This window comes from Lycium ferocissimum, unplaced genomic scaffold (assembly GCF_029784015.1).
Source record: "Lycium ferocissimum isolate CSIRO_LF1 unplaced genomic scaffold, AGI_CSIRO_Lferr_CH_V1 ctg657, whole genome shotgun sequence".
Lineage (NCBI taxonomy): Eukaryota > Viridiplantae > Streptophyta > Magnoliopsida > Solanales > Solanaceae > Lycium > Lycium ferocissimum.
Window position 1 is genome coordinate 287,114 of NW_026726405.1, and position 72,089 is coordinate 359,202.

The following is a 72,089-nucleotide window of genomic DNA, read 5'->3' on the forward strand; positions in this document are numbered from 1 at the left end:
TTCAACCTTACTTGCTTATGAGGGTGTGCAACACCTCTGTAATGTTATTCATGCCTACAATAGTTTAATAATTGCACAATAGCATAATCTGCTGAGATGAAGGCCTATTAGAGGTAATATCTAGTTTGCTATGAGGTAAATATGCATTTTTTTGGTGGAGTTACGGGGCCTTAGTTATATTTCAATCTTAAGAAGGATAAATTTGTTATTTGCTAAACTTCTGACTAAGTCTTGTATGGATCCAGCCTAGCTTGGTTAATGGATGAATGAATAATGTGATTTGAGCCAAGTCTACTGCCCTGCTGTTTATAGAACTTGATCGTATATTCCTTGTTTGGTTAGGATTTGTACCATTTAGTAAAAAATGCCTCTGTGTGGTTCGTGTGTAAAGCATGAAGTAATTTCTCCTTGCTATGGTTCATAAACTGTTTTTTTTTTTTTAAGAAAATGTTGAATGGCAATCATATTGTAGGCCTTGGAGTTTGTTTGATGAACTCAGATAAAAAAAAACTGTGTTCGTTCAGTCATGTGGAACGATCTAATTCTACAATTCTTGTTTCAGAAACAAGTGTAATGAGTTAACGGGTCTAATCTATAGCTCTTAAGATCTGTCCAGCCTTAGCCTTAGCATTGGCATGTGATAATGTTTGAACAAAGTTTTGATTCATTGACCTCTTGGAAGCATGACCTACTTGTCTGTACATCTGAGTGTGTTAAAGCTTATGAGTTGAACTTAGGCAAAACCGTGCATGCATAGATATTCTAGTATACTGATTAGTATTTAGCATGAGTATGAGTTAGTGTCCAATATATCCGACATATGCCTAACTTGCACTGCTACAAAGCTGCTTATCATCCTTACCCTTGCATCATGTGGATATTCATGTATACACGGGAAATACACAAGATATACGCAATCTGCCAAATCTGTTTCAAGTTTATGTTTTACGTGTTTAATCTCATTCATTGATTATATGCTAATCCTTGTCTTTTATTTTATGCATGATCATCGCACCCGAGTCCAAGGGATTCGTTTTCCTCCACATCCGGTGTTGGGCTAAAGGCCCAACGTGACCTCCTCCATGTAACTCTGCCCGTAGCCAAACAGATGACAAACAAAAATCTGGGCAAAGCCCAACAGCAACAGCAGCAACGGTCCTCAAAAAATGGGCTGAGCCCATGTAGCTTATTGCCCCCCCCCCCCCCCCCCTCTTCTATTTTATTTGTTTGTGCATATTATTTGTATAGCATGACTAACTCTTTGTTTTCTTAATTTAGATGAACCTTAGATGAGTTAGTAGTTTAAATTTTAGTAATGGGTAGTTAATTTAAGGAAAACCAATAATTAATTCCATAAGCTTCATTTTCTTCCTTTTACATATTAGAGTTATTTATAATGCTTTAATATTTATTTTCAAAATAATTGATCTTTAAATAGCATATTTTGAATTAAAGGAGTTATATTTTATGCTTATTATCTTAATTTCAAAACATCACCAAACACGCAAGTATAAACTCAAGTATATTTTATAAATAACTTTTCAAAGTTTTGAATCAATCACGTAGACTTTTAGCTAAGCATAGTTAATAAAAAATAATAAAAGGGAAAAGAAAACTCACTTCTTTTTGAATCCTATTTATACACCTAGATTTTCTACATTGCCATAATATGGTTTATCCAAAGTTCAAAACTACTAAAATTTCATCTCAAAAACTATTACTTATATGCAAATTATATTTTTTACAAATCTTATTTTAAATAATATTATTACATTTATAACTTTAATAACACTTAAAAGTTATTTTCTTTTCTACCATACTATATTTACATTTAGCCTAATTAAATTTGAGTCCGGTCGGATTAACCATTTTAATGGAATTTAGAGGATGCCTAATACCTTCCCTCTAGGTTAGTTGAACCCTTATCCAGAATTTTGGTTTCGTAGACTTTAAAATAAAATCAACTTTAGATAATTACTTTAGTTACCTTAGGTGCCCTAATTCACCATAAATAATTAGGTGGCGACTCTTAACTTTAATTAACCCCGAAATTATCCGGATGTTGTAAACTATTTTGACCTAGGTTGAAATAGGGTATAACAAACATGACTATCGCCTTGATACTCGAGTGTTAGTTAGTCTACTTATCTATTGAGTCTCAGATCATGACTTAGTTGCATATGGTTACTCACTACTCTGCTCGTGCATACTGTTATTACATCTTTCACCGAGTCCCGGGCCGGGTATCTTATCATGCACAGTTTCACTACATTATTCACTGAGTCCCTCACTAGAGGGCCGGGTACGTTACATGAAGATATGATGATATGATGATACGATGATATGGTTATGGCACCAAGTCCATGATGGGCCAGGTACGGTATACGTGTACACGACTTTATTCATCGAGTCCTATAATGGGCCGGGTATGGTATATGATAATGATATGCATGACTTATTTTATAAGGCACAGGTACAGTGATTTCTTGATTATCATACTTGTCTACTGGAATCTTTACTTCAGTTATGGTCTTCCTTATTGTATTTCATGCTTTATATACCCAGTACATATCTCGTACTGACCCCCTTTTGTTCGGGGGAGGGGGGGGGGGGGGGGGGGGGGGGCTGCGTTTCATGCCGCAGGTACAGATAATCGCTTTGGTGATCCGCCACTTAGGACTTCTATTCGGTATTGTCTTGGAGTGCTCCATTGTCCGGAGCCTAGACTTTTGATACAGACCCTTTTGATGTATATATATATGTTTATCCGGGGGTACGGCGGGGCCCCGTCCCGACATATGTTACCGTTGATACTCTTGAGGTACGTAGACATATGTGTGGGTTGTATATAGATGTTGTTCAGCTGTGTTAGCATGACTTATATTTGGGGACGTTCCCATTCGTAGTGGCAGCCTTGTCGGCTTGCGTATATACATATTTTGGGATGTTGTATGTAGTGGCAGCCTTGTCGGCTTGTGTATGTACAGTTGGGACGTTCCCATACGTTATGACAGCCTTGTCGGCTTGTGTACTATGTTATCTTTTGATGGTTGTGACTCCTCAGGAGACAGATTACTTTGATATATATATGTGACAGTTCTGAGATGACGTTTCGTTTTTATAAGTTCCATATTATGTTTAGTTGCAGATTGATTATAGCTAACAGGTGTGTATACGAGTGTCCAGCTCGGGCACTAGTCACGGCCTACGGGGTTGGGTCGTGATATTAATATTGAAGATATTTACAACCGTTAAGTAAAAGAAGACTCTTTTCAAGTTTCCACGACCTGGTCGAGGCTAGTACAAAAGCGACTAAATGACATGGATTACAACAACACTATAAGACCTAACCTCTCTCCCGGAATGAAATGGGAGGAGGCCTTTAGATTAGGCATCGTGCATCTTTGAACATGTTGCAATCAATCACCTGAGACACTCTACACCCAAAAAGGTTGTAGCAAGAGCAGTATTAGTACAATCAACGCGTACTGAGTAAGTATCATAGGCCGACAATGGTTAGTAACATATATCAGTAAAAGAATTCGCGAATAAGCATGATAGTAACTAAGTCAAGTCATAATCTATGTACTGCTCATTATAACATCAAGATCCTTAAATCATTAACTTTCCTCTAATAATCACAAGACAAATCCACAACTTTCTTTACAAAATCATATATCATTATACCTTTCGTTTTTGGTCTAGGAATCGACTCTTCACTATGATATCTTAAGTCTACATCCTTTTTGAGGCCCAACATACAACTGATCCTACGAACGTTCCTCACAATAAGCCAATCAATGACATCAAGATAATCGAAGACAAGTATACATCATCGCTTAAATAGCATTTAATCCCAATTCCGTTCCAAGTCTCAATGTATCAATCCGAATCCAACATCACAAGTAAATATCAAATCATCTCAGACAAACCATTATGCAATGCAATGCAATGATGTATGAATGCAATGCAATGCTATGCAAATGTTGTGTACATATGTACTTCGGACGAAAATATCGACATCTCGGTAGCACAACCCAGTGTGACTCGCGAAGTCTAAGTGCCACCCATCCCAGATCTTTGCCCAACAGACAGACGGGACCCCGAATCTTTTCCCACGGGGGGTTTCTCACCAGCACCACTCTGGGGGACCCGCGGAGTCTATGCACTCTCTCAATCCACGATTCCGGAATGAACATCGGACTCTCACATCACTCAAGTAAAAGAGTTTTCATCAAGTATCAATTCACTCAATCCACGATTCCGGGACAAACATCGGATATCGGACTCTCACGTCACTCAAGTAAAACTGAGCCTAGCTCATCAAGTATTTCATCAAGTATCATTAATATTTCAACAGTGTATCATGAAAATGAGAGAGCATGCAATGCATAAATCACATCAATAATCACACTCAATATAACCAGCACCAACAATGGGTACGCCAACAATACATCAGAATCACAGTACCAACAGTGGGTATGCCAATAATATAACCGAATCACAAGTACTAACAGTGGGTACGCTAACAATACATCCGAGTACAAATACCAACAGTGGATATGCCAACTATGTCATGATCTAGATGATAACACATAATCCAATATCTACCAATAACTCATGGCATCAAGTCGACACAATAGAACAACCAAATCACACATAACGGGGTAGCTGGCCCTAACACACAATAGGTTAAACAATCGATACACATTATCATCACTCCCTCTAATGCAGCCTGATAACTTAGAACAAGTAAATTCGCCTCTTACTCACAATGAATCCTCACCACTAGTCTAGAACTCAGTCATAATCCTTAGTACATTTTACCCTTTCATTTATCAACTAGGTTCGCTATTAATGGTATAACACAATTAACCACATATTACGGGATTTCCTATCGTAAGGCATAAATAAATTACGTACCATCCACTACTCCCAAGTCACATAAATCCACCAATATTCAAGAAACCAAACCAAACAACCTAAGGAGTCTATAGGCCATGGCTTAGAACACCAAATCGCATATCAATACCATCCTAAGGTTCCATCCCAAATCTCCAACTCCTACACATGCATTCTCCGTTTCTTCTAATACATGAATATATGAAACTAACCGGAGTCTACCGAAAAGGGAAGTCGTAACTTACCTGGCAGCCGAACAGGTGCCACGAACCCACACATTTGCCTTATCTTCCGAAGCTTCTTTAAATAAACAAACTCTATTCATATGTAAATTCTATGTAAGAAACCATGAAGAAGGATATTCATATTAACTACTTATTCGGGTTAAATTCCACCCTTTAATTTAGGAAAAACGGGTCTCAAGGCCAAAACGAGAATTTTATTGTCGAAATACCAATTTCAATACCAAAAGGTCAAAACCCATTACTATAATCATAGGAATACTCAATTAATTCTCAGAATCATCAATATAACGGAAACCCCCAAATTTGGGTCTAAGAACCCTAACTTTAATTCATGAAATTCAACTCTAGCATGGAAAATTATTGGTTAACAAGCCTAGATATATCATTATCTAGCATAAATAACAACATTAACATCATTTATTCACAATTTAGGAAGCGAATTCGTTTTGAGAACAATTTCAAGAAAAACCCCATAAACCCTCTTTGATTCTATGGGTTCTATGGTCATATTAACGATTAGAAAGTGAAACTAAGTAAGTATGAAGTTAAGAACTTTACCTTAGGATGGAATTCACCTTTCCACCTTCAAAGTCGCCTCTTCTATGCCTTAGAACGAACTTAGAATAGATGGGGAATGTTTAAGGGTTTATGAAATAAAAGAGGTATTCTGGTGCAGTTATGCCACTACAGCGGCCATCGTACCGCCCGCGGTACCGCACCAGCGGTGCTTAAACCGCCATGGCGGTCTAGCCTTAACCCTTCGCAATGCCGCTGCAGCGGTCACCTCACCGCCCCAATGGTGCCGCTGCAGCGGTCCTGGTGTCGCTGCGGCGGACACCAGTAACCTGAACACCAGAAACAGATTCCTAACTTTCGTAAAATCATTTTCGAAACTCGACTATCATCTGAGACCCAAAACACACAAATAAAATATGTAGATATACATAAAAACACGCTACAAACTCAGCCATGGCCTCGGATTTTCCAACAGAAGTTTCGTTGACCAAGTCAACTCTAGGTCAAACGGTTTTCGCTTAAAGTCACATTCCTAAAGGGTGTTCCAAGACTCAAAATGACGCCTAGGAAGCCATGGCTATTATCTTCTCGGGTCCAAATGGTTCGAACGAGACTCAGAAATGGGTCAACAGGGAAAAAAATTTCCAAGATATATCCACGAGTGCCGCGAAGAGTCTCTGATGTTGCGGTTACTAGGCTTCCAAAACAAGACGTAGGCGTCTTAACTTTTTCAATAATAGGATATCAAAAAAGAAGCCCTACATCTGATTTGGGGAATCATATTTATAGATGCACATAATTTTTGTGTATTACTTTAGTCCATCACTAAATTCGAAATTTCATCCAGATGTTTACAAATAAGAACTCATACTTTATGAGTTGCCTTAACCCAATTCTATTTTAAACCCTAACCGATCACTTTAATTTTGGACAATATTTTTAACAATAGGAACCATTATGAAATTATTTTTAATAAATATACGGAAAAGGGCCTAAAATGCCGTCGAACTATGGGATTTGGTACAAAAATGCCCTCTGTTTACCTTTGCGCTCTAAAATGCCTCTGCCGTCAACCTATTGGGCCTAAATTGCCCTTATTTTTAACAGCAGGGGCATTTTTGGCTCAATAGATGGACGAAATGCAATATTGTACCAAATCCCATAGTTCAAGGGCATTTTAGGCCCTTTTTTGAAAAAATAATTAATTTTTTTTTATTTATTACGTGACACGTTTTAATTGGTTAGTTTTAAAATTAACCTACACTAATTTTATCCCAACACAAAATTCAGATCCACCTAACCCTCCCCGACTTAAAATGGTGACTGTAGCAACATCCATCCCTGTCGGTGGGCCACCATTAATCTCCACTATCCTTTCCTCTATTGAAACAACCCAAAACCTCCATTAAAACCACCACTGTAACAACGCTCATCCAAACGACCCATCGAGCCACCATTAAATAGCCAATATTCTTGACAGTGTTACGGTGGTGGTTTTAATTACCCTTAATTTCATTTGAACCTAGTAACAATATAAGGAAAATTAATGGGAATGTTCATGTGACAAAATTGATTACCCTTAGTTTCAGTTGAAACCCAGTAACTATATAAAAAAACATTAATGGGAATGTTTATGTGGCAAAATTGATTACCCTTAATTTCACTTGAAGCTCAGTAACTATATAAGGGAAATTAATGGGAATGTTCATGTGGCGGAAATGATTATCTGGAAATGTTCATTTTTAAAAAATATTCACTTCATAACTGCATGAGATAACCATCCATGCAGTTCAATTAACAATCCGTTCTTTTAACAGATTAGATTATTTGTCTACATAGAACCACTAGCCAAGAATATTAGCTAGTTAATGGTGGCTCGATGGGCCGTTTGGATTAGCGGTGTTACGGTGGTGATTTTAATGGAGGTTTTGGGCTGTTTCAATAGAGTAAAGGATGGTGGAGATTAATGGTGGCTCACCGGAAGGGACGGATTGTTCTACAATAACCATTTTAAGTTAGGGCGGGTTAGGTGGATCCAGATTTTGTACCGGGATACAGTCAGACCTCTCTATAACGGCACCCGCATATAACAACACCTCTCTATAATAAATAAGATTTTTCGGAATAGTTTTTTTATGTTATATTTTACTTCTCTATAACAACATTTCACCTATAACAGCAACAACCAACTTTATAGCAGTACGTTCTTTGTAAAATTACCCCTCATATAACATCTATATTCTTTTTTTGGTAATATAATAATTAATCATCTTTATAAAAATAGAATATCTATGATTACCAATAATAAGAGTAGAAATTTTGATCATTTAATACACTATTTATGATTAAAAATATCATATGAATATATATATTTTCATCATTAAACGATTTTCCTTCATTAGACAAAGTGTGATTAAGCTTAGAATTTGATAATTAAAAATGAAAATTAGATTTTATGCATCTTTTTTGCCTATAACAGCGAAGTATCATTTAAATGTCAATCTTTGTTATAGGTGTATAACAGTCATTCTCTAAAACAGCTGAAAAATTTCGGACCCAACCATTCTGTTATCGAGAGGTTTGACTGTATAATTAGTTTAGGTTAATTTTAAACTAACCAATTAAAACGTGCCACGTAATAAATTATAAAAAATTTAATCATTTTTTCGGAAAAGGGCCTAAAATGCCCCTGAACTATGGGATTTGGTACAATATTGCCCTCCGTCCATCTGTTGGGCCAAAAAAGCCCCTGCCGTTAAAAATAAGGGCAGTTTAGGCCCAATAGATTGACAACAGGAGCATTTTAGAGCGCAAAGGTAAACAGAGGGCATTTTTGTATCAAATTCCATAGTTCGAGGGCATTTTAGGCCCTTTTCTGATAAATATAGTATATCCAAAATTTCAATTTTTAAGAGCACAAATATCATGGAATTAAGGGTATGTAATAAGGTTGTTCAAAACCGAACCGTAACCAATAACCCAACCGCATAATTGGCTTATTGGCTTTTTAGTATTGGGTTACCGGATTAACGGTTGGTGAACGGATTAAAATCTTACAGTTAATGGTTTATCGGTGCGGGGGCGGATTACTCAACGGGTTAACCGTTAACCCGTTAAAAATTATTATATTTATTTTTTAGTCCTAGATATATAAAATATCTACCGTAAACCCTAATGCTAAAGCCCCATTCACTATTTTATTCACTTGCTTAGGAAATAACTGCCACTAGATAAACATTATTCGGTCTCCTGCAATATACTTGAAGTTAATTTCAGCTTAAAAAAAGAGTGCTAAATTGTTCTAATTGAACTTTGTCATTTAAGACGGTGATTATTTTGTTTGGTCCTCCTTATACAGGAAGAACCATGATTGCTAAGGCTAGGGGCACTGGAGCTCGTATAAATTTCATTAATATTTTAATTTCTAGTATTTTTCAAATTTGCATCAATATTTCATTGTTTTTAGATTTAGCCGATACACCGTCCGTTAACTGCCCGATGATTGCTAATCTGATACCGAACCAACCAATATCTTATCGGTTGGCTAGCGGATTAGTACATTTAAAAGCCGATAACCGATAAGTCAAACTGTTAAATATAATTAACCGCCCGATCCGCCCGATAAGCAGCCCTAGTATGTAGGGTCCCGAGAGTATAGGTACATGAGCAACCAATTATAAAAATGATGAGCTACAAGAGTAGGTCATAATTCATCAAATAAGCTCAGAGAGGTAACTAGTTAGGCTCATAATAATGAAAAAGTGCAGAGTTCAGTTCCATGAGTTATATGAGTTCAGAGTAATGTCAAGCTCTGAAAATAGAGATATATATATATATATTCTTGATAGGGAACTATTTTTCCTAAAATCGACAATATACGACATGAATTAAAATTATTCTCACATCCATAAATTATATGATTAGGTCAGTATAATATCGTCGAGTCCCGAGAAACTCCTAATAAGAAATGTTTTGTATAGAATAGAATGAAAATAATGGAGGCATGGGGCAGTCAATTCTTAGTTTAAAAGGGAGCTCCTAATCAGTACTTTCGCACTACAAATAAATCTAGATAAAGTACGAGTAATAAGAAATGGCAAGAAAATAGTATAATTAAAGGAAGGGAAGTGAAAGTGATGAGCTATAGCATTTCATAGTTTTGATAATTGACAAACGATCCAAGGACCAGGTCCTCCATCAGGTCCTATGAGAGTATTTGCACGGTACTTAACAGCTGTAAAGCTGCTGCACTGTTCAGGCAGAACTGCAGCAGCACAGCTGTATGTATGATGGAAACTAAGGACCCTTGAGAAGTCACTATCCTTGGTCACATGTTTCTCACATGCTCTCTACATTGGTCTCATATATATACAACATGTGGGGATCAGTTTGACCTAACACTTGCAAATCCAAAAGATATATTTTTCTCAAGTGCAACCGCCACCCCTATCAAGGTGCTCTCAAGAACAAGCCTCAACAAGCCAAAGGACCAGATCTCTAAATTGAAGATGCTTTAAGTCCTTAGGTTGTTGAGTCTTTGTTTCTCTGTTCTATAAATTGTAAACCTACATTCCTTTGAGAAGGGCTGTTTGTAGGTATTTTCTTGATCCTTGTTTTCAAATAGTATGTTAACACTTTGGCTAGAGTTAGTCACTGTGGTTTGAATTCTCAAGAGGTTCCCTTGAGTGGTATACTAGGATTGTACTATATTCTAGGTGTATTAGTCTCTCAGCCTAGAGGAGTAAAAGGAGTAAAGGTTACGAAGTTGTTTGTGAGGGGAGATTAGTGGTCTAGATTCACCTACAACAGAGGTGTTGTGAGGGGTAGAATTAGGAACTAATTCCGAGGAAAAAAACTTGTAATTTTACACTTTTCTCAGTCTAGTGAAGTTGGAAATCCTACTAGAATAGGTCGTGATTCTTAATCCCTTGAGCAAGGAGTTTTTCACGTAAATATCTTGCCTCATTTACCTTTGATTATTACTTGGGAGAACAGTTCAGGGACCAAGTCCCCTAGATTGTTTTGGGTAAAACTCTCTGGCTGTGAACTAGGCAACGGTGAACCCGTAGGTTCTATCAATCGGTATTAGAGCAGGAACTTTCTAAAAAGGTAATACCTAGAAAGGATCCTCTTATGGCCAGTTCACCAAACCTAGAGAAGGAAGAATCTAGCACAAGACCACCAAGACTCAATTGAGGATATTATAGGTGGTGGAGGGCAAGAGTGCGAGAGGTTATAGAAATGGAGGACAGTGAGCCTATTCAAGATCTTGAGAAAGGAGACTCAAAGTTAGATGGCTCAGAAAGTGACGACATCGACATAGAGTCTCTCACTCAAAGATTTCAAGATATCGCTCGAAAAAATAATGTAATCTCTAACAAAGGAAGATCCAGCAGGAATTACAAAGAACATAATTGTTGTCACAAGTGCAGAAAACTTGAACATCTCTCGGAGGAATGCACTCCTCATAGTCAGAAGCTTTATAAAAATCACAATGAAGATAAAGCTGCATGGAACTAGGTCCCTGTCAAGAATGCCCACAGAAGAAATGATGCTGATCATCTTATGAAGCAGGTCATGGCAACTAGAAAAGACTTATTCACCACGTATAAAGATAAACAAGATGACATATCTATGATGAGTATTGACAATGAACTTCAATCTACATTTACTCTCAAGGTAAGCTCTGTCGATAAAAATGGCAATGAAGAAGTAAAAAGGGAAGACCAGATTCCTGACAAAAAGGTGATTTTTGCTGATACTCAAAAGGATCTGAACTGCTACTCTCAGAAGAGGCTGATATCTCTTGCCAATCTCTAGATTTGCATATTTTATGGCTTGATAGATAGTTTCAAGCAAATACAACTGGTGAAACTATGTCCCCAATAAATCCAAGTAATCAAGTTAGAGGAGAGATCAGAGAAAATGCCTTGAACACTCATCAGATGAAGAAGCTAATAAACATTTCTCCTAGACTAAAATAGGAGATCGGCGAGATTCATCTTAGGATTGAGAAAGAACTTGAAAAGGCCAAGGCAAATCTCATCGTTGAGCTTGGAAGAAATAAGCTGATTCAGGAGAAGGTAAAGTAGAAAAAGACAGATCTTGAGATGTCATATCTTTAGACATGGGCTTTTGGTGAATCTATTACAGTCCGTGCTAGTTACGATGTGAAATGGGCAGTTGTGCAGAAAGAGCCACAATTTCACACAACACTTGGGGCAAAGTAGGAGCTCGGGCTGAACAGAGTAAAAGGAAAGTCATTGAAATCAAACAAAAAGGCAAAGGACCCGGTCCCTAGTAGAAGAGGGGAAATTGGCAAGGAGGGATAAACAAAGATCAAGCCTATCCCTTCTATTATTACTTCGGATCCAAACTAGTTTTGGGTCTGCAGGGAGTTAACGAGTGATCAAAGAAAAGGCTAGTGAGAAAGGTGGAAACGGCGCGCCATGGCAAGTTCGAAGAAATGGATAGTCTCTCACTCGAAGCCTTAAAACACAGGAGTGTGTTAGTGTCAAGAATGAAGAAATGACATTCTTTCTATGAGCAAAACTACAAGGCACTCCTCTATGAAAGTGTGCACCAAGATCGAAGGATTCTGCTACAAAGGAGTAGAAATAGCCAGTAGCATTGTCACTCAATACAGAGATTAGTAGATGCCTCTCAGTTAAACTTCCTCTTCAAGGGATGTGGTACTCAGTGAGCTAAATCCAAGAATGTGACAACTCTTTGTCATCAAAAAGGGAAAAGATTTCTGCTGAGAAATTCAAACATTTTCAATGCTTTAAATGAAGGGTACTGAGACTTATGAAGTATATCAAGATTAAAAATGAAGTTTCTCTCGTTGATTAATCTGAAGGTAAAGGACCTGGTCCCTATCATCCCTCTTTGAAAACGACTTCAAATAGATGGCTAATCCATCCCGTTTGAAGCTGAAATAATCTTGCTATCATACGTGAGGCTTGCATAATTTGAGCACTAGAGTAGAAAGACGTCCATAGCATTTTGGAGCTTGATCTTTCTTCGAGGGAAGATGTGAAGGAAAGGTCAAGTCATCTGAAATCATGGAAGATGGAGAGCTATAGTACCTATATTCTTCTTAAAGCATCAAGTAAAGGGACAATACAAATGTTAAACACATTGCATTTCTCAGACTTCTCTGCCTAAGCTATCTCAAAAGCCAAGGGACTTGGTCCTGCTTGCTCAGGTTAGTAGTTTTTTCGATCATTTACATACATCATTAATGTCGTTGAATGCAGTGTCAGTCCTTTCTCCCGCCTTTTTGAAAATTCATCTCATCGATTCACATTCTTCAAGCCCGACTCGCATTGACCCAATAACCCTCTCTCGACCAATCAAAAAGGGGCTTCTCATTTAATCTTTAAACCAAAGTGCTTTCTCTCTCCTCATCTCACAAACAACTTCGTCGATCAAAACCCTTTCCTATTCCTCAACATCACTTCTTCATACTCAAATCTTGCCATGTCTAACCAAGTGTTAACCTCCTCAAATGCTACTGAAGCCATCCCCACACTTTCATCCTCTCAAGCCCCTCTTCCAACCGGCCATCTGTCCTCTGTTTTCAAGCTAGAAACCCAAAAATTCCATGAACAAAACCAAACAAGCTCTGCCTCTAAATCAATCGTTCCTGGTCCATATGACATTCAAAAGGAGAAACAATCACAAGATTGTGTCCTTGAATTCATACACCCCTCTTAGTCCGACAAACCCATCCCCGATAATAGTGCCAATTCTGTCACTACCTCCAAACTCTTTGAGCTCACTGAGGAAGAAACTGCAAAGGATGACGGGTTGGAGATAATTAGCAAAGATGCAATCAAAGGAGGTGAGAGAGGTTCTGAAATATTGGATGAGGCAGCAGTAAACTTAGGTAATCAAAATCTCTTGGACTTAGAGGTAAACGTAGATAAGTTCTTTAATCAGGAATATTTGCATGCTGGGAGTGAACTAGAAATTGAGGAAAAATGTGAAAATTCAGATGATGTCCCTGAAAACACTAAGTGTCAGAAAAGACTAAGCGTATCCCAAACTGCTGATAATGTTGTTGAAAGCACTAAGAATGTGGAAACTAGGGATAAAGTTACCCCTGAAGTCTTTGTAGAAGGTGGTAACTTGAACAGATCCTTGGGTAGTGGAATATAGCAAATATTTTGCAAGTGGATGTGCCAATATAGGAGAGGAGTGTGAGTCTTTGGAAATGCAAGAAAAACAAAGAAGTGAGTTCTCCAGTACAAGGGAAGGTACCAGGTCCCAATCAGGAGACTTTGGATGCGACGCCTCTATCCACCATTGTCGTTCCATGGAAGAAGTCATCGAGGATCTGGTTTCGCTAAAGGGTCTGCTAAAAGACATGGTACTGCAAAATCATTCAAGAAACGAAAGTTGGGAAATGATAAGTCTACTGAACAGAAGAAGACTTCTTTTCAACACTTTGAAAGTCCACCTCCTTCCAGACCAAGGACTAGAGGACAACTTGCCTCACAGTCCAAGAGTAAGCATAATACAAGGAAGAAAAGGCAACTGATGAAAACTGCTGAGTTGAGTTAACTAAGGGACAAAGAAGCTATGGAAATTACGGATAAAAGTCAAGAAGAGGAAGATGAGGAGATCTTTTTAACAAAAAGAAGATCTAGGAGAAAAGAAAAACCCACTGCTGACACAAAAAAGGCAAGAGTGGAATTTGATGGAGGAGAAAAAGGTGGCATTGAAAAGGGAAAGGTCCAAAAGACTCCTAAGAAAAGAAAAGCACATGAAAAGGAAGATGTTGGATCCTCAAAAAGAAGAAAGTCTTGCATGGATAAGGAACGTGGTTCCTCCAAACTGAGAAGCTCAAAAAGGGAGAAAGAGTTACTGAGATTAGAAAATCTAAGAGGACAAAGCGTACTACTGGGCAGGGTATTTGATTCAGAGGTGGAAGGACACCAAGGAATGGCTGAGCTATTGGAAATTCTAAGAGTTCAAGGATGGGATCATCTTCTTGAAGGACCTGCTCTAGCATATAAGGAACAAGTCACTGATTTCTTTATGAACCTGCAATACACTGATGATAACACTCTGGTGTGCAAAGTTGGAAAAGTTGATTTTACTTTAGATGAGACTCAACTCGGTGAGATCTTGGGAGTACCCACTGAAGGTGTGAAGAAACTTGGTGAGGACAAGGCTTCTGACGAATTCAAAAGTCTGATAGTCAGATTTGGTGAAGAGATAGCCCTTTGATTCTCTCTACAAAAAACAGATGAAACCTACCTGAGGAGAATGATGAGCTAAGAGAAGACAATGCCAAACTGAGGAGATCCAAGAAAAACTTTTGGCTGCACATCATGCAGCAGATGCTAGGGTGGACATGCTGATTGTAGCTCTCAACTCCAACAACTCAGCCACCCATTGACTTTCTCTTCGCTATATCAAGTCCTTGATCACCTTGTTGTTGTTCTTGTTCTACTTCTAGTCTTTTTTTGGGGACTGTAATACTGACAATGTTTTTGGGGACTTTATTATGTATGTCTATGCCTATATTGACTGCTATGATCTCTGTATATGTTTTTCTTTGATTCATGTCTTGTTGCTTCTGACATTCTCTGATTGTGAAGTTGATAGTCCCTTTTCAATGATGCCAAAAGGGGAAAATATAGTGATGTTATAAAAGTAGTCAAAGGAAAACTCTAGGAAGTCAGGGGGAACCTGGTTTCCAAATGGAAGATTGGTAACTGTGGTGACTGAATTGGTAATTGTTCTTAAAAGTAAAAATGGTCACATGCTGTTCAAATCAACAGGGGGAACCTGGTCTCCAAATGGAAGGTTGACTGATATAGTTTTAACTTTCTCCTTTTACTAATCAGGTTGAACCTAGCTCCATTTGAGCCTGGAAGACATTGCCAATGATGAGGAATATGTACATGACATGTTCTTCAAATGCTGCTAGAAGATGAAGAATGTGACCCTGCTAGAAGATGAAGAATGTGACCTACTCTCATTGATCAACTTTGTCTTGGCCGAAAATCGACTATGCCGGGTACCGGTCTACGATCGATGCAATGCTGTTGAGGGACATGTTCTCAGGGGGAAGTTGTGAAATGGTTCAACTTGAAGGGTGAAGGTCTAGTATGAAAAAACTACATCATTAATCCTACCTGAGGTCACTCTGGAGAAGAAACCTTAGTCCTCAGGGGAATTATCACTTACAAGTTTGTTATCATCAAAAAAGGGGAAATTGATGAGTTATAGCATTTCATAGTTTTGATAATTGATAAACGATCCAAGGACCAGTTCCTTCATCAGGTCCTATGAGAGTATTTGCACGGTACTTAACAGCTATATAGTTGTTCAAACCGTTCGCAGAACCAAAGCAATGCGAAGACAACATGTATGATGGAAACTAAGGACCCTTGAGAAGTCACTATCCTTAGTCACATGTTTCTCACAGCTCTCTACATTAGTCTCATATATATACAACATGTGGGGATTAGTTTGACCTAACACTTGCAAATCCAAAAGATATATTTTTCTCAAGTGCAGCCGCCACCCCTATCAAGGTGCTCTCAAGAACAAGCCTCAACAAGCCAAACGACTAGATCCCTGAATTGAAGATGCTTTAAGTCCTTAGGTTGTTGAATCTTTGTTTCTATGTTCTATAAATTGTAAACCTACATTCCTTTGAGAAGGGCTGTTTGTAGGTATTTTCTTGATCCTTGTTTTCAAATAGTGTGTTAACACTTTAGCTAGAGTTAGTCGTTGTGGATTGAATTCTCAAAGGGTGCCCTTGAGTGGTACAATAGGATTGTACTATATTCTAGGTGTATTAGTCTCTCAGCCTAGAGGAGTAAAAGGAGTAAAGGTTGTGAAGTTGTTTGTGAGGGGAGATTAGTGTCTAGATTCACCTACAACAGAGGTGTTGTGAGGGGTAGAATTAGGAACTAATTCCGAGGACAAAAACTTGTAATACTTTGCTCAGTCTAGTGAAGTTGGAAATCCTACTACGGTAGGTCGTGATTTTTAATCCCTTGAGCAAGGAGTTTTTCACGTAAATATCTTGCCTCATTTACCTTTCATTATTACTTGGGAGAACAGTTCAGGGACTAAATCCCTAGACTGTTTTGAATAAAACTCTCAGGCTGTGAACTAGGCAACGATGAACCCGTAGGTTCTATCAAAAAGTTATATATTCGGTGTCAAATTTTACAGAATTGCAAAAGCAGAGGGCATTTTTCTATTACCATTTACCATTGTGAGTTGGGCTGAAATTTTTCTTGTTCCTCAAGTCAAGTTGACGTTACTAGCCTCTATTCTTGCAAACCACTCTGCCCTGATGGTAAATGTTGACAATGTTATTAATTTATTCATCTTCTCTTTAAACTCATTATTTTATTTATCTTGTTTGACAAGATTTATTTACTATGTTGTTTGCCAAATCTCTTGTTATCCAATGATCTTTCTGCCTTCTCATCTGTCTTTTTCATCATTTCTTTTTTAAATTTTATCTATTGTGAAAGTGAGGGAAACAGAGTAGCAGTAGATAAAAATATCAACGAATATTTTCTTTGACGTAGTGTACAAGTTTAATTCTTATTAGCATTTCAGTTAATAGTTTGATTGTTAATATGATATATTCATAAAACTTTAGATTAATTAACACTGATTCATAAAAAAAATAAAAAAAAATTAACACTGATTCATCATTTTGGTTATTTTATTTTATTTGAAATTTGAAAAAAAAAAGTTACACATAAAATGTAAAACCAATTGTGGAAATCTGGAATTTACATGAAGCAAGTCGTGAGATAATAGGCTGAGAGTCTGCCACGTCTTGGCCAAGACCCTCAAGGCCTAGTCACATTTTTCTCATTAGCTTTGTAGAATAAGAAAAGAAAAGAAAAGAAAATATCGTGAAAAATAATAAAAATGGGAATAATGTTTACTTTTTATACGTACTTTCTCCACCCCAAAGTATTTGCACCGTTCCCTAAATATTTAAATTAAGGAGAATTTTAACTAATAATATTTTAAAATGACTTTGTGTCATTTTAATTTGAAAAAATTACAGAATCCATGTTGGTTCAGGTAGTTTAGTTTTTATTTAGAAAATTCAGTTTTATATAATTTAATCCTGAAATCGAACAAATTGACCTTTGTATTCAATCTTTTAATATAATAACTTCCTAAAAAATTGGAAATAATTTTGTTCTGTATTTTAATGTCTTTTAATGAATTCTCTTACTCCATCATAAAAAAACAGAATATATATATATATATGAAAAAACAGATTTAGCAAAATGAAATCATCCGTAAGGGTGGCTGAATTGAATTGGTTTAGCCAGTAATTTTTCACATGAAAATCTAAATCCATTCCGTTTGCCAACAACCTTCTCGGTCTGAAATCGTCGTATTAGTCAAACATCGGGCTTTACCCAAAGGGTAGCGCGGTATGACATAAAAGAGTTGCATTTTTGTTCTTTTACTCCTAGAAAGAACTACTTGCAACAAAAAACAAAGGTGTCAATAGTTTTCTTTATGATAAAAGATTAAAATAAACAAAGGGGAAAAAGGGGTATACAGAAGAGGGGTACAGTATATATATAACCATAATTTGATTCAAATTTCCGGCACCAAATTCTACAAAATAAAAAGTCCAATTAAGAAACCGAATTCCACAAACACCAAAGAATGAGTTTCCTAGCAGGGAGATTAGCAGGAAAAGAAGGAGCTTTTTTCTTTGAAGAATCCAAACACGCCGTTACTCGTTTAGCCCAAAAAATCAAACCAACTTCCAATTCTCCAACACCTGCAAATCAAGAATCACTTTCTTCTTCTCCTGATGTTCTTCCTGAAATTCTTAAACATAATTTACCTTCCAAGATTTTCAAATCTCATGTTTCTGTAGATTCTTCACTTTCTAATAATACTTCCAAATGGGTTCTTCCTACTGATTCTAATAAGGTGAATTGTGTATCACCTGATGCTCTTAATCCTCTTAGAGCTTATGTTTCTCTTCCCCAAGTCACCTTTGGCCCTAAAAGGTAACTTTTTTGCTTTTTTTTTTTCTTTCCAGTGTTTTGTTAGTTTATGGATTGGAAATGAAGAAAGGGTACTGAGTTTTTTTTTTTTTTTGATTCTTTCTTCCTTTTACCTTCTTTTAGCTGATTTGTGATTGAAAAGATTGAAAATTTGGATGTTGGTTTAGCAAAATTTTGATATTTGAAATACTGAAATGGTACTGTGCTTTGGAGTGAAAGTGATAATGGGATACTGTGCTTTGGCCCTAAAAGGTTTTCGCCCCTTTTATCCTTTTCTGCTGTTAATCGCTTTATTTCGATGTTGTTACTGTTTCTTTTATTTTCTGATGCTATGTACTGCTTGCCTATTAGGCTGTCTATGTCTTTTTCAAACTGTTTTGAAATGCTTTACCTGTGCCGAGGGTCTATCCGAAACAGCCTCTCTACATCCACGAGGTAGGGGTAAGGTCATACACTCTACCCACCCTCTCCGGACCCCACTTTTGGAATTACACTAGGTATGTTGTTGTTGTTGTTTCTCCTTTTGTGCTGCTTTTTTTTAGTCTTTGGTTAGTTTGTGGATTGAAAATGATGAAGGGGTGCTGAGTTTTGTTTTGTTTCTTTTTGTTGATTCTTTCTTCCTTTTACATTTCTCCTTTTAGCTACTTTTTGATTGAAAGATTGAATTTTGGATGTTGTGTTTAGCAAAATTTTAATTTTTGAAAATACTGAAATGTTACTGGGTTTTCTTTTTTTCTCATATTCTTTGGATAGCTTTGGAGTGAAAGATAATGGGATACTGTGTTTTTTCCCCTTAGCAAATTTGGGATTTAAAAATTGAATTTTTGTAAGTGGTGTTTAGTTTTGATGCACCTAAGTCAAAAACAAAAAAATATATTAAACCTATTCGGGAATCACAATGATATCTAGCTACAGAAAAAAAAAAAAAAAAAAAAAAAGAAAAAAGGAGGAATAGGGGGATCTAACATGGCCAGTTTTTAGAATGGGTTGATTTTTTATTTGGAATTTTCCGTATTTTGTTAAATGAGTTGGAATTTGGGTGCTGGAGAAGTGTGAATTGTGGTTATTGGTTGTATGAATCTGTATATGCAATATTGACTTTCTCTGTTTTTACGTGTTCTCTTTTCTCATGAAGACAGCTTTGCAAAATCTTCTCAAATATCCTCAATGTGGAAATTGTATTTTGTAGCTGATATCGCAGCAACTTTGCTTCCATATGTTCAGCTCTCACTTGACCCTTAGATTATCTGTTGGATAACACTGTGGGATTGTAACTTATATGAAAATGTGCTTTTAACTGCTTCAGCTTTAAATAGTTACTGTGTATGAAGTGAAACCTCTTCATTTTCTTGATCCCATATCTTCTTTTGACGATCTTCTCCAGGTGGCAGTTGCCAAATGCAGAAAATTCTGTACAAGCCTCTACGGCAAATGACTTGCGGCGCGATAAATACACACCTATTAATCCTGAAAAACTTAAAGCTGCAGCTATGGGGATGTCTCAAAGTAAGACAAAGCATTACCTGCTTGATCTAAAAAAGCTAAAGGGTCCATTTGGTTAGAAAAGTTTTTCCAAAAACCAAAAATAGCTGCTTTTGGATTAGAAAACAGATATTGAATTTTCAGTAATCAAATGAAAATGTTTCTGGATATCGAATGAAAATATTTTACAGAATTTTAAAAACAAACCAGACAAGGTTTTCCCAAAATTAAACAAATGCTCTTCAAAGTCATCTTCCCAAGAAATACGCCACAAACCATAAGCTTCTGCTTTTTAAATTTTTTGATCTGGAAGCATTCCCAAGCATGGTCTGTTCAGGTGATATACTTTTTGGATCCTTATTGTTTAAAGTTCTCTTCAATGTAGTTGCGAAGGCATTTGCTATTGCCACTGCTCTTGTCTTTGGTGGTTCCGCCTTGACGTTTAGCTTGGCAGCATCCAAGCTAGAGTTGCGCAATGTAAGCAGAACATTTCTTTCTCTTTTCACTTCCTTATGGACATTCTCATTGATGTTTGAATCTGTATTTCTAACTTAATTTCTGCTAAACATTCCATGGCGTAATGAGTTAAGATTATCATATATGGGAGTAACCATCAATCCACTGCTTTTCTTATCAGAGGAATCACTTTATGATTGATCTCTTAGGCTAAAGCTGACTTTTTTAAATGGATGACGTCACATGTGCAAATGTGAAAATATTTATTTGCCAATCTGGTGCCTGTTGACTTTTGATCTCATCAGACTAGATTTTGCAGCTATATTTGGAAATGGAAAATAGAGTAAATATGTACTCTCTTCTAGTTGGAGTGATGTGGCTGATCCTACACCAAGCTTAGGAGGAATATCCATCTAGCTAAGGCTGAAGAAGAGTAGACAAATACACACAATTTTCCATGCCCAATGTCCACAATTACTTACCCCAGCGAGTAGGAGCATTCACTGGCTCTTGTTGCATACGACTGTATATTAGGGGTGTCTTAGTTTATATCACACACTTCCCATTTTTAGTCAATATTCACTGGACTTCTGAAATACTCCACATCACAAGATACTCGAGCTATACAAAATTTTTTTTTTTGTTGGTAACTGAGCTATACAAAATATTATAGTCCTCATACTTTGCTTTAATGTGATATCTATATGGTAGACTACTTCGCATAAAACCTGCTATGACAATTTTACTGTATCAGTTGTATCTCCCATTAACACTTTCTGAACAATCTGGCTTAGGGTTGAGAGTGTGATGGAAATAAGCCTCGGCTGTGCTGCAGAAAAGTGAGGCTAGTTAGCGTTGAACTAAAGACAGTCTCTTATATATATATATATATATATATATATATATATATATATATATATATATATATATATATAAGGAACAATTTGTACTTACTTTCTGGTTTTCACACTAGTCAAATGGGTTATCCAATTTGAGATGCTTGAGTACCTGCTATCGATGGAGGAGGGTGATTTTATGAGTTGTTGGTTAGTGGGTGGACACGAGGGAAGAGGAATTTTGACGACTACATTTCTCTTCTAAGCGAGCATAGTTGAGGAAATGGTCTGCTGGACTTTTTGTTTAGAAAGTTCGATTATGTTGCTTTTAGTTAGATGGAATGTGTTGCTTAGTTGATCCATTATATGCTTGTGGTTTATGTAATATGTGGATGATTGTGATGGTGGACAGTCTGATGATATCCGGACCAAAGGGAAGGACATCGTTCAGCCAAGATTGGAGACATTCAAAGAGCAGCTGAGTCCTTTAAGGATTTGGGTAAGTCAAATGAAGCAAGTTGGGCATAAATGTTCAACTATTCTTCAAAATTTGCTTCTGTCGCCATCTAACGGATATTAATCCTTATTTTCAGGCTGAAGAGAAATCGAAGAAATGGCGCTTAGAGAAGGAAGAAAACATTAAAGAGAAGCCTCTAATAAAGGAGCTCTCTAAAATACTGGGTGCCAAGTCGTCGAGCTAACGCCGAGGTATGCATGAGACACATTCATCAAAGGATCTGTAATTGTAGGTGGGAAGATGTAGTAGAGGGAATAAATTGATAGTTTGTTGTCGGAGTAAGGAAATCGCTAGATGGCTTCTGCTCTAAAACGTCTCGTTTTCTTCTTTCTCCCTGTGTAATCTTGTATAATGTGGTCTGTCAGCAGGTAGAATTTTCTATGTATCCTGCAGTAATAGATTTTCTGTGTAAATGAAGCTGTAAGTGTATATGTAGCCTTTTGTCAAATTCATCTTTTGTGTGAGCTTTTATCCAATCAAGTCGCCTTTTCATGTCGATCTTAGAATTTCGTGTTTATGTTTGTAAAGCTATTGGAATACATTTTTTGATATTTTATTTACAGAACCAGCAAGGTAGTATTTATTGGCATATATGTGTGTGTGTATATATACTACAGTCCACAAGGGGTCATGTGTTGGAACAAATGAAAAATTAAAGAAAAATAATTAATAACAACTCATTTAGCTAAAAATTAGGACTTCTAACATAGTTCAAATAAGGAAGAATGTAATAAACAAAATTCTAGTTGATTTGAAGGTACAATATAATAGGAAAAGAAACATTGAAGAAATTATATAGTTATGTTACACTGATTGAATAAGCAAAGGATTTATTTAAGGTAAACTTTTACATGATTGAAAAGCTGTAAATATTAAATCATCCTACATAGGTTAAAGTTTAAATAAGTAAAACTTTAGTGATTTCGAAGTCCTAAATATTAGGAAAATAATTAAATAACAATTTTATCCAATGTAAAATCTATTTGTAAGAGATAAAAAATTAATTAAATTGTCGTATTAGTATTTCATATTTTTATAATAGTATAGATTTTATAAAGTCTACTTCCTAGTAGTTTAAATGGATATCGGCTGGGAAATAAATAAAAAAGTTATAATCATTCCAAATGAAAATCTATGTGTTGAAATGCGTGTATAGAAAGTTATGATTGTTGAGAAGATAAATCAAATTTAAGAAAGGGTATCAAGAAACATTTGCAAACCTTTCCCGCGTGAAATAGAATCAAGATCAGGACTAGAAAATATTACTAATATTTCCAATTAAAGTAGGACTACGATTTTAAATCCTAGTTCCACTCGGATACGACCACTTTATAAATAGCACTACTGCTCTCATAGTAGCATACTTTTTCACACAAATCTACTAAGTAATTTTCTCTTCTTTCAGAAAGAATCAACAATGGTATTTGCCGGTGTTGAGGCCGTTGCCTATTCTTTCATTCGTCGTGTGAAATCACATCCACAACTTTACTGTCAATTTCGTCAAGTCATGAGTCGTTATGATACTGAAAAGGATGTCTCGGCGGTCATATCTGAATTGGAGAATCTGTTCCAATCCCACCATGATTTGCTTACTGGCTACCGAGTTTTCTTGCCTCCACAATTTCAAGAAACGTTACCGCAGTCACGACAGCCCCGAAAGAACAATGTTATCCACGCTGATACGAATAAATTGAACCCTTGCATTGGTTTTATGAATAAAGTGCAAAAACGATTTGCTGATGAACGGGGTGTTATCAGGGCATACTTGGAGATCATCAGGGAAATCACTAAGGGTAAACTTTCTAATAAAGAGGCTTATGATGCAGTTGCGAAAATCTTTGGTGATGAAAATCAAGATTTGGTGGATGAGTTTGAGTTGCTTTTGGGTACTGATTATGGGGCTAGAAAGAAAATTAAGAAGAAGGAGGAGGAGGCATCACCAAGTAATAGTGGTGATGAAATTAAGACTCGAAGGCAGAAAAAACATGATGACTTTCGCATGGAAGATGAGATGTTTGAAGCTGACATTCACTTGTCCCATGTTAGAAGAACTGTGAATTCTGCAAAAGCTTTGATGCAAACCTTGAGGGAGTCAGCAGATCAAATAATCAATATCGATAAATATTTTAGTGCTGTGAGTCTCAGTTGCATTAGGAAAGAATACAAAGAACAAGGTTTCGCTATTATAAAGAGACTCCGGGAAGATCCGAAACATGTTCTGCCCCAAATTTTGTCACAGTTGGAGCCCAGAGAAGCGGAACTGGTCGAGTCAAGAGAGAAACGGAACAAATATTGGCGTGAAGTTCATGAGCAGAAACGGAATTTTATGACTACTTCATCATAGAATGTATAATTACAGTATAGACGTTTAGAGATAATTAAGGAATGTATAATTAATTTCAGTATAGGGGTTTTCTTCTGTTTATCTATTTGTGAATGTACTGTTATTTTGTTATTACGCCGTTAATGAGTGGCAGATTCTTTACACAATTCTGTAAGAGGTTTTTCTACTCTCATTTACAATATTGCAGACACTAATGTACACTGATTTGATACTAATAAGCAAATGTCTATATATTAGGCTTAAAAGCTCCATCAAAGTGTCAAAGCATTTGATGATTTTGATTTTTCATGTACAGTGAAAGTAAGTATACTGATCATCTTGCCACTTGTATTTTTTTTTGGTAATTGATGACATATATGTGGAGAAATAACTGATAAATTGAGAACGCCCTCTAGCTGATAGTCCTAATCTTAAATTCAAAAGAAAGCCGCATTTCATCTTGATTCCAATGTTTTTCAACAAAGAAAGTGACTTGCAATTTAGCACAGCTGTAAATGAGTGAGACTGACCACAATGCCAAACAGGATATATGCAACTTATCATTGCAAGAATATTGAAGTTTCAGAAGCTACTGTTTCAACTAGATATGGGAATGATTGAAGGCTAAGCATAAGTGAACAATGATAACCGGTACTTCAGAGTCTAAACCAAATTCAAAAGCTCCAGCCATGGTATTTATAAAATGATTTTTGAATAAGACTTCTAGCAGTTTTTTTAATTAGATGTCCCCGAAGGGACACTTCTGGCAGTTAATTACTCTTGAAGAAGCACAGTACACTTTAAAGCATTTGAAAGAAGTGCTTTTTTGTGCTAAAACACAGCCAGCTGCCTTATCTTACTGTCGCTATCACCAATCAAGAAGTGTATAAAGTTATGCACACACAGATTAAACATGCATTTAGGTAATTAATACAGCCAATCGCCGATCAGGAACACTACTATCACAAAGTATATCCTGGCCCAAACCAAGGCAAAGAAACGGAAGAATGGGGATCAAATCATGACATACTCAAAACACTGGTTATGCAGAGAAAAAGATGAGTATGACTGACTACAGTCAATAAGGAAAATAGAAAAGAGTTTGATGAAGCCTATCAAGCCAATTTTAAGCTATTGTCTCAGCTTAATAAAGAATAAGGTACTATTAATTATTTGTACTGCAAGTGTTCGTTAGTACAACTTGACTCATGCTGTCTCATTAGATATAGAGTAACAATTTTTGTCTCTAAACCAGCTTCATAACTTCAAGTCCTAATATGTGTAGCTAAAAATTATTCATCATGATCCATGTGAGAAGATGGCGTCTGTACACAGGAACCAAAAATCAACATACCCTTTCAAGCCTGTGAAAAGTCTTTGAGAGAATTGCAACAGGTAAGTATAACTGGCTAAAAAGAAAGGTTAGAAAGGCATAACAGAAACTTTTCTAGGAATGATTCCACATTTCTGAAACTTCTACATAGAGCAGCTCTTGGATTCTTAATTTTATTTCAAAAAACCCATCGATACATAAGAATAAATTGGAACCAGTACAAAACAAAAAAGAAACATAATTCATGTTACCCAAATAATTCACATCAAAATCACGCACAAATACAAACACAAAATATTTGGAAGTTGTGAACAAATAGCAAAGACTGCTCTTAACTATTCACAGCTTCACAGTGCTTCCTAATCTCACCAACAGAGCTGGTCTTGACTTCAATCCTGCCTATTCTCCATGGATAGATCAAATTCAGCATAGAATTGTCTGAGAGATCCTTGTACTAACTTGTTGATGTTTGACTTTGTTGTCGCACTTGTTTTCTCACATTTGCTATGGACAGGCGTTTGTGTCCCTCCTCTTGACTCCTAAAAAATGGATTCACATCCAATGACATAAGCTAGCATATCAATACGCTAAACAAGACAAGTTTAGAATTCTATGGAAGATGAAATCAGAAACTGTCAAAATGTTAGGGACAATTATATGGCATTTACTGAGTCACCAATCATAGGTGCACAGGTATGTAAAGTTACAGCATAGGGATTTTCTTGAATATATTTTGTTTCTCTTCTGGTCTACTGTCGATGAATATATTGTGTATATATCACTGAAAGCCGTTTGGGAGTGTTCGAATTGCTGGGTCCGAAAATAATGAGCACATTAGCCTTTAAACCAAATTCAAAAGCTCCAGATATGATCTTTATAAAATGATTTTTGAATAAAACTTCTAGCAGTTAAGTACTCTTGGAGCACAATACACTTAAGAGCATTTGAAGAGTGCTTTTTCGTGCTAAACAGCGGCTATGAAGAGAAAAAGATGAGTATGACTGACTACAGCCAATAAGGAAAAGTGGAAAAGAGTTTGATGAAGCCTATCATGCTACAACAGAGGGGCAATTGATGATCATGCCAGTATTAAGCTACTGTCTCAGCTTAATGAGGAATAAGCCAATATTAATTATTTGTATTGCAAGTGTTCGTTATACAACTGACTTATTCTCCCTTTAGATCTAGCTTAACTATGTTTGTCTCTAGACCAGCTCCATAATTTCAAGTCCTAGTTTGTGTAGTGCTTGTATCCATCATGGCTGGAAAGTATTCATCATGATCCATGAGAAGGTGGCATCTGTACTGCGGAGCTAAAATTAATATATCCTTTCAAGCGTGTGAAGTATATATTATGTATTGCTACAAAGTATTTTATGCAATCATCAGTCCAAAATCAACCATAAACATTCAATTGTGACGAAAAGTCTCCTTTGCACCGAAATGATTTTAGAGAATTGAATCAGGTAAGTTCACTAGCTAAAGAGAGGTTAGAAAAGCATAACAGAACCTTTTCTACATTTCCAACTTCTACATTAAGCAGCTCCTGGAATCTTAGTTTTATTTCAAGAAAACCTCAATATACAAGAACAATTGGAATATACACAAGTAAAAAAACATAATACATGTTACCCAAATAATTCACGTCAAAATCACGCACAAATACAATTACAAAATATTCGAAAGCAGGGAACAAAGGAAAAAGACTGCTCTTAACTATTCACAACTGCACAGTGCTTTCTAATCTCACCAGCAGAGCCGGTCTTAACTTCAATCCTGCCCATTTTCTCCATGGCTAGACCAAATTCGGCATTAAATTGTTTGAGTGATCCTTGTACTAGCTGGTTGATGTATGACTCTGTTGTCGCACTTGTTTTCAAGGCTGCATCAGATTGGAATAGCCCTTTTCTCTTGAGCACAAGCTTATAGTAGCTAAGATCAAATATACTGGAACTGCCTGGATCCATTTCAACAATTGTCGTATTGTCATTGATTGATTTGCATTTCTTCATCTTAAGATTAGCTGCATATTCACTGTCTAGAGATGGATCTTGTGTGCCCCAAACTCCAGTAAAATTGTATAAACGTGATGAAAATGACGAGCAGTGTGAGACTCCAATGGTATGCGCACCTGATAGGAAATTGTTCATAGTAGTAATGATTTTTGTCCAAAAGACCTAAATGTATGGAAAATCTCGATATAGAAGAAGCAGATATCAGTGTGGATGTACTAATTTAAACTTACCAGACAATAGGACCAAGTCTTTTAGGTCAAGACCCTTGCTGGCAAATGATGTCTGGAGACTGGAAAAGTTACTTGTTGGAGGAGGGATGTTTGCCAAGGCTTCCGAAGCGATTGATATTCTTCCATCTCTTCTACCAGTTAGAACATTCCAGTAAGGGCCTCCCTGAAGAAAAAGGGAGACAGACATTAAGAACATCTTTCCTTTTAGCTTAGCCCTTTCATGTGTACAATAACTAGTTATCTCAGTTTTCTATTAGCGGCATTAACTATAACCTCAGTTCATTTTATTGGTCTGGGCAGGGTATGCTAGGCAAATATGGTCCGCAAGTTAGAAACTACTTTGCATGTTGGTTCAACTTTTACACTTACTGTGACCACAACAGAGTCTCTAGAAACTAAGGCAACAATATCTGCACAAGAGACAATGCCAGGACATTCAGCTTAACCGCTTTCTTCACACCATCGATGAATGAGAAGCCTCTCGGCGTTTGATTAGGAACCGCCACTTTTTCGTCCCGGTTTTTGTGCTCGAAGTGAAATTCAGGAGTACAGAAGCATCACAACCCTGTAAAAATCCAATTAAGAAAATCAGAGAAGTACATTATTTCAAGAATGACACTCTTCATATGAAATGAAGGATGAACTTACCCTGACAAAGCAATCATGGAATTGCAGCCTGAGCAAGGCAGCTGCAAGAGACGGAGCATTTGAGATGTGCTTTTGCACATAATCTTGAATTATCTTCTCTGCTTGTGGACAGCTCTTTGCATAGAAGTTGAGTTGTAACTGAGCATGGCTTGAACCCACTATTGCTAGTAGTATACACAACACTAGAAAATTACTCATATCTCCAGATTTAGCCATTTTAATTACTTCTTTTTGCTACTTTAGAAATAGGTCTCTTTCTTTGTTCGAGTTGCTACACACATTAACTCCTAATGGATCAGAGAGAATTTATAGGCACATTGCTTTAGCTAACTTGCGTTAGGTTGTCATTCTCCATCTTTTTATTACATAAGAAAATAGATTCGTTAGGGTCTGTCTCTTTCATTCAGTTAGAGTCATATGTTTCATTGGTTAGTTGCCATATATACAAGCTGATAACCTTTGCATATTCTTGTTAAATTAATCCGTTAAGAGGCTACTTCTTCTTCTTTTCTTTTTTTTCATTTTTTTTTTTTTTTTTTTTTTGTGTGTGTGTGTCAATCAAGACTTAAGATGTAAGGTATTTGGTATTAGTAGTTCAAAGCGGGAATCAAAATAAGTATTTGTTTGAAGTCAAATGATAGAAAAAGTTATTTTGTTTAAAAAGTTGGAACATGCCTGTATTAAGCTAACAACCTCCCTGCAAACCACCAACCTCACATTAATGTACTTGCTTCAATTTTCTTTTTCCCTTTGTTTTTTTTTAATATGGGCAGATCATCTCTACACTGCAGTTGTGACTAAAAGATATTGATTGGTTCATTGTATGTGCTAAGAATCAAATCAAAGTTTACTAGTTTCTGGCGGATGAAGACAAAACATCTTGAGCAACCGATTCGACTTAATAACTCAAAAGATAAAGGAGTATTATTAATCTCTTCATGCTCGTTCCAAGCTCGAGTACCATTTGTACAAATAGGAATCCCCTTCTTTACATGATTTTTTTTTTTCATGTAGATAGATTTAGGATCTATGGAGAAATTACTTGAAGTACATTTTGTACCGCAACCTTTCCTATCTGGTCAAAGCACAACATAACTAAGAGAGTCATTCTATTAGGACACGAAAAAATGGGCGGGCACGAGTAGTTAGGTGTCTAAGTCGATTTGTCAGACAACAATTATTATTGTTGTATTACTATCTAACCAGAATCGAATGAGATTGAATAGATAGAATGTGAAGTGCTAGCTAGTACTACAAGTTTTTTCTTATCTCTCCCTTGTCTTCTGTAGTTTAGGGGTTTTAAACCTATTCTCTCAAAAATTTGTCCATGTGTCTTGCCACTTGGAACTGTTTGGAAGAGTTACGTTTTTGGAGCGTGATTGTCACGTAGCTTATAATATCCCTCCGGGGTATTTTAATATGAGCTCATTTTAGTTTAGGGGTTCTGTAAACACCCAATAATTTAGGTAGAAACTCATAAAATTATGATAGCTAAGGGACTTTTAACCTATTCACTCATAAAATTACCCAATTCAAAAGGACATTAGGTACTTGGTTCAGGTGACCAATAATAGTTTTGTACTAGACATAGTTGAGTGGCTAGGTAAAAAATGGAAAACCAAGTTAAGGAGATTGTCTATGTATTTTGCTTTTAATTGGAGAAGTTGTTAGGTGCCTGTAATAAGAATTTCCAGTGTGGCTACCCTTCCCTTGGTTGCGTTGATATTCTTTACTATTAAGTTTGAAAGGCCTAAGATAACTAGATGAAGGGATGAAGGTATCTTTCTATAATTTATGGTAAAAAGGGACTCTATGATCAAATGGGTGGTTGCTTGTCTTGTCATTTTTCTATTATATCTAACGTATGTGTGCGTAATAATATAAGTTACACAGGTTGTGGATTACCAATGTGGATGAAGTGATTTCTTGTTGTTGCTTCATACTAGTATCATTCGCAACTGATTATTCGTTCACCCATATTTGTGTGTGTCAATGAAGTGATTATATTTTGTTTTGATATGTTTTTGCCCGGGTGTTTACATGTTTTATAGAGACTTTTCAATAATTCGTTTGGTTAAAAAAATCATTTATTTACACGTCTATAACATATTACATTTCTTAATGTTAAATTCTCCAACATGAAAACTAAACTTATTTGATTTGCTACTTTAACTCCTTTTGGTGCCTCTACCACTCTATGTACGTTTCACCTAAAACTATTAAACATAGCTAACAAGTATGTTCCATCTAAGTTTTCATTTTCCAGATCGCATCTTATTTGATGAAGGTTAAAAATTATGACCGTTCTATGTGGTGAAACTGCAAAAAGTAAATTATTGATTAAGCATTACAAGACACAGAGGAACTCCTCAAGGGGTGCACAATGGTCTACCAAATTCTTATGGATTTTTTAATATCTTGCATTATGGCATGTAACTGAAACGAATTAACTAGGATTGTTATCTCTTTATTCATGAGAAGGAAATTGAGTAGTTAATCTTCATATAAGCTCTTCTCATAGGTTTGTTACAAATTCTACTACTGCGTCAATATAACAACAATCATTTTTGTTATTTAGATGAATATAATATTGGTTACTCCATATTTTACCATCGGTTGCTGTTTTACATAATTTATTTTGTTGTATTTTTTTTTTTATTGATTGACACTATATTCACGTGCAATAAACTTACTCTAAATCTCGTACATAAAGAAAATCGCTATTGAAATCTCTCTTAATAATTAGTAATTTCAAAATAAATTAATTACGGAGAAGGGCCAAATATACCCCTGTACTATTAGAAAGGGCCAAATATACCCTTCATTATACTTTGGGTTCAAATATACCCCTGCTGTTATACTATTGGTTCAAATATACCCTTCCACCAATAAAGTTGTCCAAGGTGGACATCTAATCCTACGTGGCACCAACATTTGATAAAGTGGATGCCACTTCAGCACCCCTAATCCCTTTTACTCCTTACCTCGATTTGTTTTTCCACCATTAAAATTTCCTTTCCCTCCACCCTTATTGCCACCAAGCCATTGCCAGAATGGGAAGGCAGTAAATAAAGCCAACCAGTTTGCTAGAGATGTTAGCCATAGTTTTTTTATTCTGGTTCACTTAGCTGACTAGCTACTTTTTGTTGGAATAGTATTGACATTATTGTGAAAAATTAAAGTTAATTTTTTGAAAGAATAAATATCATAGATATTTAGAAGAGTTTCTAGAAAGCTATAATGTAATATCTTTGATATATATTGTACTTAGGAAATGTCTAGAAATTCTAGACACTTAGATATTTATAGTTGAGGATAGAATTATCTAGAGTAGTGGTAGGAGATAAAGATAACTAGATTTTTCTAATAGATGTATCTAGAAGTATTTCTAGAACCATCCCTACACAAGTATAAATAAGGGTGGTTTTAGTCATTTGTAACCAACCCCAATTGTAAGCTAATACTACCAATACAAGCCAAGTTAACCCAACAAAACCCACTTTAAAGCAATTCAAGCCAATTCAAGAAATCTTGTTCCATAACTAAGTTCTCATTTCCAAAGCTTCCTCTTCTTTAATTGAATCTTCCGATCTTATTTAACGATCTTGGGCTAGCAGAAGGTCTCCCCCATTTACTTTTCTTCTTCTATATTTCTCTACATGGTTATCAGAGCCATAGTCGTAATTGGCTTCTGGGTTTTATTTCAAGATCAGGTCAGTGGTGGATTCAACTGGTTTTTCTGAATGGATTTGAGTGGTCGTGTTAATAGACTGGGGATGGAGTTGTTGAATCAGTCCAATTACAAGGTATGGAAGACATGCATGGAGTCATACCTTGTTGGTGAGGATTTGTGGGATGTTGTTAATGGGAGTAACACAAGTCCTCCTGCCAATGGATCGGAAAATGGCGATGCATGCAAGAAGTGGAAGCAGATTAATGCAAAGGCGGAATTCATCCTAAAGCGGTCCATCTCGCACAACTTGTTTGATCATATTATAAGGTGCAAATCAGCTCGAATCAGCTCATGAGATATGGAAGATCCTCGATCGGCTGTTCAATAAGAAGGATGAAGCCCGACTACAGATATTGGAGAATGAATTGGCGAACACCACTCAAGGTAATCTTTCTATTGCCGAGTACTTTTTGAGGATTAAGAACTTATGTTCAGAGATCTCTTTATTAAATCCGGACGAGGCTATCTCTGAAGCACGAATGAGAAGAACTATCATTCGTGGTTTGAAGAAAGAATATATTCCTTTTGTTACATCAGTTCAAGGATGGGCTCAACAACCATCTTTGGAGGAGTTTGAGAATCTTTTATCATCACAGGAGCTACTAGCCAAACAGATGGCTAGTGTGTCTATCAAAAGGGGATGGAAATGCTTGTTGCTAACAAGAGAAATTTTAAAGAAAGACAAGAGCGAAGTGGCTCAAGAGATATGACACATTCTCAATTCCATAAGGGTTAAAGCTCGCCAAGACAGAAGGAGGATTCTTCTGATCATTATGGTAAGAAGTCTATTAAATGTTACCGATATGGTGAAGTAGGACACATAAAAAGATTTTTCCGAGCCAAAGAAATTGCAACATGGCTCAAATCGAGAAAGTTGCTGAAGAAGAAGAAGATTGGGGAAGGTGCTTCGTAGCTGAGACTCGAGTAGTAGATGCTTTAGCCTCCCTCAATTTCGAAAAAGACCGGATCGTGGATTCAGGAGATAATACAGTCCATCACGTGGAGAAAGAACGCATTGGTATCATCAACAAAAAGCAAGAAGACTTTGAAGACATTCAAACTGGTGATGTGGCGGCTGCCGTCGAGGAAATCAACGAAGCGGATCCTGAAATTGGTAATAAAAGTCTTGACGTGGAGGATGTTAAAGTAGATCCTGAGCATGAAGTTTCTGAAATTATATATGACAATGGTGACCATTCTGGAGAAAGCATTGAGGGAGTTGTAGTGGAAGTTAAAGTCTCCGGTCAATCATCTGCCATATCAGAGTCAATCACCAGCTCAGATCAAATACTGGAAGCAGATGGAGAAGCCGACGGTCAAATAAATGAAGAGGTTGACCTTGAAGGCTCAATTTCATATGCAGATACAAATGGTATGATTTTTGAAAGCTCTGAATCTGCCAAACAATTTATTGAGGAGCTGGAAAGGAAATCTAGCGGTGGATCCTATGCTGGTATTGAGGCTTCGAAGGAAATTCGTGGTCAGATCGTCACCGACTCAGGTGCTTCTCCAGATAACACAATTGTTAAGGAGCTAAGAGAATGGGGGAGTCTAGAAAGTCGAGAATGTGAAATTCAGCATGAAGATGATTCACGTGGTTTGCAAAGGCCAAAAAGAAATAGTGGCAAGTCAGCCCGCTACAGAGATGAAAATTTTATCAAGACATATTCATGTTTCTTTGGAGGCCCAATTATCAGCTGAAAACCATCATCATTTGAAGAAGGAAGAAGTGTCGGGAAAACATTGCTGAGATCATCACCAAGGCACGTCCAAAAGCTACGTTTGAGTTCTTCCGCGACAAGTTCAGGATAGCTTCCAAAAAATTACTTTAAGGGGAAGTGTGAAAAATTAAAGTTAATTTTTTGAAAGAATAAATATCATAGATATTTAAAAGAGTTTCTAGAAAGCTATAATGTAATATCTTTTATATATATTGTACTTAGGAAATGTCTAGAAATTCTAGACACTTAGATATTTGTAGTTGAGGATAGAATTATCTAGATCCTTTTGTATCTAGAATAATATCAAGATATTCTAGAGTAGTGGTAGGAGATAAAGATAACTAGATTTTTCTAATAAATGTATCTAGAAGTATTTCTAGAACCATCCCTACACAAGTATAAATAGGGGTGGTCTTAGTCATTTGTAACCAACCCCAATTGTAAACTAATACTACCAATACAAGACAAGTTAACCCAACAAAACTCACTTTAAAGCAATTCAAGCCAATTCAAGAAATCTTGTTCCATAACTAAGTTCTCCTTTCCAAAGCTTCCTCTTCTTTAGTTGAATCTTCCGATCTTAGTTAACGATCTTGGGCTAGCAAAAGGTCTCCCCGATTTACTTTTCTTCTGCTATATTTCTCTACAATTATTGTAGCTTATTCGAAATTCCTGACGGTGGCATACCAGTTAGGATATTAAGATGGCCAAAATACAGTAACAACAATTACACCATCTATGATCTTTTCATCATCAGTATTCACACTATCTATATCGATTGTGAATGAAATAATTTTTTTTGTCTGGAAAATTGGAGGTTAAGTATAACTAGTAAGAGGGAGGTACAAAAGAGAGCAGAGAGGAAAGCGGACAGATTAGCTGAGAAAATATTGCAACTATGCAAAACGACTGCTCTTCTAACTTGCTACTATGCTTCAACGGTCATTCAAGGGAGGGGTGCAGCGGATGGGGCTACTCCTCCCTTAACCATAGGTCTCGATTTAGAGCTTTGAGTATAGAAAAAATTTTGGCAGGGAGTTTTTTTTCCCTCAAATGGGGCCCTACGCGGAGCAAATCCGGATATAGTCGGGCTCCAATGCGAGCACCGGACACCGGGTGAGAAATAAAAAAAAATGGATAATTGACCACCATAGTCACTCAACTTTGAGTTAAAAGCTTGGATGGTCACTCAACTTTGGACAATTGCCACCATAGTCACTCAACTTTGTTGTGTCTTCCAAAAGTCGCTCAACTTAACCTAGTTAGCTTCAATGGTCATTTTAGCTCTAGATATAATTTTCGGTACCTATTTAATGACGTGACAACTATAAATTTTTAGAAACAATATATAAAAATTAAAATTGATATGTAAATTTATTTAGGATCCAATTCATCATAATTAGTGCATAGAAAATTATATTTTAGAATCTTATTCATCATTAATACATAAAATAATGAACATAAACATATATACTTATACGAGATATCTCAAGCAATATTGTAGCATAAATAGTAAAAGAATTTATTCTAAGAATATATATATATATATATATATATATATATATATATATATATATATATATGCGCGTGTGTGCGCGCACGCCGCTTCAACAATTGAATATACTTATACGAGATATCTCAAGCAATATTGTAGCATAAATAGTAAAAGAATTTATTCTAAGAAATATATATATATATATATATATATATATATATATATATATATATATATATATATATATATATATATATATGCGCGTGTGTGCGCGCGCGCTTCAGCAATTGAAGGTTAATGAGAAAGTGCATCAACAAAATTGGAATGTTGAAGAGAAAGTACTCCAACGATTGTGAAGGTTGAAGAGAAAGTGCTTCAACAATTGAAGGTTGATGAGAAATGCATTAACAAAATTGGAATGTTGGAGAGAAAGTGCTCCAACGATTGTAAAGGTTGAAGAGAAAGTGCTTCAACAATTGAAGATTGATGAGAAATGCATCAACAAAATTGGAATGTTGGAGAGAAAGTGCTCCAACAATCGTCAAGGTTGAAGAGAAAGTGCTTCAACAATTGAAGGTTAATAAGAAAGTGCATCAACAAAATTGGAATGTTGGAGAGAAAGTGCTCCAATGTGTCACACCCCAACCTTAGGGATGTGGCCGGCACCCGAAGGGCCGAGCGAACCAACTGTGATATCTAAACCCTGTAACGTGAATCATAGGCCGACGAGGCATTTGAATAACAATAGTAAGAAGTATGTGATAAACACACCGCAAGCGAGTTAAAAGACCCAACAACACATATATGCATTACAAGGGCCAACAAGGACACAACCATGAAAGACAAATAGTTAGAAGGCCGGCAAGGCCAAACACAATACCTGTACGCTGACTGATAGTCTGTAAGCCTCTAAGAGTACTAATATGCATCAACTGGGGGACAGTGGCCCCGACGTACCCATAGCCATACTCTCTCTATATATATATGCATGCATCCTATTTAATGACTCTGACCAGCAACTCCGGAGAATGGAGTGCGAACATCCCTGCTGAACTTTGGTATCCTATTGAGAAAGGTACAACAATCCGTCTACCGTACCTGAGGGCATGATCACAGCGCACAAAATGCGTCAGTACGAAAGATGTACCGAGTATACTACTAAAAATTCCTGATTTACCAATGGAATTTACCGAGGGACGGCCATCAGTAACCCAGATTTACCGAGGGACGCCATCGGTACTAGGCTTGTAGGTAATTTGACCCTTGGTAAATAATACCGAGGGACACTCTCGGCAAATACCGATGGAGACCCTCACACATCCCTCGGTACTTCCCTTCCCTCATATTCATGCAAAATTAAATATACCAAGGGACGCCCCTCGGTACTTAAAAAATATATATAATATTGATATATATTTACCGAGGGACATCCATCGATATATTAATGCTAATTAAATTAAAAAATTTAAATACACCGAGGGACAACCCTCGATCAATATAAATATTTAACAATTATATTTTTCATTTACTGAGGAATGTCCATCGGTAAGGTAAATTCAAAGTACTTTGATATTTGAAAATTAACGAGGGATGTCCCTCGGTAACTTGAAAATCTGAGATTTGCAATTACACTTGTTACCGAGGGACTCTATCGGTAAGCCCCTCAGTATTTCTGGTATTATTTTGGCAAGCAGCACCTATTTTTTACCGCACCACCTGCTATATAAAAGATTTCAATAGAAACAGAAAAAAAGCCAATAATAGCCATCAAAACAATAATAAAAATACTCTGAAATAATTCAAGCATTAAAATTAAGCCAACAAACATCGTACATATCCAACCAACTTTGACGTTATGCAAACATATATCAAAAGCATCCCACTAGACTTCAAACGATCCAAAATAACAGAAGTTAGAAAAAAATAACAATTGACACCTAATACTCCATTTCAGCCTCTCCATGCTCTCTATTCTCCTGATCCTCATCGTCTCCATGCTCCTGATCTCCTCATCCTCTCCAGATTATATCGATTCTACATGAAAAGTAAACTTTAGAATATAAACAAACAGTATAAAATAAATTCTGAAAAGGGAAAAAAACAATACAAGATAACTTCATTTTACTTGAGTAGCTTTTTAGCAGCTGCCCAGCCGATGTTCGGATGGGCAGAATCTCCAAGGTTTCAGAATATTTGAATCTTAAACCAAGGTGTCATGCAAGATAAATCTTGTTTTCACTTGTCAACATATATTTTCAAAGCAGGTTTATGTCAATGTGAATAAGACATTAGATAAGTATGAAATGTCCAAGCTTCAAAGGTATTAACCTGCAATCTCTTTCTATCTTGCCACATATATTTGCAGAGTCAATAGAAAAGGCCCGTATACATCTCAGGTGAAAAAAGTAAGTCTATGAGTATTTCGTGGTATAAGCATGTTATTAGGTAGGTATAAGAAGTGAACGTCTTGAAATACACAGTTTTGCATCTGTTTTCAATTTGATAGAGCAAAAAGAAACTGAGAGGTGATAATCAGAAAATGTATGCCATTGCAGTTTTACATTTGATTTCAATTTGAGAAAGTAGGTAAGACTAAGTGACAGTTAACAAATACATTTGTCCTTCAGCAAAGATTAATAGACAAGGTTCATTTTTATGGATCAGGGAGGTAAGAAATGATAGCCAAAACCATCGATAAATGGCAGAAAAGTATTACCAAAAATCAAGCATTGCTCTAGTTTGCCTCAACACCAAGACGAGGAGATAATCTAGGAAGTACCTCCTGCACAATACATTCAATGACGACAATTAATATTTCAACATTTCCTAATCTGCTATAAACATCGTTATATAAATGAAAGAATAACTGCACGAAATAAACCAAAAGTTCAGAGGGTAGAGGATGTATAGCCTATGGCAGCTTCAATTCTTTAGAAGAGCTTACAGTTCATACAAGGCTTGTCATAACGTGTCCATTTTCAAGTTTTACCATAGTCTTTTTCTTTTCCTATTCCCTAGCCTTACCAGACACAAGTAGTCTTGACTATTGGAACCAAATAAGCAAAAGCCAAATCACCGGTTTGATAAAATTCTAACATGCCTTAACAATCAGAAGGGAAATATATGGCTAACGATGCGTGATGCATCAATCAACAAATATCTCAGGTTTTACAGCTGCATAATAAATTCAACAATTCTGACATAAGAAACAAATCCTTGCTCTTAAGCTTACTTCTTCAATTGAATTCCTTAAAAACAATTTCTAATAAGAAACCTTCGTCAACCCTATTTATTACTCCCTCCGATTCAAAATAAGCGTCCACTTAGCCTTTAGCACACCCCTTAAGAAAATACTAACTCCGAAAAGAATAGATTGTTTTGACTAAACTACCCTTAATTGAAATTTGCATTTTACTATTAACTTGACACATTGGGATATAGTCGCTTAACACTTAAATAAGTGCAACTCTGGAAAAATAAAGTTAATTCCTTCTTGATTATGCAAATGGACACTTATTTTGGACCAAAATAAAAAGGCAAAGTGGACACATATCATGAGCCGGAGGGAGTATAAACTAAAGGTTCCAGAAAATCACTAACATCGTTATATGGAGTACATAGTGGTAGAAATGACAAGTTAATGGTTAACTAAGGCGCTGGGATAACTAAGTGTACAAAAATATGCAACTGCTTAAGCTTTTTGGTTGGGAAAGAGAGCTTTCCCCTTGAATAGTATCCTAATTACAGCTACACCCAAATCTCTCATAACACTGAAAAAGATGAATAGTATCCTAATTACAGCTACACTCAAATCTCTCATAACACTAAAAAGCAAGAAACTTTTTCTTATCCTTTAATATACCATAGCTTTTAGATCAATACATATCCGTTTAATCAACACAGGATACCACCATAGATTAGCCATGATTAAGAGAATGGTAGAGAAACCAACAATTATGATTATGGGGCTAAAGGAAGACGTTTCCAGGAACTAGATATATGTGTCAATACTCAATGGTCATTTATATAAGAGAATTAATCCACTAATTATGCCTCAATTTCAAACTATTGTTGCTGGGGCGCGTGAATCATCCTACCATTTTGGTCCAATTCATTCAATGCTAGAGGTTTTGTAATAAATTAGAAATTCTCTTAATCTTATACTTATACCTATACTAACTTACAAGTCTCTAATCAGACTAAAAAGACTCCTGACAAGCACTGGATTTCATGCAATTGTAACAACAAATCTAAGCGTCAACCTTCACCAGTTAGCATTATCAAATATTTGCCTGGATTCCAATAGATTTAAATCTCTTAAAGACAACTTTTATCCATGTGATCTAAATATGTGCTTCCTTTCAAGGTTGTTAGCCTTGGTGAAAAACACATGTCCAGCTTTGTCGTGTAGTGTAACACTTATCCAGTAGGCTCAGTTTTTGGCAGAGACATGCAAACAATTTCGCTTTCCTTGATTCATGTCAGTTTCTCTGTTGTTAGTATATTTTATAGTAAGTTATTAGCTTTTTTACTTCTTAATCTGACACATCTGCTTATAAATGTTATTTTTGATAAGATTTTAATTTATTTAATGTTTATGTATTAAATATGTGCTTCCTTTCAATAAGTGTGCAATTCGCTTCTCGCTTAAAGCCCTGATGCCCTTGTCTCCTTTTTGCTATTTTCACTCTAACAAGCACTGGTGGAGAGTTTTATTTATGTTCCCCATTAATTCTCTGATATTGACAGAGACTATGCTTCTCAAGCAAGTTAAAAAATTGAAGAACCAAAGTCTCCCCAGAGACGGGCACCTGAAATTCTGAATAACTTCCAAGTTCATGGCATCTCCCACTCTTCCATCACAACACATTCCTTTCCCTCCTCTGATAAATGACCAAACTTCACAACTTCATGCAAGTTGCAACAAGACCACCAGATTTAGCACTGATGTGGCATTAATGGATTAATGCCAAACAAACAGAGGATTGGATACAATGCCGCAGATGTTATACAATATGAAGCAACCTAAATTGGTTGGTGAATAACATCCAACTCTAACCTATGTAGATCTCCAAACCCTCTAAGTTTGATCCATGCCTACGACTCTATGATGATTGAAGGTGCTAAAAGTAGACAAGGTAGACTTAAGATCATATGCAGAAGTTATCTTAAAATACCTACAATATGTTGGAGTCAATGCGGATTAACCTCTAATCTCTTGCTATCTAGGCACATATATTTGCAGAGTCAGTAGAAAAGGCCCGTATACATCTCAGGTGAAAAAAGTAAGTCAATGAGTATTTCGTGGTATAAGCATGCTATTAGGTAAGTATAAGAAGTGAACGTCTTGAAATACACAGTTTTGCATCTGTTTTCAATTTGATAGAGCAAAATATAGAAGTAGAGTCTTAACTCTTACCAGGAACCATAAAATAATATTACTAGTCAAATATATTCCAAGTAAGTTTAGAGCTTACATAGGTATCCTCTGCCCATGGCTCGACCCAAACTTCTTTTCCGTCTTCGATTTTCATATGGGTCTTCTTCCATACCTCATGACGGGTGGGTGGTCTACAAAGAGAAACTTCCTGCAAATGAAATAAACAAAGTTAATGTTGTTTAAGTCATTATTTGTATTTGCTACCATCTAAATGCTTAAACACATACCAATTTTCTTCGAGCAGTCCCCATGGACACTGAACCACAAGTGTGTAATGAGCCACCCTTCTTAGACTTTCGAGCTGCCTTTGTCTTGGCGCTCTTCTTTTGAAACTCCGGCATCGCCCAGTATTGATTAAGCTCCTTCCAGTAATCTGTCCCAAGTCAGCCAGGCTTTTGACCCTTTTTTTGAGTTCCTCATAGTCTACAAACAAAAGGCTTAATCACATAAAAGGCAGGGAACAACCAGAAAAAGAGGTAAAGGAGATGTTCAATCAACAACAAAACAAAAAAACACAAAGATTTCAGGAATTAGAAAACAAACCCCTAAACAGAGACGAGGGTGAATAAGATCTCAAAGAACAAAACCAACTCATTATGAAAAAACCAAACCAGTTCATCATAGATTTTGAAAGAAAATTAATAGAATTCTGGTTTGTGGGGGGGGGGGGGACCACGACTGGCGGGGGCAACGGCGAAAGGGTTCTGGTCTTTCTTTTTCAGCAACAGCAGCAATACCGAAGGCAAGAACTCTAACGGAAAGATGCTGAAAATTAAGCAACCACGATTTGCAAATTAAGCAACTACAATTTATACTTTATGGGTTAATTTATAACACAGTTAGATATCTTAAATATTATGCTGACTATGTTTAGTTGTAAAGTGAATTCCTAAAATTTCAGAAACTTAGAAGGATCTCCATAATTTTCATAATCCAAATGAGGGGGAAAAGTGACATAGTCGTGAATAGACAAAAAATTCGAAATCTTAATTTCCTCAAACAAAGATAAGTCCCAAAAAAATGAAAACTTTAGACACAGACAATATGAAATTTCGATTATATACATTCAGTATAACAAAAAATGCCCTAAAGAACAAAACAGTTTGCATTTCAAACCCAGAAAAAGAAGTATGTGATTGGAAACCTTAATTTCCCAAATAAAAAATAAATCACAAAAAGATGCAAACTTTAGACACAAACATCTGAAATTTCACTTTATAAGAAAAATGCCCTACAAACACGAGAATTAGAAATTCAAAATAAAAAGGCAGAAAAGGATTATCTAACACAGTTAAGATCAAATAAATTTCAATTTCGAACAAAGTAGATAGAATTTCAGGGTATATTTCGCTATTAGGAAAATTATACCTGGTGTGGATTGATAGAAAGGGGTTTGGGGGAAGATCTCAGAGAAAAGATTCTAAATACCAATTGAATATGTTGCAACTTCAATCTTAGCTTCCCTCTGTTCACTTCTTTTCATGGAAATGGAATGGATCAGCGAAAAAGAAGAGTCGAACGGTTTTTGCGGAAAAACCTAAGTTCAAAAGGTTTCCTCTTTCTTTTTCCTGAAATTTTTGGCGCTTTAAGTTTCCCGCTTTTGTTCTTTTCCCTTTTAAGTTTTGGCTCTAAGTGTATATTAAAAAAATCTCTTATAATCTTGGAGATAATAAGTAAATAAAATTTTTAAATTTAGATAATGACCGTAAAATTATCTAGAAAAGTTACGAAAAACTCACTTTAAATATTTATAATTTAAATCAAAACTGCTTTAGATCGAACAACCAGTTGAATAAAAATTTAACTTAACAAAATATATTTTATACTCCCTTCGGATCAAAAAAAGAGTCCACTTAGCCATTTGCATACCTCTTAAGAAAACACTAACTCCTAGACAAAAATAGATAATTTGACTAAATTACCCCTAATTAAATAAGCATTGGGATTTGATCATATAACACTTAATAGAGGCAAATATGGAAAAACATAATTAATTTTTTCTTGATTTGATAAGTGGACTCTTTTTTTTATCCAAGAAAAAAAGGCTAAGTGGACTTTTTTTTTATCCGGATGGAATATTTGTTAAGACAAAATTGAGATTCTTCTAATAAAAGATGAATTTATCCTAAAAGAGTGAAAAATATTTTTTTTTTTTGAAAATGTCAAATGAAGTTCTCTCCAAACAAAAAAAGAATCACTAAGGTCTCATTTGTTTTTATTAAGATTAAGACGTCAGAACCTGAATGAACATCTGAATATTAAGATTTGCATTAAGAATTATATGTCTAAATCTAAATACACATATGAATACTAAAATGTTGTATTAAGGTCTGAATACCATATTTTCAAGAGTTAAGACTTAAGACTGTTTGTTTTCCGACATCTGAATGTGTAAAATATTCTTTATTTTTAAAAATTAGTATGAAATTTAATAAAATACAAAGTTAATCTAATATGTTATTAAAAGAAAATTAAAAATATTATATAAAGGTTGGTGGTAGCAATGACTAGTTGTGGTGTTGTGGGTGTCAATTGAAGATGGTGTCGGCTAATGGTGGTACTGTGGATAGTAGCTAGTGGTAATGAATGCTGGAAGTAGAAGTTGATGGTAGTGATTGCTGGTGGTGATTGATAGTGATAGCTAATAGTGTTGGTAAATGATGACGGTAATTGACGATATATATAGTGGCGAATGATGACGCACTTTTCATGATTGACGATATATAGTTATATATGACTTTTCTTCTTTCATAGGATGGTGGTGATTGTAGGTAGTCATGAACGATGGTTATTGTAGAAACGGTGGTTGGTGGTGGTGACTATAAATAGTAACTAGTGACAACGTACGTTGATTGTAGTAATTGACAATGGCGGTGGTTGTGAGTAGAGATAGTTAATAATGGTGGGCGGTGACGATAATTGATAATGATGGGGGATGTCGTAGCGGTAGCGATGATTAAAGGGAGGAAGTGGTGAGCTGCCATCTTTATAGAATTTTTTTAATTGACATGTTAATGATTTAAGACTTTGTTACAAATCTTTAATAATCATTGACATGTTAATGATTTTAGAGTTTGTTACTGTTTAATAATCATAAGTGGTTGTAACATGATAGAATATCACAAATACAATTTCACTTACTGTAAATATTGACGTATAGGCTAATCAATCAATAATATTTCTTAAAGGTACCAATGATTGATACGTTACTTAGTGTATTTATCAATTTATAAGCTACAGTAATATTACTTAAGAATACCACTAATATACTTCTACCTTTTCCCGGAAAATGTTTTCACTTTATTTGAAAATCAACATTTGGCCATGAAAATTCCAAGTTGTATTTGGAATTTGAAAAACACCTAGAAACATGTTTTTCACTTTCAATACATTCAAACAACCAAATATTCTTTGCAAAACTCTAACCAAACACAACTCCATCTTTAACACTAACTTCAACTCCTACTTCAAAATTTCAAATAATGTGAAAAATATTTGGTTTTCATGGCCAAATGCCAACTTAGTAAAATAAATAAGTGGTACTACTAAATTTTCTTACGGTAAGTCTAGAAAGGTAATGTAACTAAAAAAGGAAAAAATAAACCTTTAAACAATTACCGAGGGACTTATCAATTGACACCTCGCTATTATTTGTTTAAAAAATATAAAATATTTATTTATTAAATACTCAATTTTACATAATTAAATATACCGAGAGATGTCCCTCGGTACTTTAAAAAAGAAAACTCAAAATAATTATATCTACTTTATTGAGAGACTCTCTCGGTACATTTTATTTAATTTCATTTACTTTTTATTAATATACTGATGGTGTCCCTCGGTACAGGAAAAAAGAAATTCAGAATATTTGTATTTATATTACCGAGGGTCTCTCTCAGAAATTTTAATTGTTTTTTATTATGTACCGAGAGAGTCCCTTGGTATAGTCAAATAAATGTTGACTGAAAAAAAGTCATATAATTTACCGAGGGACGTCCCTCGGTATCTTTAAGAAATAATTAAAAATTAAAATATTTGACTTTTCCGAGGTACACCATGGCAAAGTCCCTCGGAATAGCTACATAGAATTTGTCCCTCGGTAAGCCCACGTAGGTAAATAACTAGTTTTTAGTATATATATGTAAGGCAGTAAGCATAAACATAACATAAGCATAAGAGATATAGATAACTTGGGAAAAGATGTAAAGAAAACCTGAAACTCTGAACGAGGCCACTGAGGGCGACCATAATCATGACATAAATGTAAATGCATGCCCATAAAATCATTCCTCACTGTGGAGGCATATATCATATCATATAACAATAATAAATCCCTCTATGGGGTGAGCTCATCATCATAACATCATCTCTCGCCTAATCGACTCAAAGGGCAATGCACGCCTACGTGTCTACCCGGCCGCCAACAACACGGCTCGGTAAAGAAAGAAATACATCTAGGTGCACAGCTACGTGCCTACCCGGCCGCCTACAACACGGCTTGGTGAAGAAAGAAACATGTCAAGGTGCACATATAAGTGCCTACCTGGCCGACTATAGCGCGGCTCGGTAATGAAAATAAATACATATATATATAAGTGCAATGCAAGACTGACCTCAGAAGAGATATAATAAAAAGAGTCGGAGTGAACTATCGTCGTTAGCCTTCGACTATCGTTTTTGTCGCTACGTTTATCATTATTTGATCACTAGGCCAAAGAAGTAAAAGTACAAGGAAACATCTTGTTATGAATTATTCATGAAGCCAAAGTTAGCCAAACTCTTATGAAATATGATTGACACAACTTTTATCGGAAAGAGTGTGCCAACGAGAGGTTAGTCACCTTGGAGCAATGGACAAGAAGATAAGGATTAACTCAATTAAAGGAAGTACAACCAACTCAACTTTGATGTGAAGAGTACCATAACTAATATCATTCTTCATTCGATAAACAAGAGGGATACGAAATGTGAAAGGTACTTCAATACATGCTATTCATGAGAAAGGTGGTAAGCTTAATCATTTTGGGACGTAATCATACACAAGTTGAACGGAAAGTCTTTTAATCGATAGCCAAAAGGAGATGTGGACCATAATTTGGTACAAGTCATAGATGAGTATGTGTCAGCTCAATTATCATGGAACGCGATCGATCCAAGTTAGCGAAACAACTTTTCAATGAAAGTTCATTTGAAATCTAGTCATGCCGCAAAGAGAATAGAAAGCCCTACATACCTCGTCGATGGAGTTATATACATTCCCCCGAGTCCTCGAACGTCTTACGAATGATTTCCTTAGATCATGAAAATCACTTCAAACCCCAAGTTACTTCAAAGCAAGGTTTTCCTCCGAAAGGTGAAATAGTGAAGAAATCACAATTTCGAAGTTGCCATGTTGTTCTTCATGTTAAAGTTGATAGATTTGCTCTTGGTTTGGATTGAGATTGATGGAGGATTCATTGGAGAGAGTTTGAGGGTTTTCTAGGTTGGGGATGGTGAGAAAATGGAAGAAAAAATCGTGCAAGGGCCTATATATGCTTGGGCAAATTTAAAGCCACCGACTTTAGCACACTGTTCCCGCGGCAGTTTGCGTCCTTGGACGAAAACGCGAATATCTCTCTACTACGATGTCCTATTGATGAACGGTAAAATGCCATAGAAACTAGACTTGTAGACCTTCGATTTGATAGGTGGATCACCCTGTAACTCTAAGTAGATTGAGAGAAAATCTCTGAGACATCTGACCCAAATTTCAGTGAAATTTACAAACTTAACTTGCGACGCCCTTTGTCGACTTTCATATTACAACTCGTTTGACTTCGAAACTTAACAAGAGACCATTATACAATTCAAATACTTCATATCATTACTTGCTTAGCGTGTGAAGCACTCCTAATCTCACCCAAAAGTACAAGTTATCATATCCCCAACTTGCCGACTTTTGACGAAACTTATGCTTCTTTGATTCATTCACCCTCCAAATCTTCCGCCACTTACTAATATTATTTATAGACTCTTGTAAACATTTTTATTAATAAACTCAATCCCTTTTATCCTCAACATAATTTCTTTTTGAACTTACGTCGACTAACTCATGATGCGACTTTAACGTGCGAAAATTCGAGGTGTAACATCCTTCCCCCCTTAGGAACATTCGTCCTCGAATGTTGAGGGATATTCTAACTCTTCGGATTTCTAAAAATTTTGGCAGAGTTTCCTCTGTAAATAGGGCTATCCAAAACCAGTCAAATAGCCCAAACAACTGTTCAAAGCAACACAGGGCCACACAACAACATAATAATATCAATTTGTCCCCTTACGACCGTCTATTTATACAAAAATCATAACAAGTCAGTCATAACTTACCTCAACCGTCCTTGCTGAAGTCTGCAACATACTGGCCATATCTGTCTCAACACTAAAATCTAACAAGGTATATAAAAATTCAATATATATAATTAGAAAGGAGGTATCTTATCACACGAGTGTCAGCATAAATCTGAGGTATGAAACAAATGGGGGGTATCCAGCCTTCACATCTTTCCTTGTCTCCTTATGTCGGTTCCTCCACATTATCCTATTAGCAACACATTTTTTTTTCTTTCTTTCAACTTTGTAGTTTGTAAATGATGATTTTGAAGATCAGGGGTAGTGATGGGGTACTTATGATATTTAGATGCGTAATACCGTATAAACTACTTTAAATTTCTTACGCACATCAAACTTATCGACTACTTAGCCGGTCCCACTGCAAGATAAGACTACCTTTCTCGACGAGTCTCAATAGGCCTTTCATTGGTGGTGATTCCAGTGAAATTCCAAAGTCAAGATGCCGGTTACCCGAACAGACTTCCTTTGAGAAACTTGTCAATATCGCTAAGAAGGACAAGTAATTCAAAGCAGTATGGAAATGAAATATCGAAAGTGAAAAAACATGATAAAACAGTACGAAAAAAAGAGCCGTAGCTACCACAGATAAATAAAATAATTGAAGTACAAGAAATAACATATAGTAGCATAAAACAAAGGACAAGAAACTATAGGGCAAAACTGCGACTACTAGTACAAAAAGGTAAGCGGGACTACCTACTAGCCTTTTACCCTAATCTGCGTCCTCTATAACCTCCTATCTAAGGTCAGGTCTTCAGTAAGCTGGAACTGCGCCATGTCCTGTCTAATCATCTCTCCCCAATACTTCTTCAGCCTACCTCTACCTCTCGTGAAACCCTCCATAGCCAACCTCTCACACCTCCGCACTAGGTATCATTGTCTCTCCTCTTCACATGCCCAAACCATCTCAGCCTCATTTCCCGCATCTTGTCCTCCACTGAGGCCACTCCCACATTGTCCCGGATATCTTCATTCCTAATCCTATCTCTCCTAGTGTGCCCACACATCCATTGCAGCATTTTCATTTCTGCAACTTTCATCTTCTGAACGTGAGAGTTCTTGACTGGCCAACACTCTACCCCATACAACTAAGTCGGTCTAACAATATTACTTGAGACATCTCGTATAAGTATATTTATATGTTCAGTATTTTTATGTATTAATGATGAATAATATTCTAAAATTTAGTATTATATGCTCTAATTAATTAGGCTACTTAACGAGTATAGTTTCTTTTTTAATATTGTGTTTAAGTTGTTTTTACCACCTAAATTTTTATGTGTTTATATGTTCATTATAATTTTGTATTAATGATGAATAATATTCTAAAATTTAGTATTATATGCAACCAACTATGATGCATTGGATCCTAAGTAAATTTACATATTAACTTTTTAATATTTTTTAAAAAAATTATAGCTGCCACATCATTAAATAGGTACAGAGAATTATATTTCCAGCTAAAATTGAGTGATTTTTGGAAGACAAACTAAAGTTCAGTGACTCAGTTATTCAAAGTTGAGTGACCATTCAAACTTCTAACTTAAAGTTGAGAGTGACTTTTAGAATACAAAATAAAGTTGAGTCACTATGATGGTCATTTACTAAAAATTGAATGACCATCCAATCTTCTAACTCGTAATAGCTCATAAATTTAAAAGGAAAAACAAAAAAAAAAAAAAAAAAAAAGAAGGAAAACCACAAACCTATGCAATTCCTTTCCTTATTAGAATTGTATTGAGTCACTATTCCACAATTTTCATGTCAATATAATGTCAACCAAGTCACCTCCAAATTGCTACTGTATTTTGATTACTACTAAGCCTGGTATGATTTTCTTTTCAAGTTACGCGTTTTTACTTTGTTTGTCTTATAATTTTAAGGTTAACGAAGGACAAAAAAAAAAAAAAAAAAAAAAAAAACTCTACCTATCTGCATGTGCCCAACAAGAACCTAGCAAGTTCCGTGTCTATTAATTCTGATTACATTCGCTTATTTTGAGGTACTCCGATCAACATGCTTTTCACTGTGATAGTTCCAACTTCTGTTTTTAATTATAGTGTACACGTATTGATTAAAACTCTGCTTGGATAGTCGTTACCCGTGGTTTCATAATGTACAGTATTGTATTGTATAGTACCGTATTGTATCGTAGTGTATTGCATTAATGCATACAATGTTTGGATAGACTGTATCGTTTGTTGTGGTTTAATCACATTTTTATTGTTTGTTTTGATTTTATGATACTGCATAATAACATGTAAGTTTATTAAAATATCCTTAACCCTTAATTACAAACTAGTTTATATATATTAATAAAATTAAGGTAAAGGATAAAATAGAAACTTTAAAAAATAAGTAGGTGGTGGGTGATGGGGGTGGGGTGGGGGTGGGTTGGTGGAAGGGTGAGTGGTTGTGGGGTGGGGGTGGGTGGCAGGGGCGGAGCTACACCCACCCAAGGGTGGTCAGATGAACACCCTTTGTCGGAAAAAATTTACGGGTATATAGGTTAAATCTAGATATTTCTGGTTATATGTTAACTGTTGAACATCTTTGACAAAGAAGAAAAAGATAGTCCAGCGGCTAAGGTGTGTAGATTTTACTTAGAGGTGCGGGTTCGAGCCTCAACTCCTGCAATTTGCTTACTTTTTCCCTTCTTTTTTTCTCAACCCTCCCCTCGCCTAAAAGTATGAACACTCTTGATGAAAATCCTGGCTCCGCCACTGGTGGGTGGATGGTGGTGGAGTGGTGGGTGGTATGGTGGGAGTTGGGTGGGTGGCGGAGGGTGGGGGGTTGGTGGGGTGGTTTGGGTGTGATGGAGGGGGTGGGGTTATAACAGGGAAATGAAATAAGTAACTACCCAAAAACCACAAAATCTGTGGTTATAAAAATTGAGCTTTTTCATAGTTATATAACAATAGAGTTACAACGCGTTTACAACACTATACAATATAATTTTCAGAACAACGAAAACAAACATGGTATCAAGGAAAACAATACAATAATGAACCATGGGAAACAACCATCCAAACAGGGGATAAGGTGTTGGACTTCAAATACAAGTTATTCCCATGTCTTATTTTGAACTGAAATTTATCTGGGTATGTTAATGTTGCTGATTTTGTAATGTGGTACTTTTGTTTTCTTACTCCGATGTTATAAGATTTAGAGTTTATGTTTGCGTATAAAAGGTAATCCGCGAAACTCTATTTCATAGAGTTGATCGGTAACCTAGAACTAAAATAAATGGTTAGTGACCTTCAACTTCTACAACAGGTTAAATTACAGTGTTAGTGCCAAAAATTCATTGTACCGTTAGTGTAAATAACTTAAATCGTAAGATAAATTACTTAGTTTTGGAATTAAGTTGGCCCCAGTATTGTTGGATATTCATATGGCAACCCCAACTAGTGTGGGATTGCAGCATAGTTTATTGATTAATTGGTCAGTAATATTGTGTAGTAGTTATCTAACTTGCCTGATTTTAGTATAATGGATGTTAAAAACAAACAATTTCCCCCTAATGGTTGAATGGATATAGAAGATTCATATAGTGACCCCCACCAGAAGGGAGCCTTGGAGTAACATTAAAGTTGTCTCGGGATCAAGCTTTGGTTAGCCATTGCCTATTTAATATCCTCTGCGATACGGCCCTTCCCAAAACACTGAGTGTTTGTGGGATACTTAGGGCAGCTGGCTGCTCTTATATAGCGACCTGGCTAGTTTGGAGTTGAGGTTTAGTTGATTAATTGATTGACTTGATATATGTGTCATTGGGTAATGGATTTATAATTTGCTACATATTGTTAGTAAATAAGTATATAGTTGGCCTCCTGATAAACGAGATTGATTCATTTGTTTATATAATTATACTTTGTTTTCTTAATTTGGAATCAGGGATTTGGAGGTTTGATATCGCTTGAATTGTTCTTGGACTAGTACAATCAGTAGAAAGCAGAAGCAAAATTCAATGGGGAGAAAGCAGTCTACAGACCGTGAAGAAGAGAGCCTTGAATCTTCCAAGCAGGGTGGTGGCAGTGGTGGTGGAGAAAAGTCAAAGAAGAAGAATCCGGTGATAGACGACGACGAATACGGTGTTGGGATGGAATCGTCTAATGAGACAATGGTTCAGGATGACAAAGTAGCAGAGAGTAGTAAGAAGAAAGGTAAGAAGGGCAAAAAGTTCAGGGGTCGAGATGACGATGGCGAAGACAAACGTGTTCTGAGAGAGGAGGATGACGAGCAAAACAAGTCAAAGGAGAAGAGTGTGGTTATTGACGATGATGATTACTCTATCGAGACTGAAATATCTGATGAGCCTAGGGTTCAGGAAGAGGAAGTAGCACCAGCACTGGCATTTGGAAAGAAAAAAGGTACTACTAAAAAGTGGAAAAAGGTTGGAGCGACTACGTCTAGTTATGCAGTACTTGGAGAGAACAATGATGATGAAGACAGGACAATGATGATGAAGACAGGCCAGGTTTGTCAAGGAATAGTGGCCAAGAGGTTGAAAGTGTTGCCTCCGTTACTGGAAAAGTAAAGAATTTGAAGCGGGGGAACAGCAGTGCAAGTTTGTTTACAACATCTGTGTTTCACACTATTGATGATGAGGATAAGAAAGCTGGACAGCTGTCCAAGGAAGATGAAGAACCAGCCATTTCCTTTATCCGTAAAGTCCATGGCATTTCTTTTAGTGCTGCTCTTCTTGACAAACAAAATGATGCAGACGCAGAAGCAATGGAAGAAGATGACATACCAGAAATTATTTTCAGGTAAAAAGAAGTCATCTACGAAAAAGAATAATAATGCATTCAGCAGAATGGATACGGATGTTGGAAATGACTCAGCTGATGTTGTTGATCAAGACCAAGCTAGTGTATGGGTTAATCGTGAAGAAGCTGATGATAATAGAGGCAAAAAGCAGGCAACAGATGTGTCGGAAGCTTCAAAGAACAAAACCAAGAAAAAAAAGAGTGGGCATACTCTTCAAGAAGATGAGGATGAGATTGACAAAATTCTGGAAGAGCTTGGTGAACGGCCAACAGCCTGTGCTCCCTCTCTGTCTGTAGCGAAAATGCAGGTGCACGCTGAGTCAAAAGAAGCAGTTGAGGAAGGAGCTGTCGAGTCTGCTTCGAAGAAGAAGAAAAAGAAGAAGAAGGAGACGGAAAAGGAGAAAAAGGCAGCTGCGGCATCTGTCTCAAGGATGGAGGAAAAACAGGAAGAAACAAAGAATGATACAAAAGGAAAATTGGTAGATAAAAAACAGTCGAAACAGGTTAGGGAGATGCAAGAGAGACCTAAAAAAATGAAGGAAGCTGAAGAAAGGAAGAAGAAGGAAGAGGAGGAAAGGTTAAGGAAGGAAGAGGAAGAACGGCTTCGCCTGGAAGAACAAGAAAGACTTGCGGAGGAGAAGAAGCGCTTGAAAAAGGAGAGGGAAAAGGAAAAGCTCTTGAAAAAGAGACAGGAAGGGAATTGCTTAGTGGAAAGCAAAAGGAAGAAGCTCGAAGATTAGAAGCAATGAGAAAGCAATTTCTCGCTAGGGACGGGGCTTTGACACTCTCAGCTGAGGAGAGCAGAAAAGAGGCAACCAAACGGCCCATTTACCAAACAAAGAAGTCAAAGCCACAAGCTCAGGCTAATGGCAAAGCCGAGGAAGAGTCCGTTGAAAGCACACAAGTGCAATAGAATCAGCAGGAGTTTGTCTCTGAGGTTGATTCAATGGAAACTGAGAAGGTTGAGGATACGGATTCAGTTATAGAGGAGAGTCAGAAGTAGCTGATGCTGAAGAAAACGGAGTTGACGATGAGGAATGGGATGCGAAAAGTTGGGATGATGCCAATCTTAATCTGCCTGGAAAGAGTGCTTTTGAACATGAAGAGATAGATTCAGATCCCCAACCTATCGTTAAGAAAGAGATTATCCTACCACTGCCGGCTGCTGCCAAGTCTGTAATTCCTACTCAAAAAGCTGCTCCAACTATCCCTGAGAATGCTGGAAGTAAGAAGAGAGACCCTGAAGTTGGGGTTTCAGAAGAAACTGGTGGCCAAAGTGATCAATACAATCTTCGGTCTCCCATTTGCTGTATCATGGGCCATGTTGATACTGGTAAAACCAAGCTTCTTGACTGCATACGAGGCACTAATGTTCAAGAAGGTGAAGCTGGAGGGATCACGCAACAGATAGGTGCAACTTATTTTCCGGCTGAGAATATACGCGAGAGAACTACGGAACTGAAAGCAGATGCCAATCTAAAGGTCCCTGGATTGTTGGTCATTGACACACCTGGACATGAATCTTTCACTAATCTGCGTTCTCGAGGTTCAGGTTTATGTGATATTGCAGTTTTGGTTGTAGACATTATGCACGGGTTAGAACCGCAGACAATCGAGTCACTTAATCTTCTAAAGATGAGGAATACGAACTTTATTGTTGCTTTGAACAAGGTGAGGTTTATTAGAGGTTGATGGTTTTATTTTGAATTTTGATTATATTATTTTCTTTATACTTTTTATTTTATATTTTATGTTACTCAATGCAGGTAGATAGGCTTTATGGATGGAAAGCGTGCTGCAATGCACCTACTGTGAAGACGATGAAGAAACAGTCCAAAGATGTTCAGTTTGAATTTCATGAGAGGCTTACTCAGGTTACTTATTACAGTTGTTGTCTCAATTCAATGTTTCCTTTCTATGTGCAACATCATCTTAACCAGACTATATCATTTGTTGCAGATTGTTACCGAGTTCAAGGAACAGGGTATAAATACAGAATTATACTATAAAAACAAAGATATGGGAAAGGATACTTTTAGCATTGTACCAACTAGTGCAATCAGGTGCCTGTTTGTAGACTTTCCCCCATTTTTTCTTTTGCTCGGTTATGTTCTTTGCAATCCTATGAGACTGTTTAATTTAGCTAATTAGTTTTATGACTCTGGACTCGATGTGACATGGTGAAGGGATTCCAGACTTATTGTTATTACTGGTCCAATGGACAGCAAAGACTATGGTTGAGAGACTTACATACAGCAATGAAGTCTAAGTATGATTTCACATACCATCATCATTTTACTTACATGTGACTATGAATATGTTATGATTAATTGTTGTCACTTTTCTGCAGTGTACTGTTTTGGAGGTTAAGGTTGTTGAAGATCATGGAACAACCATTGATGTGATATTGGTCAATGGTGTGCTCCATGAAGGAGATCAAATAGTAGTTTGTGGCATGCAGGTAAGCTTCTATTATTTCTATGTTGTGGATGGCGGAGCAAGGATTTTAACAAAGTGGGTTCAAAAATATAAAGAAGCAGATAAATGAAGAAGCCAAGGGGTTTCAACATCTACTATATATACATAAAAAGTAATTTTCACCTTGTATATACAGTATAATTTTTCGCCGAAGGGGGTTCGGAACCCCCTTGGCCCTTACTGGCTTCGCCCCTGTTGTGCTAAGATTCCTTGGGTAATTATTTGAATGTTTGATGTTAAAAAATTTCTTCTTTCTCTATTTTTTTTTTGTAGGGCCCTATTGTCACCTCAATCTGAGCGCTATTGACGCCTGACCCAATGAAGGAACTTCGAGTAAAGGTAGGAAACTGTGAGAAATAAAGGAGAAAAATATTATTGAAATTGTGTGTTCTACACTATTACACTGAGCCCTATTTATAGACACTACATTATAATCTTTTTCCATGTAGGACACTATATACAATCCTATTCCTATTCTAACAGAAACTGTGTGGTTCTTTATGCATTTTCAATTGGTTCCTTTTTTATTTGAGATATGCTTTAACCTCAGTTCAACTCCTTATATAATTTGACAGTCAATATATGACCTAGCTGTTTGTCATGTTTGAACTATCAAAGGAAAGAGTGGGAAAATGGAGGGGGTCATTTGGGGGACGGTGGTTAATAGAAAATCCGGGACGCTATTTTTTTATGAAGAGAGTCGGGTCCTTCCTTTTATACTGCAATTGAGTCTTTTTTTTTTCTTTTTGCTTGACCCTATGTGTTCGAGTCAGTTGGGAGATGGGGGTTAATAGAAAATTCAGGACCCTATTTTTTTATGAAGAGAATCGGCTCCTTCCTTTTATACTACAATTGAATCTTTTTTTTCCTTTTTGCTTGACCCTGTGTGTTCCTCCGAAATAGTATTGCTGGCGCAATTGTTGTGCTTTACTTGTGAAAAATTGTTTGAAGATGTTTAAACAATAGATATTTCCATCATGACTTGTTTCGTCGTTTGGTACAGTGGTTTAGAGTTCATGCTAGTAATATTTGGACTTGGCGTCTCAAGATCTTCTTGGTGCCAAATTTACAATGATTCGGCTAAATGTGGCAAATCAAAAGTAGAAAGTTGACTATATTACAGATGGTTTGTCTCAAGTTAGAGATGCTCGATCCAGTATCCATTTATTCTATTTAAACTTTCAGAGCTTTGGATATAAGTCTGTACGTTTTTTGTGTAGGTTGATCTTTGATATGTCTTAATATATTTTTCAGCACCTTTAACTTTGTAGTGCATGGAACACTAAAAAACTCTCAAGAACGAAGTCATCTGCTTGATGTTTAATTTCCATATGACTTATGAAGGATTTTATTTCCTGGTAATTTTCTTATTCAGGGGTCATATGAGCATCATAAAGAAATCAAGGCTGCACAAGGGATAAAGATTAATACTTCTTTCTGTTTTAAGGTATGCTTATTTTTGTCACATTTATAGCTTGGAATGTATATTGGGGTAGAAAGTTGGTGCAGAGGCAAGCATGTTAAAAGATAGTTTTTTGCATAAAAATGATGCCTGTAATTTGAAATTGCTGTTGTTTCCGAAATTAGGATTGGATGATATTATATTTTGGAGCCTAAGTTTCTTTCTTTTTTAAAACAGAAAAAATGACATTTTTCACCTTGGATAATCTGGGGAGGTGATAGCGCTCGCAATGGCAGAAGAACATTCATATTATAATTCTAGGGGTTGCAATTAATACGAAAATACTGTATGTGACAACAATCAGAGAATTGTTGCACACAATCAATTGGCAGCGAAAGGAATTGGTTAAAGTTAACACATGAAAAAGTGTAGTAATTCGAATTCCTTAATAATACTCGAACAATGAAGAAGCCTATGAAACTCAACCTAAATCCTACTCGCATTCTTGTGCAGGGGCTTGAGCATGCGATTGCTGGGACTAGTTTATATGTTGTGGGGCCCCATGATGACGTGGTGGACATCAAAGAAGTAGCTATGGAAGATATGAGGTCGGTGATGAGCAGGATCGATAAATGTGGGGAGGGCATTTATGTTCAAGCTTCTACGCTCAGATCATTAGAAGCTTTACTTGAATTTTTGAAGACCCCTGAAGTAAGCATACCTGTCAGTGGAATTGGCATAGGCCTTGTGCACAAAATGGATGTCATGAAAGCTAGTGTCATGCTTGAGAAGAAGAAAGTGTATGCAACAATCTTGGCCTTTGATGTGAGAGTAACACAAGAAGCTCGGGAACTTGCAGATGAAGTTAGTGTCAAAAATTTTACGGCTGATATTATTTATCACCTGTTCTATCAGTTTAAGGCCTATATTAACAATCTCAAGGAAGAAAAAAAGAAGGAAGTCGCTGAACAAGTAGTCTTCCCCTGTGTGCTCAAGATCATACCTAATTGTGTTTTCAACAAGAAGGATCCAATTGTTTTAGGAGTTGAAGTTCTGGACGGCATTGCCAAGGTATTAACTATTGCTGCTTTATATGGTTCAGGACTCCGTTCATCAAACACGCACAGAAAAAGAAACAAATCAGAGAATCTCTGAATATCTTAATAGAAAAATATTAGCTTGTCCATGAAATGTGGTTATATCAGTAGGTCAATATGAACAAAGAATAAGCAATTTATACTTCCATTGGGTTGGGAAAGGGATCTTGCATGCTTATATTCATAACGGTTTCTCTGCATTTCTTCCGAAGAGGTAGCCTGGGACCTTGATTAAATTAGCACTTAACAAGTTACAGCAGTCGAGAGTTTGCATTTTCCTAATAATATGCATAAGGTTCGGTCACATCTGTATTTGTTTTTTTCTTTGTTAAAGTGTGCTCAAATGCTATTTTTCTTATCAATCTTCATTCTTAGAATGTGGATGCTTCTTAATGTTCTAGTCCTCATTGTGGTTAACTTAATGTGAATAGGTCGGAACTCCAATTTGCATTCAACAGAGTCTCCTAGATATTGGTCGAATTGCATCCATAAAGAACAACGATAAGCCTGTTGACTCTGCCAGGAAAGGCCAGAATGTGTCTATTAAGGTATGAAGCCACATGTTGGCTAATATTTATGGGCGTAAAGAATGTGGTAAGAATTGAGATACTGGTAGTTTTTGTTAGTTGCTAGAGTCATATCAGTTGCGCCAGCAATTGATTAAATGTTTATGCATGTGATCTGGCCTTAAATTGCAGATAGTTGGATCTAACACTGAGGAGAAACAGAAGATGTTTGGCAGGCATTTTGAAATCGAAGATGAGCTTGTTAGCAAAATCTCAAGAAGATCTATTGACATTCTCAAGACCAACTTCTGGGTACGTAAAGTTACTTCGTTTCACTGTGAATTAAACTCCCTTTCACTCGATTGTTGCTCCCTTTTGTTCGGGCTAACTTTCTGATGCTGTCTATAAAACTTTACAGAAAGACTTGTCCATTGAAGATTGGAAGCTAGTAAAGATAATGAAGGACTTGTTCAAGATACAATGAGACTTCTTCTCAAAGCTTTTTTGCAAGTAGCTATACTGTTCATTTTACTGCTCTAAGTTCACTTGTATATCTGAGTTCACACTAGTTTAATTTGGAGGAGCAGCTTTGATTTTTTTAGATTATGGAAGCGTATGGGCAGAAACATCAAAGGAAAAATTAGTAGATCTTTTTGTCCTGGCTATTTTAACTGCAGCAGTTTACTAAATCTGGAAAGCCAGAAATGAAGAACTCTGGCATCTTCAGTTTCCTTGGCAATGTTGATAATGCACAAGCGGCAGAATAGGAAAGCAATAGACTGGATATAGAGTTTGTACAGATAGGCAAACATTCCTACAATTCCCTTAGTATGGGGATGTCCATACAAGGTAGGTACAAGGAGGTTGATCTCCTTTGTTTTGTGTTTAGATGAAATCAATAAAGTAGCCACTCAGTTAGAGTGGTTGATTGATAAAAAAAAAGTACAGATAGGCAAACATATTTTCTTTTACAATTTTATTTTGACAGTTTCGCAGCTAACTTCTATTTTAGGTAGATTTTAACTGGTAGGGATGCCAAATTAGTTATTGTATGCATTTGTTCTGGTGATGAACAAAAGTTATCTTTCACCAGAAAAGATTTGGTACTTTTTTTCCCGCAAAGAGTCATCAAGTTCAAGTTGGTATTACTTTCGAATTATAATATACTAACTGAAAATCGTGGTACTAAGTAGTCTAAAAGTAGGGTGAAAGTTTGATCATCCAAAGAATTGGATATATAAAACATTTTCTTCCCTTTGGGGAGTGGGGATCAAAATCAAATGACTGTTATACATTGATACTAGTTTGGAATTGCCGTACGATGTTCATTTAAAGTTACAGAAACCAACAGAAAAACAAAGAAAAGCTCAAAAACAGAATATAGTATGCTAACAAGAGTAACATAATGTGTCATGCGTGTGCAGAAATTTCTTTTTCCTTCCGTTCCAAGTTACATACTATCATATTTCTATATATCCTATCCAAAATTGTCATCCGACACAAGGCCTTTATATCCACTTGAAATTCGTCATGACAGTCTCTGAAAGATGTTCATCATATTTGGATCAATATTAATGTAAGCACCATAGTCAAATGTTTGACATCGTTTAACCAGCAGGTAGCTTCAAATTTTGTAATATATCAACCTTCCATACTAATAAGATTAACAAAGGAGGTACACTAACTTCTTTAAATACTAAGTTGATTGGTTGCAATAGAATAAAACCTTCCCTTAGCTGATAGTCGCTATTGTCTCAGCTTAATAAAGAATAAACTAATAGGAGTATCAATTATTTGCACTCCCAAGTATTCTTCAGTACAATCTTGTCTCATCAGAGACAGAGTAATATTTTTGTCTTTAATCCAGCTTCATAACTTCAAGTCTTATAAACTGTATGGTTAATTATGATTGTATCCATCATAGATGGAAATTTTTTCATCATGATCAAAAAGAAGATATGTCTGTTCTCAGGAGCTAATTTTTAACACCCTTCAAGCCTATGGAAGATATACATGCATCCCTAGAACGAATTTCAGCGATCATCGGTCCATAATCAACCATGAATATTCTATCATGAGGAACTGTCATTGTCATTCTCATCTATATGGATCATTTCCCAGGACAACATCAATCACCAGAGAAGTACCAGTGGCTTAAAAGAGAGGTAAGAAAGCATAACAGAACCTTTTCCAGGAAAGATTCCTCATTTCCAACTTCTAGAAAAAGCAGCTCTTGGAATCTTAGTTTTATTTCAAGAAAACCATCAATATACAAGAATAAATTGGAATAACTACAAAAAAGAAATGGTACATGTTATCCTGAATCATTCACACCAAGTTACACACAAAATACAAACACAAGAATATTGCAAGTTGGGAACAAAGGGCAAAGACTGCTCTTAACTATTCACGACTGCACAGTGCTTCCTAATCTCACCAGCAGAGCCTGTCTTGACTTCAATCTTGCCCATTTTCTCCATGGCTAGACCAAATTCGGCATTAAATTGTTTGAGTGATCCTTGTACTAGCTGGTTGATGTATGACTTTGTTGTCGCACTTGTTGTCAAGGCTGCATCAGATTGGAATAGCCCTTTTTTCTTGAGCACTAGCTTAAAGTAGCTAAGATCAAATTTACTTGAACTGCCAGGATCCATTTCAACAATTGTGGTATTGTCATTGATTGATTTGCATTTCTTCATCTTAAGATTAGCTGCATATCCGCTGTCTAGAGATGGATCTTGTTTGCCCCAAACTCCGGTAAAATTGTATAAACGTGATGAAAATGAGGGGCAGTGGGAGACTCCAATGGTATGTGCACACGATAGAAAATTGTTCGTAGTATTAATGATTTTTGATTTTTGTCCAAAAGACCTGAATTTATGGAAAATCTCGATATCACAGAAGCACAAATCAGTATGAATGTACTAATTTACACTTACCAGACAAAAGGACCAAGTCTTTTAGGTCAAGACCCTTGCTGGCAAAAGAAGTCTGGAGACTGGAAAAGTTACTAGTTGGAGGAGGAATGTTTGCCAAGGCTTCCGAGGCGTTTGATATTCTTCCATCTCTTCTACCAGTTGGAACATTCCAGTAAGGGCCTCCCTGAAGAAAAAAGGAGATAAAGATTAAGGACATGATATAGCCGTTTCATGCTTACAAAAATTAGTTATCTCAGGTTCTATTATTGGCTTTGACAATAACCTCAGCTCTACTTATTGGTCTGAGCAAGATATGCCTATAAGCAAATATGGTCCGCAAGTTGGAAACTAGTTTAGATGTTGGTTCAAGTCTTTTACTTACTGTGACCACAACAGAGTCTCTAGAAACTAAGGCAACAATATCTGCACAAGAGACAATGCGTGACATTCACCTTCAATCGCTTTCTTCACACCATCGATGAATGAGAAGCCTCTCGACGTTTGATTAGAACTGCCACTTTTTCCGACTGGTTTTTGTGCTCGAAGTGAAATTGGGGGAGTGCGATACATCACAACCCCGTAAAAATCTAATTAAGAAAATCGAGAGAAATTACATTATTTCAAGAATGACACTCTTCATATGAAATGAAGGATGAACTTACCCTGACAAAGCAATCATGGAATTGCAGCCTGAGCAAGGCAGCTGCAAGAGACGGAGCATTTGAGATGTGCTTTTGCACATAATCTTGAATTATCTTCTCTGCTTGTGGACAGCTCTTTGCATAGAAGTTGAGTTGTAACTGAGCATTGCTAGAACTCACTATTCCTAGTAAAATACACAGCACAAGAAAATTACCCCAATTGCCAAAACTAGCCATTTTAGTTACTTTCTTTTTGCAACTTCAGAAAGGGGTCTCTTTCTTTGTTCGAGTTGCCACACACATTAACTCCAAATGGATCAGAGAGAATTTATAGGCACATTGCTTTAGCTAACTTGTGTTAGTTTGTCATTCTCCATCTTTTTATTACATAGGAAAATAGGTTTGTTAGGGTCTGTCTCTTTCATTCAGTTAGATACATTGTAGACTGTCTCTTTCGTTCAATGAGGTTTATATGTCATAATCATACTGATTGACCTGTCACATATTACACACATAAACTAATCTTCTTTTTCAAAGATTGATAATATCAAGGTTATTATCTTCATAATGGTGCATGGCAGGTCCAAGTTCTTTTGAGAATACTAGTTTCTGATCACGTGCGTTGCGCGTGTATCCCATGTTAATTGATATCTCACGTCGATCACTAATCTTGAGGTTGATTTCATAATCGCACCATATTATTTCTTCTTGAGACACCGACTGTGTATTCTAATCTTTTATTAATCCTCTTGCAACCATCTATATTTATACATATATTTTTTGGTTTCCAACCAGGTGTGTGGTACTCATATTGAAGACCGATTAAATCCAAATTCGTGTCGGGAAGTCCCACAATAAGGGTAAAGCGCTCCTGACAAAGGCGACTCCATACTCAATGGGCCTCGATGTGCTATATTTATATTGTGTGCACATATAAGATTAAACTTTCATTCTTTTGTTAATAATCTTTGCAAACACCAGCAATATGGTATTTATTTTGGTGAATGAAATTTCTTTCATTTAAGGTAAAACAATGAACATCAAAATAAATGACTAAATGGTGAGCTTATATATACCAATTTATTAGCAGCTAATGCCCGACTTTCATTTTTTGGTTACTTCAGTAATTAATTTTTTTTTTTTTTTTTTAATGCAGACTAAGGACAAATGAGATAAAAGAAGAAGAAGAGAAGACCATAAATAATCTTTTCTTGTGGAACCTCTATTATTAAGAGATCATTTATGGTTGTTGAAACATATTATTTTTATGCTGATAACATTATTAAGAAAAAAAATTACGAACTTGGTTTAGGGGTAGGATAGTGCGACAACATTTGCAAACTTTGACAACAACAGTTGGAAGATATCATTCAATAGGATGAAAGAAAAAAATAAAAACAATAACAATTATACATAAGAAGTAAAAGATCAACTTTATTCAAATCATGACTATAATACGTAATTTAAACCCTTCCCCTTACAACTTAGCTTTTCAGATGCAGAAATTTGCTTTCCTTCACATGTCATAGGAGCACGAGCAGATATACTTACAATTTGGATGTTGAGAGCTTTAAGTATGAATGAATCACTGGTTTTAGGTCCTAATGACACATTTTCAGACAACATATTATTTGTCAACATAATTTTAAAACAAACTACCATTATAAATCATTCAAGAATTTGAAATGTCAGATCTGATAAAGCCAAAAGTAAACACCAAAAATAGGAATAATGCAATTTTTTTGAACATTAAATTGATTATGGTTTCTAATTAAGTTACTAAAAGGCCAATTTCGTAAAAAGATCTGGCAAGATGAAGTTGAGCAAAGTACACACCAATAGAAATTTACGGAAAAAAGGTGAATTTGTGCCAGGAAGAAGAAAAGTGATCTGGGACTTTTGTTGTGCACATTATATAGTGCAATGAAAATGTGAAGAGGCTACATAAATTGTTATTACCGGTGGAAGCTCAAAGGACAAAACAAATGGAGTTGAAATGTCAAAAGGCCACATTGTAATGATAATTAAGAATATTTACACAACTGTAACAACCTATAATGACTACTGGAAAATGAAACAGTCATCCCATTTAACTTATCCAATTCAGTGCAGCCGAACCGGATCATTGTTAATGTAATTAAGAAATTATAATGTAATTAAATAGAAATTTATTATTTAATTAGATTTTGATTTAGTGTAGGGGCAAAATGGTAAACTAACTTTGAAGGTGGAAGCTTCTCACTTTTAATATAATATGATGATTAGTAATACCTGCTAAGGTAGTTGCCATATAGACATGCTGATGACCTTTGCATTTTCTTGTTAAATTAATCGCATTAGAGGCTATTTCCTTATTGTTCTCTTTTCTATCTATTAAGACTTAAGATAAAATTAAGGTATTTGCTATTAGTAGTTTGGAGTGGGAATCAAAGTAAGTTAGTTTGAAGTCAAAAGATAGAAAAAGTTTGGATTTTGTTTAAAAAGTTGGAACACGGCTGTATTAAGCTAACAACTTCACTAGAAACCACCAACCTTACATTAATGTACTAGCTTCGATTTTCTTTTCCCTTTTCTCGTGGGCTGAAGATTCCTACACTGCGGTTGTGACAAAAAGATATTAATTGGCTCGTTGTATCTGCTGAGAATCAAATTAAAGTCTATTAGTTTTCGGAGGATAAAGACCAAAGATCTTGAGGACCGATCCGGTAAAACAACTCAAAAAATCAAGAAGTATCGTTAATCTCTTTATGTTCGTTCCAAGCTCAAAGTACCATTTGTACAAATAAGAATCCCCTTTTGTTACATGATTTTTTCTTCAACTATTACCCCCTGAACTATATCTGAAGTTGCTACGATACACCTTTCCTTTTTCTGGATCCTATTACTCCCCTAAACTTATTTAAAACGGAATAATTATCCTCCTAAACATTGATGCCCACTCCCATATGGGAGAGTGACATACACTCTCCTTGCCAAATGTGTATTTATTTATTTTCTTTTTTTTTCAAATTTTTTTCAGCTTACGTGTCAAATTTTTTTTAGAAAAATAAAAAATTGAATTTTCTTTAAAAAAATGATTTTTAAAACTCATTTTTAAATAAAAAATATTGAAATTTTGATTTTTTTTAAAACCCATTTAAAAAAAAAAAACTGAAAACATGAATGTTTTTAAAATATGGAAAAATGGATTTGTTAAAAATATGGAAAACTTGATTATTTTTTTAAAATGTCTTAAAAAATCTTGATTTTCATGATTTCATTTTCTTACACTTTTATTTTTCAAATAAAATCCGAAAAAAGTATTTTTCTTGTCAAAATGTGAAACAACTGAATTTTTATTAAATTTTGGATTTTTTTTTAAATGTGGAAAATCCATTTTTTTAAAACTAAATTTGGAATATTTTAAGAAAATAGAGATTTTTAAGAAAAAAAATTAAGTTTTCCCCTTTTTTATGTTTCTCACTCTCTCAAAGAGAGTGAAACACACTCTTCTTGCCACGTTAGCATTTAGGAGGGTAATTATTCCGTTTTAAATAAGTTTAGGGAGGTAATAAGACCCAAGAAAAAGTAAGGTGTTTCGTAAGACTTTGAGTATAGTTCAGGCGGGTAATAGTGCCCTTATCCCTAATTAGATGGAAGATCGATGGGCAATTACTTGGAAGTACATTTTGTTCTACAAACCTTCCTATCCAGCCAAGGCACAAGCAGTCTGGTGGCTAAGTCGATTGGTTCAGACGACCAACACATCACATATTACTTTAATAGTACTATTTATCTCGGAACGAAATGAGATTGGAAAGAAAGAATGTGAAGTGTTAGTGCATCTTTTTTATCTCTCGCTCGTACTGTTAGGTTTCTCCGTCTGATGTAAAACTCTGTTGCCCTCGGCCCAAGCTGGCTAACTTGAAATTGTCATATTATGAGTTATTGTATCAAATACAATTTTTTTCCTCTGCTATCTCTGTCAAATTATAATATACCAATTGAGAATCGTGGTAATAAATTATTCTAACACTAGGTGAAAGTTTGGTCATCCCAAGAATTGGATATAAAACATTTCATTCTCTCTAGGGAGTGGGGATCAAATGACTGTTATACATTAATATTAGTTTGGAATTTCCGTACAATGGTCACTTAAAGTTATACAAACCAGCGGAAAAACAATGATAACATCAAATGAAAAGCTTAAAAACAGAACATAGTATGCTGACAAGAGTAACAGAATGTGTCATGCGTATGCAGAAATTTGTTGTCCTTCTGTTCCAATTTAAATACTATATCATATTTCTACATATCCTATCCAAAATTGTCATCCGAAACAAGGCCTTTATATCCACTTGTAATTCGTTATGACAGTCTCTGAAAGATGTTCATCATATTTTAATCAATATTAATGTAAGCACCATAGTCAAATGTTTGACATCGTTTAACCAGCAGGTAGCTTCAAATTTGGTAATATGTCAACCTTGTATACTAATAAGATTAACAAAGGAGGTACACTACTTTAAATACTAAGTTGATTGGTTGCAATAGAATAAAACCTTCCCCTAGCTGATAGTCCCTATTGTCTCAGCTTAATAAAGAATAAACTAATAGGAGTATCAATTATTTGCACTCCCAAGTATTCTTCAGTATAATCTTGTCTCATCAGAGAGTAATATTTTTGTCTTTAATCCAGCTTCATAACTTCAAGACTTATAAACTGTATAACTGTTAGATATCTTGCGGAAAATACTCGATCACGAACATTGTAGGGAATACTCGAACATCTCATAGCTTGAGGCATGTCAATTAAGACACTGTCCTTAAGGATATTTCACCCGATATGGGTGTATCCCCCAGGATTCAACAAACTCTTCTAGTACAAAACTAGGAGCCAAAATCTAATAAAGATTTAATTTTGTATAAAACCCAGCGTAAGATAGAATGGGAAGAAGAAGTTTTTCTCTTCTCTCACATCTAAAAGTGAAGCCAAAGAAAATTATATAGGACACCAGAATGGCTAGAGGGTAACGTCTAGATAGAAAGAGGAACAACCCAATTATCAAGGAATATTGCAGCGTTAAAGGCTATTCAAGGATTATCAATGGGTTGTTATGGTTTTAAGCTAGTTAACGTATAATATGATGACTCATAAATGGCTAATAAATGACTAATGAAGAATAGGTTAAAAGTCTGTATTGTGGCCTTCGCTTTAGAAAGTTTAAGCAATAAGGTTGAAACGAAGAGTGACCAAAAAGGTGGTACGAGTGTAAAGAGTTGGTCGGACATAGTGGAGGAGGATGGGCAGGTTTCTCTCCCTTCAATGCGCAGCAAGTTGAGTCCAGTAGCCCCGGTATTTGTGCCAAGCCATGCAATGGTTCTTCCATCTCTCATTGCGCAGAAGTCGGCTTGTGGCTCAAATGAGTGCACCTTTGAATGTAAGTGTTCCGAATATTCAATTGACCCCTACTAATGTTCTTCATGCTTTAGTGTTACAAGATATGGAAAATTTGAATGCTATGGATAATCCTACTAAAAGGAAGCCTATTGGAATTATGGCCAAGAGGTATGATGAGCCAGGAGCTTTAGTGGAAGATCATTTAGAAGCTTTTGATGGTGATTTGGGCTTTGACATGTTTGATGAAGAAGATGAGAATGAAATATTGGATGAATGCTTTGCTAAGGTGGCTAGGGATGGAGATCTTTCACCTATGCAACAAAGGAGTGGATTCAAGACAAAGAAGACTCATGGAAAAAAATATAATTGGGATGGTAAAGTGTCCGAGGAGGTTGTTCTAAGGCAACTGCCAATAAGAGTGGCAAAATAGAAGGAGACAAGGTTAAACTACATCAACAAGGTCCGTAGATCCAAGAAGATTTGATGAAGTATCAAGAGATTTTGAAGCTGTCGGAAGAAAAAGACAAGGTGAAGAATATGAACCAAGAGTTCTTTTGTAAGCTCAAAGACTTACTCTATCACATTGTACTCGCACAATCTTTGTCGTTATCACGGTTTTGGCTAAGAGGCCATGCGCGTGTCCTAGTATTCATGAGTACTCTAGAAATTCATCACAATTTTATAGGAGCGGCACCCCTCCACACTCATATAGGTCCACCCATCAAGTGTATTCTGCAGAGCAATACATCACCTATAAAGGATACGGTAATGGATTAAAACTTTAACTCAACCTCACTTTGTCTTACAGTATTGCACTATATTCACACACCATAGGAAGGAACATAATTTAATAGTGCACTTTGATCAACTAATGACTTGTTATTACCCATATGAACCTAATTCATGGGATCTTCAATCAAATGGATTACCATCATTATTGATCTTCTCAATTGAAAAAGTCTCATTCCCCTCGATGTTTCTTTTAGTCTTGTGAATCGGCCAAACTCACCTCAGACCTCACAAAATTCATGGAAATAATTCCATCTCACAGCAGCACTATTTTATCACTTTGTGTCTCAAACGGATATGTTTTATTGCTATTGAAATTTTTATTTTTCTCACACAGCTAACGCTGCTTGCACCCAACGTTGGTTTCATCTCAACCTCAATACACACTAAGAAGTATCTTAGCCTCATTACTAGCCAATTCCAAACCATAAACTCAGATTTCATTATGGTCTACTTGGCTGATTTTCATATTATTACACCCTTACAATTGGTAAACACATAATCACTGATGGGTTTTAAGATCCACTTAGCATTATTGTACCTTCTCTAGTATAACAAATATTAGTTCATCATAACACATTATCTTGAGTTGCTTCTCACCAAAATAATACACCAAGAGAAGAAATAACAAATATATATCAGTATCAACAAGATAAGTATAAAAATCTTCACCAAAATATTTTTCTATCCTTGAACTTTTTTTTCTCTACAAATTCTCATTTTCAAAATCATTTCAAACAATAAGACCACCTAAAATATTATCATTTTTTAAAGAAATTCTCTCAACATAAATTTCGTAAGAGAGCGTAACCCCCACATTTTCAAAAATTTTAAGATAGGGGAATAATATTTTTATAACTAATAACACATTGTAACCCCCACGTTTTCAAAAAATTAAGATAAGGAAATAGTATTTTCATAACTCATAGGAAGTATTACTAGTATCTCATTTGACATTTGATCTTACAAATAATTAACAAGCTAATAATATAACTTCACCCAAATAATTATGTAAATTTACTCACCCTATGACATCATCAACAAATTTTTAAGAGAGCAATATGAGAAAAGTAAGTATCAAAACTAATATTTTCTATATTTATTTAAAAAATAGTAGGAATAAATAAACTATGATTACAATACCTATTGCTCACAAAAATGTTATTTTGGTTGATTCAGCCTTATCATAATCAAATAACCTCTCACTCCTTTTTTTTTTTTTTCAATTCAAATACGAGTTTAATAAGAACTTTCTTTTTCCAAGAATTTGGTTAGTTCTTGAATCATCAACATAAATAAATCATTTTTCTTCTTCACAACTTGGGTGAAAACCACAAAAATATTTTGTTACCGCAAAGATCTTTAATTGCACCAAAGTCATCTAACATGATCTTTAATTGCACCAAAGTCGTCTAACATCCCATGTCTCCCATTAGACACAAGATTCACTTAAGAAATAACCACAACAATTATATCATCCGCTTGGTCAAATTTATTTTATTTTAACGGGATTATCATTTCTCTTAATCTTCTCTGGGATATGACGGCTTAATTTACCTCACACAAAACAATATGTCTCAAAAGAAAATATATAATAGAAGCCCTTAGTGGTTATTTTCATTCAAATCATCAGATGCAGCTACGTTAAAATGCTAACCAAGCAAATAATAATTTCATCTTTAAACCAATAATGACTGTTCAAGGCATTTCAAGAATCAAGTTCCATTTGTCAAAGATACATTTGAAACCATCAGTATTTTTCACTAAATGAAAACCAATAAGGCAATTCAAAAGTGATATTACATCTCTATTTCAATGGCATTATACAAACATTAGAAATTTTCAAAGAATATTATCTAATAACAACTTTTCACCGACAAATTTCAATATTGTAAAGCTCAAAAAACTTTGTCCCAACCTGCGCTTTTTGTTAAACTCTTTTGGTTTCTCCCATATTCAGACACCAAAGTAAATTTCTTAAATAAATAAAATTTTATGCCCCATATGCTAAATTATATAACAACACAAAATCTAAATTTAAATAATTTTAGGTGCATCAAAAGCATACTTGGAACTTAGACAGATTGTACTAAACATACCTGGAACTTAGACAGATTGTACTAAGTTATTCTCTTTCAATTTTCGTGAGAAAATAGTTTGAAAATATCCTTAAGATTGTTGGATATCTTGCGGAAAATACTCGATCACGAACATTGTAGGGAATACTAGAACAATCTCATAGCTTAAAGGATGACAATTAAAACACTGTCCTTAAGGATATTTTATCCGATATGGGTGTATCCCACAGAATTCAACAAGCTCTTTTAGTACAAAATTAGGAGCTAGAATCTAACAAATATTTAATTTTGTATAAAACCCAGCGTAAGATAGAATGGGAAGAAGAAGTTTTTCTCTTCTCTCACACCTCTCAGTGAAGCCAAAGAAAATTATATAGGACACCAAAATGGTTAGAGGGTAACGTCTAGGTAGAAAGAGGAACTGTTGAGAAGAAGCAAGCAACAATCAAATTGCACGACGACGGAACAACAGAAGAAATACCCAAGTTAAAACTTCCCACACTATTTGAACAAAGATAAGACAATAAACACTAGCACAAATGGAAATCCGGGCAGCAGCTATACCAATAATAAAATAGGAAAGCAAGCAAAAATAAATCGAATGCAAGAGACACCATTTTTACGTGGTAAAACCCCTTCAAGGTGAAGAGGAAACATCTAGGGGACCTCCGGCCCACAAAAACTTCACTATAATCAACAAGAGTTAAAAAAATATTCTCTATATGGCTACAACAACAAATTCAAGCACGGAGCAACAATACATAAAAGATAACACCAAAACAAGTGAAGAAAGGAGAGAAATCATCCCCAAAAATGAGCTACTGTTCGTACTCGAAAATTGGAGCTAAGACCACAAAATCCGATCTCTACTGTTGAAATCGAAGAACCAGATGTTGAGAACCCTCAGTTCAAATTTCAGTACGATCCAACGGTTAACGAATCGGGAAACGCAATTTAAAGCGGACTGCTGTAACAGAAAATTTCTAGACAAAAATTTGCTTTCTCTCTCATGTTTTTCTCTCTATATGGCTGCTATGAATTCACTCTTGTGTTCTAAACTAAAACCTAAATTGATGCTATATATAGAGGAATTTTTGGGGCAAAAGTGGCCTGGTCCAAATTGGATTGGGTTTTATTAATTCAATTCCACATAGGAAGGAAAAACCCAAAAACCTAACAATTCTCTCCTCCCGATTATGTGGAGGAAACCGCCATCCCGGCGATCAAGCAACACTCTAAATCTAGACTTACAGCCAAGCCCAGAACAACCTGAATGGATGGCATCTTCACAACTGGAGAAAAGATTTCATCAAAATCAACTCCCTTCTTCTGATTAAAGCACTTGACAACCAATCTAGCCTTGTACCGTGGAACTGGGTTACCATCTTCATGCTTCACCTTGAAAACCCACATGTTTTTCAAAGCTTTTCTATCTCTAGGAAGCTTAACCAGATCAAATGTATGATTATCATGCAATGATTTAATCTCATCTTGCATAGTATCAAACCACCTATCTCATCTTGCATTGCATCAAACCACCTTTCTTTTTCTTCACTATTCATGGCCTCATCAAAACTTTCAGGTTCTCCCTCATCAGTCAAGAGTACAAACTCATTAGGAGAATAACGAGATGAAGGTACTTTCTCTCTAATAAAAGTCAGAGTTTGCGAGAATGATTATCAATAAAAGTCACAAAGTAAAGTGCACCACCGCGAGAGATTACGTTAAAAGGACCACACAAATCGAATGTCAACACCAACTCCATTAAGAAATCCATCTTTCAAAATCTTGCGGGCGAATGACTCGAAAGGAAACTCATGGCTTCTAACAAGTTTCTTCTCTGTTGGATCATAGAAACGATAAAACATGACCATCTCTTTAACTTTGCTTAGGAACATTTCACTCCCGTAAAGCAAATTCTTCTTAGCCAAGTTATCAATCCCCTTCTCGCTCGCCAAAAATATGACTCGAAAGCAAACATCTAACCCTCTCTATGCCATAACCATTTCGATGAAGTATCATTCTCAATAATTATCACAAAATTTACGGATGCGAGTCACCCGAAAAGTCAAATGGAGCCCAATAAAAGTCACAAAAAATAAGTACAAGTACCAACTCCAAAGAAATCCATCTTTCTTGCGGTGCGAATGATATCTTGTTACCTCGAGCCACAATCATTGAACCTCTAAGAAGAAGTATCATTCTCCACCGGCCACCAACAACGATATCTTGTTTGATCATAACCCTCATCATCAAGCTTTCCTACAGAAATCAAATTCAGACGAACATCTGGAGCATGCTTGACATTGTTAAGAACCAACCTCGAACCATTCTTACTTTTCAAGCAAATTGTGCCAATACCAAATACCTCAATCTCACTATCATTGCCCATTCCAAAATTACCCGGAGTATAAGAAGAAAATAATTCCTTCTTTGGCGTGACATGAGAAGTGGCACCTGAATCCACAAACTAGGTAGACTCATCACAAACAAGATTGATATCATTTTTACCACAAGCAACAAGAAGATCATTTTCAGCAACAACAGCACGCCTTCTTTCTTTTGCTTTTTCTGGTCTCTTTTAAACTTGTAGCAATGTTTCTTGATGTGCCCTTTCAAGTGACAATAGTCACATGTAAGATTCTTATACCTGGAGGATCTTGACTTGCTTCTACTTTTGCCTCTGTCATTCTGACCTCTGAAGTTACTTCTCCCCCT

General features: G+C 35.9%; 3 protein-coding genes, 1 long non-coding RNA gene and 2 pseudogenes across 4 annotated transcripts; 4 read left to right on the top strand and 2 right to left on the bottom strand.

The window, feature by feature from the left end:
- The first annotated feature begins 18,275 nt into the window (after positions 1–18,275).
- Positions 18,276–22,483, top strand: LOC132045388 (uncharacterized). Its single transcript, XM_059435978.1, has 5 exons — positions 18,276–18,697; positions 20,079–20,200; positions 20,562–20,653; positions 21,881–21,967; positions 22,062–22,483. Exons 1-5 carry the CDS (start codon positions 18,345–18,347, stop codon positions 22,167–22,169), a joined length of 762 nt encoding a protein of 253 aa, XP_059291961.1. The 5' UTR covers positions 18,276–18,344; the 3' UTR covers positions 22,170–22,483.
- A 619-nt stretch (positions 22,484–23,102) lies between these two features.
- LOC132045389 (transcriptional regulatory protein SIN3) lies at positions 23,103–25,314 on the top strand. The gene is made up of 2 exons (XM_059435979.1): positions 23,103–24,332; positions 24,854–25,314. The coding sequence occupies exon 1, from the start codon at positions 23,403–23,405 to the stop codon at positions 24,327–24,329; it is 927 nt and encodes a 308-aa protein (XP_059291962.1). The 5' UTR covers positions 23,103–23,402; the 3' UTR covers positions 24,330–24,332; positions 24,854–25,314.
- Positions 25,315–27,185: 1,871 nt separating this feature from the next.
- On the bottom strand, positions 27,186–29,289 carry LOC132045396 (peroxidase 3-like; annotated as a pseudogene).
- A 7,955-nt stretch (positions 29,290–37,244) lies between these two features.
- LOC132045397 (uncharacterized) lies at positions 37,245–42,395 on the bottom strand. The gene is made up of 4 exons (XR_009412404.1): positions 42,292–42,395; positions 40,961–41,071; positions 38,200–38,265; positions 37,245–37,517 (listed from the first exon to the last, which is right to left on the bottom strand). It is a non-coding gene; the product is annotated as an uncharacterized LOC132045397 (long non-coding RNA).
- An 8,885-nt stretch (positions 42,396–51,280) lies between these two features.
- On the top strand, positions 51,281–51,850 carry LOC132045392 (uncharacterized). The gene has a single exon (XM_059435983.1). It carries the CDS (start codon positions 51,281–51,283, stop codon positions 51,848–51,850), a length of 570 nt encoding a protein of 189 aa, XP_059291966.1.
- A 53-nt stretch (positions 51,851–51,903) lies between these two features.
- Positions 51,904–58,371, top strand: LOC132045393 (eukaryotic translation initiation factor 5B-like; annotated as a pseudogene).
- Positions 58,372–72,089: the final 13,718 nt, after the last annotated feature.

Bases quoted from the DNA above. Each gene is read 5' to 3' on its own strand.
- LOC132045388 (XM_059435978.1), top strand. From the start codon at position 18,345: ATGAGTTTCCTAGCAGGGAGATTAGCAGGAAAAGAAGGAGCTTTTTTC. The intron at 18,698-20,078 runs GTAACTTTTTTG...GATCTTCTCCAG, and splicing joins GTCACCTTTGGCCCTAAAAG to GTGGCAGTTGCCAAATGCAG. The intron at 21,968-22,061 runs GTAAGTCAAATG...CCTTATTTTCAG, and splicing joins TGAGTCCTTTAAGGATTTGG to GCTGAAGAGAAATCGAAGAA.
- LOC132045392 (XM_059435983.1), top strand. From the start codon at position 51,281: ATGGGGAGAAAGCAGTCTACAGACCGTGAAGAAGAGAGCCTTGAATCT.
- LOC132045389 (XM_059435979.1), top strand. From the start codon at position 23,403: ATGGTATTTGCCGGTGTTGAGGCCGTTGCCTATTCTTTCATTCGTCGT.